The 60948-nt window shown below is 55.6% G+C and overlaps 3 protein-coding genes and 1 long non-coding RNA gene across 6 annotated transcripts; 2 read left to right on the forward strand and 2 right to left on the reverse strand.

Annotated features, from left to right (window-relative positions):
- Positions 1-8249: 8249 nt before the first annotated feature.
- LOC138846442 (transforming growth factor beta-1 proprotein-like) lies at positions 8250-51441 on the forward strand. 2 transcript variants are annotated; one of them, XM_070062157.1, is made up of 7 exons: positions 8263-11896; positions 21018-22210; positions 23534-23694; positions 25566-25680; positions 27672-27749; positions 27905-28052; positions 29274-29604. In XM_070062157.1, exons 2-6 carry the CDS (start codon positions 21868-21870, stop codon positions 28024-28026), a joined length of 819 nt encoding a protein of 272 aa, XP_069918258.1. In that variant the 5' UTR covers positions 8263-11896; positions 21018-21867; the 3' UTR covers positions 28027-28052; positions 29274-29604. The 2 variants fall into 2 exon arrangements, with proteins under 2 accessions (XP_069918260.1, XP_069918258.1); XM_070062159.1 differs by lacking the exons at positions 27672-27749; positions 27905-28052; positions 29274-29604 and adding an exon at positions 51169-51441 and having other exon boundaries at positions 8250-11896.
- On the reverse strand, positions 12537-17181 carry LOC138846444 (uncharacterized). Its single transcript, XR_011383928.1, has 3 exons — positions 14381-17181; positions 14089-14236; positions 12537-12867 (listed from the first exon to the last, which is right to left on the reverse strand). It is a non-coding gene; the product is annotated as an uncharacterized lncRNA (long non-coding RNA).
- Positions 33581-44352, reverse strand: LOC100352301 (transforming growth factor beta-1 proprotein). Of its 2 annotated transcripts, XM_070062162.1 has the most exons (7): positions 44170-44352; positions 42734-43810; positions 40676-40836; positions 38944-39061; positions 35406-35483; positions 35120-35267; positions 33581-33807 (listed from the first exon to the last, which is right to left on the reverse strand). In XM_070062162.1, exons 2-6 carry the CDS (start codon positions 43053-43055, stop codon positions 35146-35148), a joined length of 801 nt encoding a protein of 266 aa, XP_069918263.1. In that variant the 5' UTR covers positions 43056-43810; positions 44170-44352; the 3' UTR covers positions 33581-33807; positions 35120-35145. The 2 variants fall into 2 exon arrangements, with proteins under 2 accessions (XP_069918263.1, XP_069918261.1); XM_070062160.1 differs by lacking the exon at positions 44170-44352 and having other exon boundaries at positions 42734-44123.
- A 575-nt stretch (positions 51442-52016) lies between the features above and the next one.
- LOC108175468 (transforming growth factor beta-1 proprotein-like) lies at positions 52017-60667 on the forward strand. The gene is made up of 6 exons (XM_070062156.1): positions 52017-52359; positions 53684-53844; positions 55825-55939; positions 58721-58798; positions 58951-59097; positions 60337-60667. Exons 1-5 carry the CDS (start codon positions 52017-52019, stop codon positions 59070-59072), a joined length of 819 nt encoding a protein of 272 aa, XP_069918257.1. The 3' UTR covers positions 59073-59097; positions 60337-60667.
- Positions 60668-60948: the final 281 nt, after the last annotated feature.

Below are 60948 nucleotides of genomic sequence, written 5' to 3' on the forward strand. Positions count from 1 at the left end.
TATAAAGATAGGTATTTCTCTGCCTTTCATGTAGGTAATAAAACTTTTTCTAGAAAAGATAAATTTTGGGGCAAATTTTTTAAAGATATATTTATTTATTGAAAGGGAGAATTACAGAGAGAGCTTCCATGCACTGGTTCACTCCCCAGATGGCCACAACAGCCAGCACTGGGCCAGGTGAAAGCCAAGAACCAGGAGCTTCTTCCAGTTCTTCCACCCACGTGGGTGGTAGAGGCTCAAATACCTGGGCCATCTCCAGCTGTTTTTCCCAGGCCATGAGCAGGGAGCTGGATTGGAAGTGGAACAGCCAGGACACAAACTGGAACTGATATCGGATGCCAGCATTACAGGTAGCAGTTTTACCACAGCCATGGTGGCAGCCCCAAGGAGAAAAAATTTAAAATCCACATGTACAAACAGTCTTCAGACAGCTCATGCAAATTGCATATTAAGAAAAATTGGGGGCCCGTGCTGTGGCAAAGTGGATAAAGCTGCTGCCTTTGGTGCCAGCATCCCATATGGGTGCCGGTTCGAGAACCGGCTGTTGCACTTCTGATCCAGCTCTCTTCTGTGGCCTCGGAAAGCAGTAGAAGATGGCCCAAGTCCTTGTGCCCCTGTACCTGCGTGGAAGACCCGGAAGAAGCTCCTGGCTTCGGATCAGTGCAGCTCCGGCTGTTGCGGCCAATTGAGGAGTGAACCAGTGGGTGGAAGATCTCTCTGCGGAACTTTGACTTTCAAATAAATAAATATTTTTAAAAAAGGAAAATCTGTGGGGCCAGTGTTGTGGCATGGTACATCACTGCCTGTGATGTCGGCATCCCATATGGGCACTGGTCAAGAGCCAGCTGCTCCATTTCCAATCCAGCTTGCTGCTGATGTGTCTGGGAAAGCAGCCTAGGATGGCCCAAGTGCTTAGACCTCTGCACCCACATGGGAGATCCAGAAGAGGCTCCAGGTTCATGGCTTTGGTGTGGCCCAGCCTTGGCCATTGCAGCCATTTAGGAAGTAAACCAGCAAATGAAAGCGCTCTCTTGCTTGCTCTGTTTCTCCCTCTCTCTGTAACTGCCTTTCAAATAAATTTTTAAAAAAAAATCTTAAAAATTGTATGACCTTAAAGTGTTTTAAATCACATAACTTTTTAAAAATTCTGTTTTTCTGGTGTGTGTGTGTGTGTGTGTGTGTTTTGTGGAAGAGACAGAAATCTCCCACCCACTGGCACACTCTCCAAATGCCCACCATGTCAGAGGCCAGGAAGAGGAGGGGTTTCTCGGCTCACTCCATTTCTGATGATGCTGTGGCCACCTCCTCATCCACCAGGATTCTCCACCCTGCACAGGGAGGCGCTGGGCTGCTGGCTTCTAAGTTCACAGTGGGGGCTGCAGGGGCAACTAGGGTGGGGTTCAGGAGGCCAGAGGGAGCAGGGCAGCCCCATACGTGCACAGGCATGGCGGGGGGCAGTCCTGGGCCCAAGCCTTGTTGGCCTGCAGAGGCACAAGGCGGTGGTGACCACAGCATCCCTCAATTCCCCTCCTGCTTCCCAGAACTCCAAGCCCTTCCTTTGCACCCTCCCCTACTAACAACCATTGATTCACTCCTACGTTCCATACCTGGGTGTCTGCCAGGTACACAGTCCCCTCCGTGTGCCACACTCACTGACCTAGGCCACACAGAAGGTGACGATGCCCCCGGGCCAGAAGCAACGCAGCATCCTGAGGTGGTCACAGGTCAGAAGCGGGGAGAGGCGGCCGTCCCCATCCCAGTCCGAGTCCCCATCACTGGACGACGTGTCCTGTGGGCAGGAGGGGCTCCCTGGGCATCTGCAGCATCTGCCCACTGCTCACTCCCCTCAGCCCCAAATCCAGCACCTCTCTTGGGACTTCTGTCTCCGGGGTGCCTTTAGGAGAAGCTGTGGCTCTTGTCTCCAGAGAAGAGCCCCACCCACACCCAGAGTTTTTCGTTCATTTCCAAGGGGTTCACAGGTGCCAGCGGGAACTCTCCAGTTCCCTGTGATTTCTGAGTAAGAGCCCTTGAAGTGAGACCAAAATTGCTGGGAACAGGAACCCACAAAAAAAGGGGTTACAGGGGCTGGCATTTGGCCCAGTGGTTAAGACCCCCTTTGTGATCCCCCGCAACCCATATTATTAGAGTCCCTGGGGTCAAGTCTTGGCTCCACATCAAAGTTCAGCTTCACTGGAGACCTGCAGCTCCCCACTCCTCACTGCTACTCCCAGGGAAAGAGGGCAGGCTCCAGGCTCCTCCCCGCCTCTGGCTCACCTCCCTCTGTAGCCCCACGCAGGCCCTCTGGGAAGGGCCCACAGCTCAACCCAGATTGTGCAGGCACTCACACGGGTGTTAGAACATGCACCAAGGAGGCCGGCAGCCCCACTCCCAGCCCATGGGGACCTAGGATAGCGTCCTCCGGGTTCCAGGGACCCTCAGCCTTTTGGCTCCGGCTTTGGTTGCACCCACAGAGAACGAGGAGATGCCCAAATTCACTGCTGTGTGCATTCCTTACTTCTGGGTTTGGCCTGACCCACAGTGAACGAGGGAACCCAAATTCACTGCTGCATCTTCATTTCTCTGGTCTCTGTTGGGTGACAAGTCAGCCTAGAGACAGGAGCCCATCACTCTGCCTCACACAGTGGGGTCTGGAGTTTAAATTTCCTAAAGAATCACCCTTGGCCTGTGTGCTAAAAAAAAATTTAAGCCTCTGGCACCCATGGACCTTTAGGTTCACAAAATGTCATGCCTTTGCTTGCAAATTTGAACTCAATGTGAATTAGGTAACTGCAACTGCTGGCCAGAATTTGGCACTTTTAATCAAAATGTCCTTTATTTATGGACCTATATAACATCCTGAAATAGAATAGCAAGCAGTGTGAGGTAACTCCCTCCCTCCCTTCTGGAACTGCCTTCCTCTACCCACCACGTGGACTGGCTCCTTCCCCCAGGCCTCCACAGTCCTGGGTTTCCCCCCATCACTCAATCTCAGGGGCACATGCAAACATGTAAGTTCCCCCTAAAGGAGGTGGTAGGACTAGAGGGTCCCACTAGGGTTCATGTCTCCTTTTCTGTGTCCAATATGGTCAAGATTGAGGAAAAGTTAAGCTCCTTTTCTGAAAACCTGTGTAAGTATAAGAGAGTTCTTTGCCTCTCCCAAGTGTACCTTTTAACCTGGGGAGATGTTTACTATGTATGAACCTCTACACTTACTGCCAAGGAAAAGGAGTGCACCTGGTGCTCAGCTTGGCTTCATCCGTGCAGACTGCGGTGCGAACAAGGTCCCTCACGGTATCCGGTGGCAGACACTGCTCTCCCAGGCACACAGCCCCACCTGCTGACAGACAAAATGGCACCGATCCTTCCCTCCAAAGTTCCCCACCCACCCAAAGCAGGGCTCCCTTACTCACATGCCAACTGTGCGCAGAGCTGTTATCTCCTTGGACTCATGGATGCCTTCTCAGGGTGGGTCGAGGCATTCCCCACTCCAAATAAAAGAGCCCCACGGTTGCCTGCTTCCTCCTGATGGTAATCACACCACGTTTGGGCTTCCCCTCCTCCCTCCAATCAGGCAGTAGGCCCAAATTCACCCCCCAGGAGTCTCCACAAGTCACTCAGTACTTACATACCCTTTTGGAAATTTCATATTCCTTATAGACCTCAATCACCAGGAAAGATCAAGAGGACTAACATTCTTAAAAGAAACCCTCACCAAACTCTGCGTCAAATTCCATTTAGATTGGACAAAACACTTACCTTCAGCTGTCCTAAAGCTTAGAGCTTTGCCAAAGAAACCCCCACCAAACTCTCCATCAAACTCCATTTAGACTGGACAAAACTGGTACCCTTGGCTCTCCTGTGCCCACCCCTACAACTCAGTCCCTTTGAAGTCATGTTTGGCAGACCCACTGCCTTCCCGGGGCTTGAGTCCCCCAACCCCAATCCCTTCCCTCTAACTTGCCCTCTCCCATCCTCTCAGCTATCAGGTCATTTCTATGGCAACATACTAACCAAGTCCCCCTGCTGCCTTGGCTATAGGAGATACTGTCTAGCTCTCATCCATCCCACTCCTTGCTAACCCCCAAATGGAAGGGGCCTCACAAGGTTATTTTCCGACTCCCACTGTGGCTGAACTAGGTAAGGGCCCCATCTGGGTCTACCTGTTCAGGCTAAAAAAGGCCCCTCCTACAACACCCCCTCCTATGCCAATTCACTCCCAATTTATGGCCACCTCCTACTGGTTCCACCTCACTCTAACTAAATTACCTCCCCTTCTTCTTCTTCTTTTTTTTTTTTTTTTTGAAAAAATATTTATTTATATGAGAGGCAGAGTTATAGAGAGAGGGAGAAACAGACAGAGGTCTTCCATCAGCTGGTTCACTCCCCAAATGGCCGCAATGGCCACAGCTGAGCCGATCCAAAGCCAGGAGCCAGAAGCTTCCTCCAGGTCTCCCACATGGGTGCAGGGGCCCTGGTGCTTGGGCCATCTTCCACTGCTTTCCCAGGCCAAGCAGAGAGCTGGATTGGAAGAGGAGCAGCCGGGACTTTACCTGCCACGCCACAGCGCCGGCCCCTCAACGCCCCTCCTTCAGCAGGACCCGTCTCAGTCACCTTTGGGTCTAAGGGCCTTTACTCTGCCCCAAGACCACGCCTTCCACACAGCCCTTCAGGAGGACCTCTGGATGACTTCACCCCAAATCTCACTCCTGACACCCGGATGATCTCTGGCTCCAGGGAACCTTCATCCCAGATCGACTTCTTCACCCTCACTTTATTCTCCAGTTGGCCCCAGGGTGGTCTCCCCAACTTCACTCCTATGCAAATAACCTTTTACTTTCTGTTTAGACTTTATATTGTAATGCATTGTCACCCCTACTGCTGTCTACAGGCACAGTCCTTGCCCTAATTCTTGCCCTAGGGTTAGTGGCAGTCCCCCCACTGGTTGAATCTGTGTTAAAAAATTTCTCTTAGTATTCTTTATCTCTTGTGGGTAGGATGCTTTTGTGCCATCTCCTGCTTCTAATCTGTTTTACCGGGGCTGAGCTCCTCCTATCCCTCCCCTCCAACTTGCCCTCTCCCCTCCTCTCAGCTATCAAACCCCTTTTTGGTTTCTACCTCTGCCCCCAACCAGACTCATTTTTGGCAATTTCAGATAAGACACAAAGATGGTATAGTCCTAGGGGTCTACAACATCACAAAAACAAGCTCCCCAGTTATTATTCAGTTCAGTGCTTGTAAGGCTGCAAATAAAAGACAAATACAGTGCAGGGGTATGAGTTGGGAATGGACTTACACCTAAATACATTTATTTCCAAGAAGACAACCTAGCCAAGTATAGACACAAGTAGGGCTACCCAATCCAGAACTCTCTCCCCCTCCCCAGTATTACTGCCCTACGTGGATGTGCACAGATGACCCTTACCCCCCTAACATTCCCGTAAGCCAAGGTCAAGATTTAGAGCTACAGGGCTGGCACCGTGGTGAGGTCCTTTGCCTGCAGTGCCGGCATCCCATATGGGCACCAGTTCTAGCGCCAGCTGCTCCTCTTCCAGTCCGGCTCTCTGCTGTGGCCTGGGAAACCAGTGGTGGATGGCCCAGGTGCTTGGGCCCCTGCACCCAAATGGAAGACCCGGAAGAAGCACCTTGCTCCTGGCTTCGGATTGGTGCAGCTCCAGCCATTGAGGCCATTTGGGGAGTGAACCAGTGGAAGGAAGACTTTTCTGTCTCTCCCTCTCACTGTGTAACTCTACCTCTCAAAAAAAAAAAAAAAAAAAAAAAAAAAAAAAAAAAAACCAACCTTAAAAGAAAAAAAAAGATTTAGAGCTAAAACAGTCATCCCTGCCTTGTTCCCCTGCAGCCTTGGGGAATGTAACTGGCTTCAAGGACAAAAAGTCAGTATTCATATTGATGTAAGAGGAAAGGATCCTAGGGGCATGATCAGTATAATACAAATCCTTAAGGAAAAACCACAACCCCCACAGACAAGCCAGCACTCTGTCCAAATCCAACCCCTGGCTGAACAGGCTAAGTCCAAGCAAACTTCGCCCTTCATTTACCTCCGACTCCCTGCTGAACAACTAGCAAATCTTACCCATGCCGTCATCTAATCCTTGGGCTCACGCTTGGCCAAGGATTGCTGGCTCTGCCTGCCAGAGAAGGGATTTTCTGTGCTGGGTTATATTAGTAAAATGGTGCAGTTTTATCTATGGCGCGATCTACACCCTGACACCATCCTAGGCTCTAGGCCCTGCCGCCATTGCTGGAAGCCAGGTAGCCACAGGGCCCAACCACTGGTGTCAGCTCCACCCCCATCCTAATGGGATTCGCTGCTTCTACTTCCCTGCCCACCTCCAAAGTTTTAAAAGGACCTGTTCCTGAACGTGTGTGTCTCTCTCTTTCTCTCCGTCTCTGGATCTCTCTCTGTCTCTGTCTCTCTTACGCTCTTCTACTCCCTCTCTTCCTTCTTTGCCCCCTCCCTCTGGTCTGTCAGGTTTCCTCCAATAAACTCTTTCCCTTACTCCGGTGTTTGGTGGCGGCCTTACAGGTTACACTGCCACATCACTTAACCCAGCGCAGACACCCATTCTGTATCCTGCAACTAGACTCCATCCCGTGTTACAGGGCCCACCTTCTGTATCTCCTTCAGCCTGGGACTGTAATAACGCCATCACTATCCATCAAACCACAAAAGCTGTAAAAGCTCCCCTGGCACCCGTTTCGTGTGCCGCAATAGTCTTAAAACCATCACGCCTGTCCGTCCTCCCTGCGCCTTGGTAATACTTATCCCCAGTTTTTATCTACACCTGGGAAACAGCTCATACATTATAAAGAAACTCACTTCCTGCTTCAGGAGGGCCCTGTTGTTGCCTCCTAACAGTCTTGGGGGCAGGAAGTACAGCCTTAGGCACCACCGCTTTGGAAATGTTTCAACACTCCCTAAACTGACTGGCCCAACAAATGGACACTGACTTCCAAAGCCTCCACCAGGCAGCTTCCACCTTACAAGAACAAATAAACTCCCTGGCATTCGTGGTCCTGCAAAACAGGAGAGCATTAGATCTCCTGACAGCACAACAGGGCAGAACCTGTCTTTTCCTGGGAGAAGAGTGCTGCTACTATGCCAGCCAGACCGCAGTGGTAACTGACTCCCCAGACAAAATAAAAAATAGACACGGGAGCGGGCACGGGCTCGAAACCACCAAAACACGGGTTGGACTGCTACACTGAGAGAAGGGGCACGGTTAGCTCCTCTCCTCGGGGCCGTCATGGTCATCCTTCTGGCCCTGCTATTTGGACCATGCCTATTTAATTTGTCCCAAATTTTTTTACAGAACTACATCAAAGCTGTCTCTTAAGAGCAGGATAAGACCATGCTGCTACTCCACCACCTCAATCAGGAATACCAGCCCCTTCCCTCAAAACCTGAAGAGGGCTCCTGGGCTCTACCTGCAAAGCCCAGCACCCACACGGCCCCCTCTCAGAAGGAAGTAGCCGGATAGAGTCATGGCCCTCTTCCTTTTTACCTCTAGGGGCTGGATTAAAGGGCAATAAAGCTCATTAAAGGGCACATTCCCCTTGCTCTCCCATCCCCACCCCATTTCCTCCCTATTGTTGAGACTCTCAACAAAAGGCAGGAACCAAGCTCAACAGCCCTCAGACTCCTGCACGCAAAGCAGCTTGCGAATAGCTAAGAGGAAAATTCCCAGCAGCTTCTATAAGCCCCTTCTCCCTACTTCCCGCCAACCGCAAGCCCCCTACCTCCCACTGGCAGTGACAGGTTTCCTCTTCAGCCAAATAAAAATCCAGTCCCACACGCACCCTGTGTGTGGTGTCTTCACAAAGAACAGACTGTTGGCCGGCGCCGCGGCTGACTAGGCTAATCCTCCGCCTAGTGGCGCCGGCACACCGGGTTCTAGTCCCAGTTGGGGCGCCGGATTCTGTCCCGGTTGCCCCTCTTCCAGGCCAGCTCTCTGCTGTGGACAGGGAGTGCCGTGGAGGATGGCCCAGGTGCTTGGGCCCTGCACCCCATGGGAGACCAGGAAAAGCACCTGGCTCCTGGCTCCTGCCATTGGATCAGCGCGGTGCGCCAGCCACGGCAGCCATTGGAGGGTGAACCAACAGCAAAGGAAGACCTTTCTCTCTCTCTCACTGTCCACTCTGCCTGTCAAAAAATAAAAAAATAAAATAAAATAAAATAAAATAAAAATTAAAAAAAGAACAGACTGTTGCCCCTCCGTGCTTCAGTAAATCAACCAGTCTCTGTCGACGTTGGCGTCGACGTTGGCTCTGTCTCATCTCTGGGTGTACGAAAGGCCAGACCAGAGCGATTCCAAACCTAACAGAGTCTACCACTGTGCTCTCAAGGTTACTGTGCCAGGCTCCGCCCAGGGCCAGGCCCCCCTGCCCAGAGCCCCTGGGGAGCTTTATGTGCCAGCCCAGGCAGCCAGGGCCGAGAGGGCCCGGGAGCCCAGTGACAGGGGGACTCATGGGGAGCCAACGGCATTTTATATTTCACATCGGTGTCTTGCACAGGGAACACCATGCAAAGGGGCAGGCACAGGGCACTCCAAATCTGCTATGCACAGGACCAGCAGGAAGACTATTAAGTTGCTGTGAGTAGGGGTGGGCGTTGAAGCACAGTGGGTTAAGCTCCTGCTTGGGATGCCCACGTCCCATAGCCCAGTGCCTGGGTTCAAGTCCCCACTGTAGCAGGATTCATGTACCAAGACAGGACACCAAGGCCTCTTAACAGGAAGTAGTCTTTTATTATGCTGGCATAAGACCCAGGTGGCATTTCTTATCCAAAATCCTGAGCCCCCAACAAGGAAGGATTTTCCTTATATATGATTTTAGCCTCTGTCTCCCTTATATGGTTACATGAATATACTCTATTGTGACACGGTGGCCACAGGACTGATACAACACTGCACATGCAGGGTTAACAAGATATGAACTTTTTACACACATACTAAGCCATCTGCTGTCTGCCAAGGGTTAACACTGCTCTGTACTAACAAGCAGAACTTGAAATGGTTCTATATAAGCAGATAGTAACTACGGCTGAAGTACTCATAGGCAAGCAGACAAAAACTACATGTTATTCCCAGGACAAATGCCTCCCTTTTTCTTTTTCTGACCTTGGGAAGGCTTCTACTACAGATTTAATCATGTTAGTTAGAAACAAATCTGGGCTCACTTGGTTAATCCTCCGCCTATGGCACTGCCATCCCCTATGGGCGCCAGATTCTAGTCCCTGTTGCTCCTTTTCCAGTCCAGCTCTCTGCTGTAGCCCGGGAAGGCAGTGGAGGATGGCCCAAGTGCTTGGGCCCTGCACCTGCATGTGAGACCAGGAGGAGGCGCCTGGCTTCTGGCTTTGGATCAGCACAGTGCACAGGCCGTAGCGGCCATTTGGGGGATGAACCAACGGAGGGAAAACCTTTGTCTCTCTCACTGTCTAATTCTGCCTAATTAAAAAGAAAGAAAGAAACAAGTCTAACTAAAAGACAGGAAGACAGGGACCTCTGCCACATCACTACTCTGTTTCCAATACAGCTTCCAGCTATGCTGGGAGACAGCAGGTGTTCATCCAAGTACTTGGGCTGCTGCATCCTTTGGAGACCCAGAAGAAACTCCTGGCTCCAGTCTGCCCCAGCCCTAGAGGCTCCACTTCCTATCCAGCTCCCTGCTAATGTGTCTGGAAAATCAGTAGATGGCCCAACTGCTTGGACCCCTGCACCCTGTGGGAGACCTGGAACAACTTCTGGCTCCTGGTCTCCTCCTGGCCCAGCCCTGGCCATCGTGGCCATTTGAGGAGTGAATAGCAGACAGATGATATCTCTGTGTAACTCTTTCAACTAAATACAACAAATCTTTAAACAACCAAAAAGGGGCTGCCACTGTGGCATAGCAGATAAAGCTACAACCTGTAGTGTTGCCATCCCATATGGGTGCCAGTTCAAATCCTAGCTGTTTCACTTCTGATCCAGCTCTCTGCTATGGCCTGGGAAAGCAGCAGAAGATGGCCAAGAACTTAGGCCCCTGGACCCGTGTGGGAGAGCCGACAGAAGCTCCTGGCTCCCGGCTTCGGATCGGCGCAGCTCTGGCCGTTGTGGCAATTTGGGGAGTGAACCAGTGGGTGGAAGACCTCTCTCTCTCTGCCTCCCGAATAAATACATCTTAAAACAAAATAAAAAACACCCTAAGAGCCTGACCTGAATTTTGAGACACCGGGAGCCAGGCCTTATTTTCTTGCCATTTGCAAAGGGAGGGAGGAAGCGCGCCTCGGAAACGGGGCTGCTGTTTGCTCTCACACTCGGCTGGACTGGCTTCTCTGCCGGCTCTGCCCCCCTGGGGAGCACGGCCCTGACCAAACAAGGACATAAGCCTCAGCCGTTCTCCATTGCCCTGAACACAGCGAAACACTGCGATGTATTCCTTGCCCTTGAATCTCAACAAGGCCTCACACCCTATTGCCTCTACACCCCCATGCTTTCCCAGGTTCACAAGGCCACCTGAACGGCCAGTTCCAGGAAACCACCTCCGCCTGCTGCCTCCCACCCCCACCCCCAGCCCAGTCCCTCCTAAACTAGAAAACGACCGGACACTGGGGTGGGGGCCTTCTGCCACGTGTTCCAACAATTTGTGTGCCAGCAGTCTGTCATCCACCTCTACAAATTCATTTGCTCTGAAAAAATTCGGTCTGGCTGTAGATTTATAGACTGCCTCCTCGCTAGTCTGCGCTTTTCCTAACAGGCCCCATCTGTCCAGCGCAGATGTGCAGGACAGGGCGGCCACGAAGGGAATTTCCAGGGCCACACGAGGCCTTTCTGAGAGCCATGACCCCGAGAGGGCGGAAGAGACCGGAGGCCCGGACTCTGCATCCGAACAGGCAGCAGGGTCAGAGACGGAGACTTCAGGAGTCCAGGACGGGGCGGCGGTGCGCATGCTCCGGGGAAAACGTTCCGGCCATCGGCCGCCAGCCTGAGGGGGCCGCACACGTGTTTGCCAGAGACGGCTTTCATGTCCAGGGCGGGGCGGCCACGGCTCTGACGGCCTGAGCCCTGGACCGTCCGTGACCCTTCGCCACGTCCGGGGTCCTCCACAGGGTCCCTGGGCAGCAGCAGCCAGGCGCGGACAGCTGGCGGGAGACCCTCAGCAGCGGCCGCCGTGACCCCGCCCCAGCTGACCCGGAAGTGCTCCGGCACCCGTCCAGGACAAGGCCAGGCCTGTGGCCTCCAGGGCCCGTGATTCACTCCACTTCGTCCTTGCTTGCAAGGCCCCTTCCCTCAGTCTGGCAGCCCCAGGGCACGTGCAGAAGCCTCCCGGGGCCCTCGGGCGTCGGAGACAGGGTCAGCACACCCGCGGAGCCCGTGGGCAGCTGAGCGAGCGTGAAAACCTCAGCCCACGCAGGCTCACGACACACAGGCCGACAGCAGCTCTGAGCTGAACGCCGGGTTCCGGGTGCGGACGCTGGCACAGACGCTCCCAGTCTGGCCCAAGCCAACCTCCGACACCCGGGAGTCCTGGAGCTCCCCGCAGGCCTCCCAGAGCTTCGCTTGGCGACGCTGGGGTGCGGGCGCTCTGCGCAGGCGCCGCCGCCCACGTGACCCTGTGCCCGCCCACTTCCTGCCCCGCGGAAGGTTCCAGAGCCCGGGGCGCCCGCGCGGGCTGGGCTGGGGGAGCGGGGGCTGCGGAGCCCGGCCGGAGCCGCGAGAGGGGCTCTGCGGGGTCCCGTCGGCGTCCAGGCGTCCCCGGCGGGCTCCTCCGTCCTCTGCTGGGACGTTTGGACGGAGAAAGAGCCGGCCGCGGGCTAGGCCTTGAGAGGGGCGGTGCCTCTCCTGGGCTCCTCCTAGAGTTCCCGGAGCCGCGCTTCTCCGTGTGAGACACCCGCTCACGGGTAACATGTGTGTGTGTAGTGTGTGTGTTCTATGTAACATGTGTGTAGTGTGTGCGTGTGTTCTATGTAACATGTGTGTAGTGTGTGTTCTATGTAACATGTGTGTATGTAGTATGTATGTTTCTACGTAACATCTGTGTAGTATGTGCGTGTGTTTCTACGTAACATCTGCGTATGTAGTATGTTTCTATGTAACATCTGTGTATGTAGTATGTTTCTATGTAACATCTGTGTATGTAGTATGTTTCTATGTAACATCTGTGTATGTAGTATGTTTCTATGTAACGTGTGTGTATGTATAACTACATATAACATCTGTGTGTTTAATGTATAATCTGAAGTTAATGTTTACAAAATTGGTTATATCTATTATAAATATCCATTTATATAATATCTAAATGTTAGGTATGTAATAATATGTAGTTACATAATATGTACCATCCATTGTTTTATATACTTAATGTTTCTACAATGTATAATTATAGGTATAAATACATATTCATATCTGTTCTAATCCATAGCAAAGTGTCCATTTCTATAATATCCAAATTCCTATTTTTATGTATCTGTATATTTATGTATTATTGGTATATTTATATAATGTATGAATACAAATATATTTTATATTCATAGAATAGCATTTATTAGTTTATTATTCATTTATTTAAAATACTTATTTTTCTTTTTTGAAAGGCAGAGTTACAGAGATAGGGAGAGAGAGCGAGCGAGCAAGCTTCCATCTGCTTGTGCACTCCCCAAATGTCCAGGGCTGCGGCAGGCCAAAGCCAGGAGCCAGAGCTTCATACGGACCTCCCACGTGGGTGCCGAAGCACTTGGGGTATCTTCATTGCTTTCCCAGGTTAATTAGTAGGAAGTGGGATCAAAGTAGAGCAGCCAGGCATCAGACTGGAGCCCATATGGGATGCTGGCGGTGCAGGCAGCTGGTTTACCTGTTAGGCCACAATGCCTACCTGTGAGTATTAATTTATATAAAATTATTGAGGAGCAAAGTAAGATTTTGATGCAAAAACTTTTTTAATACATGGAAAATACATACATTAAAAAACATGCATAGATTTCAGAAACCATTTGTACCAAAATATGCTCGGGCTGTTAATTCCAGTTTTCAGTTAACTTTCTGGATTCCCTGGTACGTGTGTGTTGGGGGTGTCCCCTGGATCGGGCTCCCAGGTCTAGATTCCGCAGCCTGCGTCCCCGTGGCCCAGAGCCCTGAGCAGGTCCAGGTCTGACTCCGGGCAGCGCCCTCGCCGCTGAGCTCCTGTTTTGCCTCCCAGAGTCCAGGGCGCTCAGGACCGCAGCCCCTCACTCCCTGGGGGTCCTAGCCCAGGTGTGATTTCTGGTGCTGGAAGAGCCCTGGACAAGGGGCGAGGTCCAGCCGGGGACGCCATGAAAGAAAGCCCGGACAGCACCACAGATTCTCCTGGGGGAGGGGTGGGCTGCGACTTCCCGCTTGGCCCTCACATTCTAAGTGAACTCCAGGGACCTGGGCCCCAGCTGACTGGGCTGTGAGGTCCCCGCGCTCCAGCTCCAAGACGCCCTTCCCGCGTCCCAGCTCGCCAGGTGCCAGGCCTTCCAGGACCCCACGTTCCACCCTCCCATGCAGCCTCCCGCCACACGCAGCCAGCACACGAGGCCCAGCCTGCCACCTGCCAGGCCCCTCACTCCCTGGCTGAGCCCACATCCTGGGCAGTCAGCATCCCCACTTCCTCCACACCCAGCCAGGGCTCCCATTTCAACCCAGGTCCCAGCCCTGGGAGCCTAATGTCCCAACGCCAGAGGTCAGCACTGGGGGCTCCGATCTGCCTGGGGTGTGGGAACCCAAAACGCACAGTCTCCTCCCTCTAGGCTCCCAGCAGGCAGCCTCCTCGACTCCAGCGGCCTTGCTCCCAGTCACAGATGCTCACCCAGCATTCTAGAACTCCAGCCCCAGACACTCAGAAGCCCCCAGCAAGGCAGCCTTGCCACACCGCATTCCAGTTCCTGTGCCCACATCCTGACAGCCTCCGACTGCTGCACTGCACCAGGAAGGGGCCCGGGCCCCACGTTCGAGGCCTCCCAGGTCCCAACCCAGCTGCCAGGTCCCGACCCTCAGGCTAAAGAGAAGCCCAGCCGAGTGTGGCTCAGCCAGGGGCGCAGCCCGGAGGACCACAGTCAGAGACCGCCATGTTCACCTGAAGCAGTAGTTGGTGTCCAGGGCTCAGTGGTGCCAGGTGCCATATAGCTGCAGTGCCCTCTCTAGGGGAGTAGCCACAAGGAGCAGGAAGGGCCGGTTCATGCTATGAGCGGCGGCATGGTTACCTCGGCGGCCGGAACTGATCCCTGTTAGGGTGAGGGCTCTCTAGATCAGTGGTCCAGGGCTGATTTGTGGGGTTGGAGGTACACACACACACACACACACACATGAGCACATGCAGGCACACACAGATCACAGCCGGGGATGGGCTGGGCCAGGTTGGGACTCACCGTTGATGTCCAGTTGGAGGACATCATCTGTGCTGTCACAGGAGCAGTGGGTGCTGAGGCGGAAGCCCTCTGTTTCCTCTGTGGGAGTGGGGAGAGGGAAGGCAGTCTGAGTGGGAGGCCCAGCCAGACCCTGGAGGAAGGGGAAGGAAGGAGCAAACTCCAGGGGGCTCCTCCTGCCTGGACAGCCCTCCCCTGCCCCTCCCACCACCCCCACCACGATGCTCAGCTCTTTGCTTTGCCAGCAGCGTCCCCTTCAGGTCTCAGCTCACATCACCTCCTCAGTGAGCCCTGCAGGATGCACACCCTCCCAGACCATGACATCACCTTGTTCCCCATAGCATGTGACCTCTGGTGTTTGGCTATTTATTTCCTCACTGTTCTCAGTAGATGCAGTGTGCACCCAGAGAGAGAGAGCCTCAGTTTTTTTTGTTTTCAGCTGGGCCTGACCCACAACCTTTTAACAAAGATCTCAGAGCTGGCATTGTTGGGCAACAGTTTAAGCCACCAACTGAGACGCTGGCATTCCATAGCAGCAGTTAGAGTTCTGGCTGATTGACTTTGTATCCAAAAACCAAACAAACAAACAAACAAAAAACTATTTATTCAACTGAAAAACAGTTACAAGAAAAAAAAAGTTGGGGGCTGGCGCCGTGGTGTAGTGGGTGAAACCGCGGCAAGCAGTGCTGGCATCCCATATGTGCGCCGGTTCGAGTCCCAGCTGCTCCACTTCCAATCCCGCTCTCTGCTGTGGCCTGGGAAAGCAGGAGAAGATGGCCCAAGTCCTTGGGCCCCTGCATCCACGTGGGAGACCCGGAAAAAACTCCTGGCTCCTGACTTCGGATCAGTGCAGCTCCGGCCATTGCAGCCAATTGGGGAGGGAACCAGCGGATTTAAGATGGAAGTCTCTCTCTCTCTCTCTCTCTCTGTGTAACACAGACTTTCAAATAAATAAATAAATGTTAAAAAAAAAAAAAAACAAAAAAAGTTGGAGAGAGAGATCTTCCATCTGCTGGTTCACTACCAAAATGGCTGCAATGGACAGGATTAGGCCCGGCCAAATCCAGGAGCTTCATAGTGCTCTGCCATGTGGGTGCAGTTCTGCTCCTTTCCCTGGCAAATATTTGGGAGCTGGATCAGAAGTGGAGCGACCGGAAATTGAACAGGCACCCATGTGGGATGCTGACGTCCCAGTGGGCAGCTTTGAAGCTGGACCATAAGATAGTCCACTGGCTGCTCCACCTCAGAGAGCTGCCTGGGAAAACAGCAGAAATGGCCCAAGTGCTCTGGGCCCTGGCACCACCGTGGAGACCCTGATAGTTCCAGGCTCCTGGCTTCATCCTGGCACGTCCCAGCCAGTGAACAGGTCAGTGGAAGATCTCTATTTCTCTAACTCTGCCTTTCAATAAATAAAGAAATCCTTTTTTAAATAGATAAATCTTTTTTTTTTTAATTTTTTGACAGGCAGAGTGGACAGTGAGAGAGAGAGACAGAGAGAAAGGTCTTCCTTTGCCGTTGGTTCACCCTCCAATGGCAGCCGTGGCCAGAGTGCTGCGGCCAGCGCACCGCGCTCATCCGATGGCAGGAGCCAGGTACTTATCCTGGTCTCCCATGGGGTACAGGGCCCAAGGACTTCGGCCATCCTCCACTGCACTCCCTGTCCACCGCAGAGAGCTAGTCTGGAAGAGGGGCAACCGGGACTAGAACCCGATGTGCCGGCGCTGCAAGGCGGATGATCAGCCTAGTGAGCTGTGGCGCCGGACTTAAATAAATAAATCTTTAAGCACAGAAACAAACATCTGGAGGAAACACTGAGGGATGGACCAGCAGTAGCCAATCAGCTCACAGGTACTGGGTGCTCTGACCTAACCCCTCCCTGTGTGCTGTCCCTGTAATCCCCCCCACTGTCCATCTGACAGGCCTAGCAGCTGACATACAGAAAGGACGTGACCTGCCCTTGGTCACACAGGGGGCCAAGGCTGGGAGCCAAAGCTCAGCCTGGGGCTTTCCCGAGGGCACATGTGGGATAAAGGCGGCTGGAATGAGTGAGTGATGGTTTCTAAGCTCCTCCTGCCTGCGGGCCCTGGGCTGTGTGCTTGGACAGACAGCGACCCAGACATGGGAGATCCCGTCAGGAACAGTCTCTGGCCCAGGGCGCCCTCCCTGCACCTGGCCTAAGGAATTCTCCTGTGAGTCTCCACACAATCGCCCTCCTCCAGGGAGCCCTCCTGGCCCCCAGATGAGTTTGGGTGCCTGCTCTGGGCCCACACAGCAATGGGGGCTTCCCCACCCTCACCCCAACCCCTCTGCCTTTGCCTCCCCATTCACAGCCTTGGTCCTTCCAGGTCACTGCTGCCTGCCGGGGCTTTGGCAGGAACTGCTAAGTGCAGAGGGAAGTGGACCCAGGAGGGCAGGACCCAGGGCTATCCTGCCCGCACTGTGTCCCCCACGCCTCCCACACAGGGCGGGGCCCAGGACAGGAGCCTGAGGGGAGTCCTGGGATGCGTGCATGACTAGGAGGGACCCCTGGGCACTGTGGACTCAGCGAGGGAGAGGAGTGGCCCAGTCCTTTCCTGGGCAGATGCACTGTGCCCGGCTCTGCCTGCTCTCAGGGCCTTTGCACAGGCTGCTCCCTGCCCAGAACATGCGGCCCCTCACTGCTTCCTTCTGGATTTTACTCAGCCCTCCAACATCAGCTCAGAAACGTCCTCCTCCAGGAAGCCCTCCCTGAACCTAGGCTGGGCCAGGCACTCCCTTTGGGCTCCTCATCCCAGCATGGCCACTCTGGGTCATCACTGCACAGCTAACCACCCCCACCCACCCACCCACCCAAATGATGATGAGCTCAGTGCAGGCCAGGACCGGGCTGTCCTGGTCAGCCCCAGTCCCTTCTCCTCTCCCCAGGAGTGGGGCCCCGGAGCCTGGAGGGAGGAAACGCCAGCCGGGCCCCACACAGGTTGGGAGTCCTCTGGTCTGGCAGGGTGGGGGGCTTCTGGGAAGCAAGGCCAGTGCAGCTGGGTGGGCTCCCGGAGGGAGGCAGAGGCGTGCAGGGTAGAGAGTGCTGTCATCAGACTGCTGGGGAAGGGTCTGGATGATAACGCCGACGACCACTCAGACGCTTACTCTGCAGGCTGGGGGAGACGCTGGGATGGTCACTGCGCCATTCCAGGCTTCATGTGTGTTGTCACACCTGGGAGGCTGGCAGCATTGCTCCCTTTTACAGATGAAGAGATTGGGGTTCAGGGAGCTGAAGCCGTTGTCCAGGGTCCACACAGCAAGGGCCTTGAGGAACCCAGGGCTGTGCGGATCCAGACTGACCCAGGACACTTGAGAATCAGCACATCACCCCCTCACCCCCACACACACACCCTCTCTCAGCCTCCTTGCCTGGATGCCCCCAGCCCACCTCCTGCCACTGCTTCCTGCCCTCCTTGTGCCTCAAGGAACAAAGGCCTGGGTTACCTCTGCTGGCCTAGGACATGTTGTTCCCTGTCCCCAAGGAAGCACCTCAGTTTCTTCATGTGCAAAATGGGAGTCAAGGAGAGCCGTGGACAGGCAGGAACGCTGGGAAGGCTGGAACGTGCTCTCAACAGGGCCTGGGGCACTGGTGAGCTGGCAGTGGGCTCTTAGCAAAGTTATCTCTCCCTCATGTCCTGTTTCCCATCATGGGATGTGAGTGGTGGTGTGCCTTAGGGTTGCTCTAAGGCATGAGTAGGAAAAACACACAAGTCCATGCAGAGCCACTGGCACACAGCTACGTGGCTGATACTGTTACTACTTATTATTGGGTGGCGAGATTACATGGAGCAGGCCTAGGAGACTGGCAGGGCTACTCTAGCTGAAGCAGCAGGGCCTTGGATTAGGGAGAAGGGGCCACGGCCTCTGCAACCCCCACTGTGGGGAGCAGCCCGGACTAGACTGAGTTACTGGAATTAAGACTTATTCTATGCATCTGCTCTCCCACAATATGGCGCTGGGAGAGAAGTAAACAGCTTCCGCACAGCTGCCTCCAGTTCAACCAATAAACTGTAGGACTTGCTACTGATTGGAGGAGAGCAGCGTACTCGGCGTGTGGGCAGCCGAGTTCGGATTGGCGGAGGAGGACTATAAAGGAGGAGAGAGACGGCATGCACAAGGAACATCTAAGGGGAACATCTAAGGGGAACACCTGTGCACCCCCCGAGAAAGCCGGCCGGCGGTGTGCCGCTCCCCTGCGGAAGTGGGGAATGTGGCCAGGGGGAACTGCCCTTCCACGGAGGTGGAAGGGATAGTAGCCAACCCGGGAAGAACCAGCAGCAAACCCGGGGAGGGCCGAGCAGACGAAGGAACAGCGCAGGGTCCTGTGTCGTTCCTCCACGAAGAGGGGGAGCGACACCCACGTGCTCCCCAATACCCGGATGGAGGAGGGGTCCACCAATATTTAGACACTGTATCCCACATTTGAGTGCCTGACTCAGACCTCAGCCACTCACCTTCCTTTACAACTTCCTGCTAATGCACTGGAAGGCAGCATTGATGGCTCCAGTGGGCCCCTGCCCCCATGGAGTAGGCCAGGATGGAGTTCTTGGCTTCTGGCTTTGGCCTGGCCCAGCCCAGCTGTGGTGGTCATTTGGGGAGTGAACCAGCACCTGGAAGATCCCTGTGTGTCTCTGTCTCTCCCTTAGTTTTTCAAATAAATGAATCAATCAATCATAAGAATAATAGCAAAATATGATGGTATTAGTTTTGATGCAAAAGTATTCAAATACTCATGTATTCAAATTATTGCCATAAGTGTCAGAGAAAACTATGCATCTCTTTCTCTCTACCTCTGGAAAGGAAAAAACAGAAATTATTTGTAAAAATAGATGTTGGGTGGGATGTTAGCATTCAATAATTGGGAATGTGCCACTGAGTGGGAGACCCGGGTTGAGTTCCCAGTTCCCAGGCATTTGGGGTGTGAACCGGTGAATGGATCTCTCTGTGTCTCTGTCCCTCTATCTATATTGGTATATATATTTTAAAAAGCAACAACATGGGCCGGCGCCGCGGCTCACTAGGCTAATCCTCCGCCTTGCGGCGCCGGCACACCGGGTTCTAGTCCCGGTCGGGGCACCGGATTCTGTCCCGGTTGCCCCTCTTCCAGGCCAGCCCTCTGCTGTGGCCAGGGAGTGCAGTGGAGGATGGCCCAGGTGCTTGGGCCCTGCACCCATGGGAGACCAGGAAAAGCACCTGGCTCCTGGCTCCTGCCATCGGATTAGCGCGGTGCGCCGGCCGCAGCGCGCCGGCCGCGGCGGCCATTGGAGGGTGAACCAACGGCAAAAGGAAGACCTTTCTCTCTGTCTCTCTCTCTCACTGTCCACTCTGCCTGTAAAAAAAAAAAAAAAAAAAAAAGCAACAACAAACATGTATCTTCTTTTTATTTATTTATTTACAAAGATTATTTATCTGAAAGGCAGAGTTAGAGAGAGACAGAGAGAAGACCTTCCATCTTCAGGTTCACTGCCCAAATGGCCACAACAGATAGAACTGGGCCAATCTGAAGCCTGAAGCCAGAAGCCAGGAGGTTCTTTGAGGTCGCCCACATGGGTGCAGGAGCCCAAGCCCTCGGCCTGTCTGCATCTTTCAGAAAGCATCAGCAGGGAGCTGGATGGGAAGTGGAGCAGCCGGGACTCGAACCAGACCCCATGTGGGATATCAGTACCACAAACGGGAGGTTTCCCCTGCTGTGCTACAGCACCTGTCCCAGATTTATTTACTTATTTATTTACTTATTTATTTATTTATTGACAGGCAGAGTGGACAGTCAGAGAGAGAGACACAGATAGAAAGGTCTTCCTTTGCCGTTGGTTCACCCTCCAATGGCCGCCGCGGCCGGCACACTGCGGCCGGCGCACCGCGCTGATCTGATGGCAGGAGCCAGGTACTTATCCTGGTCTCCCTGGGGTGCAGGGCCCAAGCACCTGGGCCATCCTCCACTGCACTCCCTGTCCACGGCAGAGAGCTGGCCTGGAAGAGGGGCAACCAGGACAGAGTCCGGCGCCCCAACCGGGACTAGAACCCCGTGTGCTGGCGACGCAAGGGGAGGATTAGACTAGTGAGCCGCGGCGCCGGCCCAGATTTATTTCATTACATAGTTTCTGTAAGTCTGGAATCTAGCAATAGCTGAGCTCTGCGCCTGTGGCCCAGGTCTCTCCTGAATTAGCATGAGGGTGTTGGCCGCGCTGCAGTCACAGGGAGACTTGCTTAGGGCTGAGAGACCTGCCTGCCCCCTGCATGGGCGCTCACATGGTGCTGGTGTCGGCCACAGACCCCAGCTCTGCATTGCTTGTGCCCCTCTGTTGGCTGCTTCTCTGAACTCACACTGACCCCCTCAGAGTGAGGCACCCCCAGAGGGAGCAGGGGAGGGGGCCTCAGCACCTCCGAGCACCCAGCCTTGGGAGTCACATCTCAGCCCTGCAGCCCTGCAAGTGCAAGACCAGCCTCTCTCAAGGGGAGGCCTTAGGATCCACCTCCTAAAAGGTGGCTCCCCAAGATTCTAGGGTACATTTTGCTGTTTTTTTTTTTTTTTTAAAGATTTATTTATTTGCTTAAAAGGTAGAGTGTCTGGTGGGGGGGCGGGAAATGGGCATGAGCGGCCATCCACTTGTTGCCTCCCCAGATGACCGTGATCACAGAAACCTGGAACTGCAGCCTGGCCTCCCAGCAATGGCAAGAAGCCTAGCTCCTGAGCTACTGCCATCTGCCTTCTCCACTAGCAGGCCACTGGACCAGAAGCAGAGCAGACAGAACCCCAGCTGGTACTCTGATACGGGATGAGGGATCCCAGGTGGATCCTCTGGCCAGCAGTGCAGGGAGGACGCCCCTTCTGGGACAGCCCCAGCTAGGAGGCACCTGCAGGCAGAGCCTGGACAGGAAGCAGAGGAAGTAGCTGCCTGAGGCCACAGAGTCTGAGCAGAGCCTCCCTCCCCCCCCCCCACTGGGGAGGAGCCGGAGGAGGGAGGAGCTGTTGGCATAAAAGGAGAGGCTTTCTGAGGCTTTTCCACCACAGCTGGGAGCTACAGGTGCAGGGACCACTTGGCCAGGCGGTGGCCCAGTCCGAGGCAGGACTTGGGGACTCCAGGCTACCACCTCCTCGGCGACCTCGGCGACCCCAGCGACCCAGTTCTGGGCCAGTCCTCCGAGCCCCAGACCCTGTCTCCTGCAGAAGCTTTGCTCCGACTCGGTTGCCCCCTGCCGTCTCCGGAGCCCCGGCTCATCCAGGACTTTCCCTCCTCCCGGGACGGGTCTCAGCCCTGCTCCAGCTCTCCTGCTAAAGACCACCCGCCTTCCGGTGGCAAGCTCGCCCATTTGCTTTTCTTCCGTGGGCTACTGAGAACCCTCAGCCACAGCCTCCCCTCCACCCCGCTTCTGTCTTCCTGAGACCCTCAGCCCCTGCCTGGTCGAGACCTCCCCATCCTGCCCTAGCCCTGTTGGTGTTCTCGGCAGTGCTGGGGTGCATCGCCTCCCCCATGTCGCCCTCCCCCATGCGACGGCTGCTGCTGCTGTGGCTCGCAGTGTTGATGCCCGGCCGGCTGGCCGCGGGAACGCCCAGCTGCAACGCCACCGACATGGAGCTGCCCAAACAGCAAATCGAGGCGGTCCGCGCCGCAGTCCTGCCCAAGGTGGGGCTGTCCCGCACCCTGAATAAGAGGGAAGTGCCGCCCAGTCCAGTGCCAGAGGACACGCTCGTCCAGTACAACAGAAGACACGACCAGGTGGGCAGGAAGAGCACTGAGCAGAAGCCACAGTCCCAGCCAGTGTTCGACATCTTCACTAAGTTCTTCCACATGCTAATGGTGGACAGCAACCATGGTGAGCTTCGAGGGGCCGGGACCCAGGAGGGGGCCACCAGGGGGCACCGGAGGGCAGGAGTCAGGGAGGAAATTACCTGCAGAGGACACAGCGGGAGGAAGGGGACCCCTGGGTACACAGGGAACGTGGGGGAGGACGTGTACTAAGGAAAGGGGCGCTGAACTCCCCGACCCTCAGGGACTGCTCCTGGAACAGAGCGCCAATGGACGGGACCCGCGGGATCGAGGGAGGTCCTGGGGGACACAGGATATGGGGTAGAAGGCCGTTCCCTCCCGCAGGGCCCGTGGAATGCGGGGGTCGCGGGGTGGGAGCTGCAGAGAGGGGTGCTCTGTGGGTAGAGGCTGAGCCCCTAGTTTGTGGGAAAGGGAGCCAATGAGAAAGCTGGACGGAGTTTGTGGGTCACGAAACGGAAAGTCAGAAGAGGCAAAAGCGAGGTGAGGCGAACCAAGCAAAGTGCCAGGTGCATGGACCTGCTTCCAGGGCGCACGGGACACGTGGGACTGCAGGGGTCGTGGCGAGATAGGCGGAGGTCTCCGTGATGGGTGCGGGCACGGGATGAGAGAGGAGGTGAGAGGGGGAGGCTAGCCTCCTCAGGGAGGGGAGTGAGTGCCCCAGGTCACACAGCACAGAGGCAGCAGGGGCTCTTCCTGACCCCAGGCTCTCCCCATGACCCTTCCTCTTGCAGTGCAATCCGCATCTGAGCTGGGGGCCTGGGACAAGGGAGCCACAGGGCCACTCCCTGGGGGGGCAGATGGAGGCCTCAGGTAGACAGAGTGGTCAGGACCCATGGTGCAGGGCGGGAAGCCCACCCAAAGGGACCCCGGGCCCCAAGGTCACACAGCTGAAAAGTGTCAGAGTCCAAGCCGGCGCACAGCTCACTAGGCTAATCCTCTACCTGCTGTGACCGCACTTTGGGTTCTAGTCCCACTTGGGGCGCTGGTCGAGTCCCGGTTGCTCCTCTTCCAGTCCAGCTCTCTGCTGTGGCCCAGGAGTGCTGTGGAGGATGGCCCAGGAGCATGGGCCCTCCACCCACATGGAAGACCAGGAGGAAGCACCTGGCTTCTGGCTTCGGATCGGCACAGTGCGCCGGCCGTAGCGGCCATTTGGGGAGGTGAACCAACGGAAGGAAGACCTTTCTCTCTCTCACTGTCTAACTCTGCCTGTCAAAAAAATAAAAAAAGGAAGAGAAGAGAAGAGGAAGAAGTCAGTGTCCAACTCCAACCTGGGCTGCCAGCTCTGGGTGCTTCCACTAAGACTGGGGGTGACCCTGCTCCTTGTACCCCTGCCAAAGCCCCGACTCCTCTGTCTGCTCCTCCCAACTAGAAATCTACAAAACATACAAAGAAAGCCGGCACAGCGTCTATATGTTCTTCAACACGTCAGAGCTCCGGCAAGTAGTGCCCGAGCCGGTGATGCTGTCCCAGGCAGAGCTGCACCTGCAAGTGCTCAAGATACAGCAGGAGCAGCACGTGGAGCTGTACCAGGTGAGGAGGGAGCCTGAGCTGTGGCCAGGTGGGGGTGGAAGGCTGCTGGCCGCAGGGTCCTCATAGATGGCCCCGGGAGGGGAGCACAGACCGGGGACTCCTGGGCTCTGGGGAACTGGGACTTTTAAATGCCTGGAAGACAGGGGTCTTAGGAGTTGGACACCTGAAGAAGGTGGGACTGTTGAAAGCTGAAATTTCTGGAAAGGTTAGAAGTTTACTTTGAGGGCTTTTTTTAAATTTTATTTATTTTACAGGAACAGTTACAGAAATAGTGCGAGAGATCCAGGTACAGACAGAGAGAGATTTCATACCCTACATGTCCAAATTTACCAGGGCTATGCAGGCCCAACAAGCAGCATGAACTCCATCCTGGTTTCACATGTGGGAGGCAGAGGCCCTGGCGTTGGGCCATCTTCCGCTGATTTCCCAGACATTTTAGCAGGGAGCTCAATCAGAAGTGGAAGTGCCAGACCTTGACCAGTGCTCAGCTGGGATGCTGGCATCACAGGCCATGGATTAATCCACTGCACCACAACTCCAGCCCCCAAGTTTCTTTTGTATTCATTATTTAATTTTCAGAGACAGAGACACAGGTATATGTTTAGCGTTCCCACCTGCTGGTTCACGCCCCAAATGCCTACCATGGCCAGGGCTGTGCCAGGACAAAGCAGGCAGCTGAAAACTCAGTCCAGGTCTCCCACGTGGGAGGCAGGGGCCCAGGTACTTGAGCCATCACCCTCCACCTCCCCAGGTCAGCATGAGCAGGAAGCTGGAGTCAGGACATAGAGCTAGGTATCCAACCCAGGCACCCCGCTATGGGAAAGCAGGCACCTTAACCTCTAGAAGCTAAGTAACTGCCCCAGCAGCTGCTGTCTGCACAACGATTGTGAAGATTTCCAGAAAATTCTTTGGACAGCACTGCTCTACAAGGTGGAGCCTCGGGAGAGTTCTTTGCCCTCTAGAAGGGCTGGAGTTCCTAGAAGTCACTGATCTAGAATCCCTGTCATTGGGAATGTTAGACTCGCAGGACCATCAAGCTTAGAGCCTCACATGAGAGAACTTGGCTGAGCGCTCATTTCTTTGAGTCTGAAGACCTCAGCTTCTTGCCGTGGCTGCTGGAGGGTGCTGTCCACCCCGGGAGGTTGCTTCCCACTGTGCTGAAGGTCACATGCCCATTTTCTTTTGTTAAACTATTTTTCAAAAAGAGATTTACTCATTAGAAAGCAGACTGATAGATCCTCCCTGTGCTGGTTCACTCCACAAATGGACACAGTGGCAAGGGCTGGGCCAAGCAGAAACCAGGAGCCTGGAACTGCATCCAAGTCTCCCACGGCCGTGGCAGGGGCCCCACTAGGACCGTCCAAGGCTGCCTTCCCAGCCGCAGAGAGGGAGCTGGTTTAGAAGTGGAGCAGCCTGGACTCCAACTGATGCTCATCTGGGATGCAGGTGTCCAAGGCTGTGCCGTAGCCAGCTCCAGTCTCCTGGATTTGTAGACATGATCTCCTGGGACTGCTCAGGCCCACAGCTGGCCTTCCTGGACTTTACCAAACACTGGAGTACAGAATGACTTCTCCCTATGCCTTCAGCTCAGAACCAGGCTGTCACATCTGCCGACTGTATGCTCAGCACAGCCCAGGTGCTGGCACCACAGTCTTGGCCTCAGAGAGTCGGCTCGGGACAAGTAGCCCCAAGGAGCCGTGGCCTCTCCTCTCTGGGGTACTGTTGCGGTGGAACCCACTGGACCACATGTGGTACTGTGGGCAGGGTCTGAAAGCTGCCCAGGGAGCATGTGGAGTGTGGGGTGTGGTCCTTGCATGGGAGGCGCTGGCAGCATCTCCGGCCTTCTCACATCTCCATGCTCTGTCTTCCAGAAATACAACAATTCCTGGCGCTACCTCAGGAGCTGGAAGCTGACCCCCATAGACACCAATGAATGGTTGTCCTTCGAAGTCACCAGGATTGTGCGGCAGTGGCTGAGAGGTGGAGGTAAGGACCCAGGTCTGTCCCACCCCTGCTTCTCCTGGGTTCTGCCCCCACCCCCTGTTGCTGTCAGAGGCACTCAGAGCTGGGAGATGAGTGAGGGATCTGTTCGTGGTTCATCCATGTCCTGAGCACCTGCTTTCTGCCCTGCCCTGTGACAGGTGATGCAGGGGACAACAAGCCTGACCAGGACAGCCCGGTCCTGGCCTGCACTGAGCTCATCATCATCTGGGTGGGTGGGTGGGTGGGGGTGGTTAGCTGTGCAGTGATGACCCAGAGTGGCCATGCTGGGATGAGGAGCCCAAAGGGAGTGGCTGGCCCAGCCTAGGTTTAGGGAGGGCTCCCTGGAGGAGGGCGATTGTATGGAGACTCACAGGAGAATTCCTTAGACCAGGTGCAGCGAGGGCGCCCTGGGCCAGAGACTGTGCCTGACAGGATCTCCCGGGTCCGGGTCGCTGTCTGTGCAAGCACACAGCCCAGGGCCCGCAGGCAGGAGGAGCTTAGAAACCATCAGTCACTCATTCCAGTCGCCTTTATCCCACATCTGCCCTCGGGAAAGCCCCAGGCTGAGCTTTGGCTCCCAGCCTTGACCCCCTGTGTGACCAAGGACAGGTCTCGTCCTTTCTTTATGTCAGCTGCTAGGCCTGTCAGATGGACAGTGGGGGGGATTACAGGGACAGCACACAGGGAGGGGTTTAGGACACTATTTATTACTTGGAAGGCAGAGCGGTACACCAGTACACGTGGACCTTGATTTTTAAGGCAGCTGGTGGGGATGGAAGATGGTCTGTATGCTGGGTCTCCAATGCTTCCTGCAGACATTTCTTTGTTTAAAGATTCATTTGATTCATGCCTTTCAAGCATTTTAAATATGACAATATTTATAAAAGTGTGGATTGGAGGAACTGTTTAAATTCTCTTTCCTAATTTTCTTTCTCTTCAGGATACATTCTTTCAACAATTGATTTGTAGTAATGACTCTGTTGATTTTAATTTTGGAGTGTAATAGCTATGTTAAAGATTTAACTATTTGGTCTTATTGAAGCCAACACAGAACTTGCTGCTGTGTTTTTTCTTCAGTGATAAATAAAATAACTTACAGAAAAAAAAAAAAAGATTCATTTGAAAGTCAAGATAGAGGGGCCAGCGCCGTGGCTCACTTGGTTAATCGTCTGCCTGCCACGCCACCATCCCATATGAGCACTGGGTTCTTGTCCTAGTTGCTCCTCTTTCAGTGCAGCTCTCTGCTGTGGCCCAGAGGGCAGTGGAGGATGGCCCAGGTACTTAGGCCTCTGCACCCGCATGGGAGACCAGGAGGAGGCACCTGGCTTCTGGCTTCGATCGGTGCAGTGCGCCAGCTGTAGCGGCCATTTGGGAGGTGAACCAAAGGAAGGAAGACCTTTCTCTCTCTCTTTCACTATCTATATCTCTACCTGTCCAAAAAAAAAAAAAAAAAAAAAAAGTCAAGTTAGAGATAGACAGACAGACATGGAGGGAGGGTGGGAGAGAAAAAGAGAACTTCCATTGGCTTTTTACTCCAATGGCTGCAGCGGCTTGGGCTTGCCAGGCTGAGCCAGGTGTCTGAACCCCAGCAGAGTCTACATAGGTGACAGCGCTCCAGGTACGTGGGCCATGTCTGCTGCTTTCCTAGGCACAGTAACAGGGAGCCACATCTGAAGTGGAGTACATGGTGGGTCAGTATTATGGTATAGGGGGTGAACCTTCCACCTGCAAAGCCACCATCCCACATGGTAACAAGTTTAATCCTGGCTGCTCCACTTCCAATCCAGCTCCCTGCTCATATTCCTGAGAAAGCAACTGAACCCCTCCCACCCTGGGAAAGCAGTGGAAGATGCCCAAGGTGGTGGTGGGGGCAAGGGTACAAGAGGGCTGTCCCAGGCAGGAGGAGCCCCTGGAGTTTGCTCCTTCCTTCCCCTTCCTCCAGGGTCTGGCTGAGCCTCCCACTCAGACTGCCTTCCCTCTCCCCACTCCCACAGAGGAAATAGTGGGTTTCCGCCTCAGCACCCACTGCTCCTGTGACAACAAAAATAATGTCCTCCAAGTGGACATCAACGGTGAGTCCCCAGCCTGGCCCAGCCCATCCCCGGCTGTGATTGTGTGCCTGAGTGTGCTCGTGTGTGTGCCTGCGTGTGCTCGTGTGTGTGTACCCCCAACCCCTCAAACTACATCATGCCATGTTCCATACATCTGAGAGTCCCCACCCAAACAGGGATCACTACCAGCCGCCAAGGTGAGCAAATCACCATTGAGAACACACAACTGCCCTTCTTGTTACTCACCGTCACTTTTCCGGAGGAGGCCCAGCAGCTCCACAGCGCCCAGCACAGCTGAGCCCTGGACACCAACTACTGCTTCAGGTGAACATGGCGGTCTCTGACTGTGGCCCTCTGGGCTGCGCCCCTGGCTGAGCCACACTCAGCTGGGATTCTCTTTAGCCTGAGGGTCGGGACCTGGCAGCTGGGTTGGGACCTGGGAGGCCTAGAACGTGGGGCCCGGGCCCCTTCCTGGTGCAGTGCAGCAGTCGGAGGCTGTCAGGATGTGGGCACGGGAACTGGAATGCTGTGTGGCAAGGCTGCCTTGCTGGGGGCTTCTGAGTGTCTGGGGCTGGAGTTCTAGAATGCTGGGTGAGCATCTGTGACTGGGAGCAAGGCCGCTGGAGTCGAGGAGGCTGCCTGCTGGGAGCCTAGAGGGAGGAGACTGTGCGTTTTGGGTTCCCACACCCCGGGCAGATCGGAGCCCCCAGTGCTGGCCCCTGGCGTTGGGACATTAGGCTCCCAGGGCTGGGACCTGGGCTGAAATGGGAGCCCTGGCTGGGTGTGGAGGAAGTGGGGATGCTGACTGCCCAGGATGTGGGCTCAGCCAGGGAGTGAGGGGCCTGGCAGGTGGCAGGCTGGGCCTCGTGTGCTGGCTGCGTGTGGCGGGAGGCTGCATGGGAGGGTGGAACGTGGGGTCCTGGAAGGCCTGGCACCTGGCGAGCTGGGACGCGGGAAGGGCGTCTTGGAGCTGGAGCGCGGGGACCTCACAGCCCAGTCAGCTGGGGCCCAGGTCCCTGGAGTTCACTTAGAATGTGAGGGCCAAGCGGGAAGTCGCAGCCCACCCCTCCCCCAGGAGAATCTGTGGTGCTGTCCGGGCTTTCTTTCATGGCGTCCCCGGCTGGACCTCGCCCCTTGTCCAGGGCTCTTCCAGCACCAGATCTCACACCTGGGCTAGGACCCCCAGGGAGTGAGGGGCTGCGGTCCTGAGCGCCCTGGACTCTGGGAGGCAAAACAGGAGCTCAGCGGCGAGGGCGCTGCCCGGAGTCAGACCTGGACCTGCTCAGGGCTCTGGGCCACGGGGACGCAGGCTGCGGAATCTAGACCTGGGAGCCCGATCCAGGGGACACCCCCAACACACACGTACCAGGGAATCCAGAAAGTTAACTGAAAACTGGAATTAACAGCCCGAGCATATTTTGGTACAAATGGTTTCTGAAATCTATGCATGTTTTTTAATGTATGTATTTTCCATGTATTAAAAAAGTTTTTGCATCAAAATCTTACTTTGCTCCTCAATAATTTTATATAAATTAATACTCACAGGTAGGCATTGTGGCCTAACAGGTAAACCAGCTGCCTGCACCGCCAGCATCCCATATGGGCTCCAGTCTGATGCCTGGCTGCTCTACTTTGATCCCACTTCCTACTAATTAACCTGGGAAAGCAATGAAGATACCCCAAGTGCTTCGGCACCCACGTGGGAGGTCCGTATGAAGCTCTGGCTCCTGGCTTTGGCCTGCCGCAGCCCTGGACATTTGGGGAGTGCACAAGCAGATGGAAGCTTGCTCGCTCGCTCTCTCTCCCTATCTCTGTAACTCTGCCTTTCAAAAAAGAAAAATAAGTATTTTAAATAAATGAATAATAAACTAATAAATGCTATTCTATGAATATAAAATATATTTGTATTCATACATTATATAAATATACCAATAATACATAAATATACAGATACATAAAAATAGGAATTTGGATATTATAGAAATGGACACTTTGCTATGGATTAGAACAGATATGAATATGTATTTATACCTATAATTATACATTGTAGAAACATTAAGTATATAAAACAATGGATGGTACATATTATGTAACTACATATTATTACATACCTAACATTTAGATATTATATAAATGGATATTTATAATAGATATAACCAATTTTGTAAACATTAACTTCAGATTATACATTAAACACACAGATGTTATATGTAGTTATACATACACACACGTTACATAGAAACATACTACATACACACACGTTACATAGAAACATACTACATACACAGATGTTACATAGAAACATACTACATACACAGATGTTACATAGAAACATACTACATACACAGATGTTACATAGAAACATACTACATACGCAGATGTTACGTAGAAACATACTACATACGCAGATGTTACGTAGAAACACACGCACATACTACACAGATGTTACGTAGAAACATACATACTACATACACACATGTTACATAGAACACACACTACACACATGTTACATAGAACACACGCACACACTACACACACATGTTACCCGTGAGCGGGTGTCTCACACGGAGAAGCGCGGCTCCGGGAACTCTAGGAGGAGCCCAGGAGAGGCACCGCCCCTCTCAAGGCCTAGCCCGCGGCCGGCTCTTTCTCCGTCCAAACGTCCCAGCAGAGGACGGAGGAGCCCGCCGGGGACGCCTGGACGCCCACGGGACCCCGCAGAGCCCCTCTCGCGGCTCCGGCCGGGCTCCGCAGCCCCCGCTCCCCCAGCCCAGCCCGCGCGGGCGCCCCGGGCTCTGGAACCTTCCGCGCGGCAGGAAGTGGGCGGGCACAGGGTCACGTGGGCGGCGGCGCCTGCGCAGAGCGCCCGCACCCCAGCGTCGCCAAGCGAAGTTCTGGGAGGCCTGCGGGGAGCTCCAGGACTCCCGGGTGTCGGAGGTTGGCTTGGGCCAGACTGGGAGCGTCTGTGCCAGCATCCGCACCCGGAACCCGGCGTTCAGCTCAGAGCTGCTGTCGGCCTGTGTGTCGTGAGCCTGCGTGGGCTGAGGTTTTCACGCTCGCTCAGCTGCCCACGGGCTCCGCGGGTCTGCTGACCCTGTCTCCGACGCCCGAGGGCCCCGGGAGGCCTCTGTGTGTGCTCTGGGGCTGCCAGACTGAGGGAAGAGGCCTTGCAAGCAAGGACGAAGTGGAGTGACTCAGGGGCCCTGGAGGCCACAGGCCTGGCCTCGTCCGGGACGGGTTCCGGGAGCACTTCCGGGTCAGCTGGGGCGGGGTCACGGCGGCCGCTGCTGAGGGTCTCCCGCCAGCTGTCCGCGCCTGGCTGCTGCTGCCCAGGGACCCCGTGGAGGACCCCGGACGTGGAGAGGGGTCACGGACGGTCCAGGGCTTAGGTGCAGCTGCTGTACTGCAGCCAAAAAAAGATGTGGGGGGCGAGACACACCTTCCGTCCTCTGGTTCACTCCCCCAAGTGCGGCGATGGCCAGACCTGAGGCAGGCTGAAGCCCCGGCGAGAGCCCCTTCTGTCTCCCAACTGCTTTCGCCGTGGGCCGCTGCCTCCCAGGATGCGCATTAGCAGGACGCTGAATCAGAACTTGAACCTCAGCCCACTGAAACGGGAGCGGACGTGCCACACATGCCTGAACCACCTGCCCAGTGCCCTCCCCTGGAGAATTCTTGCTCTGTGGTTGGTTGAGGCCACGGGTGCAGACCCCGTGAATGGGAGTGGGGGAGGGGTCGCACCATCCCTGCACATGGACCAGGGCCAGTGAGGCCACTCAGAGGCCGTCTTCACTTGGGTCCGGGCTGTGTCCTCTTTCACAGCGTCGCAGGACACTCATGCCTGTCACCGTGTTTTTCTGTTTTGCTCACATGTAGCCTTTTGTTTGTTTGTTTGTTTTGACCAGTGGGAAAGTCTGCATTTTCTTTTTAAGTTTTATTCATTCATTTGAAAATCAGAGTTAGAGATATCTTCCACCAGCTGGTTCACTCCCCCAGATGGCCACACCATTAATGGCAGGAGCTGGGCCCATCAGAAGGGAGGAGCCAGGAGCTTCATCCCAGTCTCCCACATGAGTGGAGGGGCCCAAGCACCTGGGCCATACTCTGCTGCCTCCCCAGGCACATCAGCAGGGAGCTGGATGGGAAATGGAGCAGCCAGGACACGAACTGGCACCCATATGGGATGCCGGCACTGCAGGCAGAGGCTTAACCTACTATACCACAGTGCTGGCCCCATAGTCACCCTGTCACCCAGGCGCTCTGGCCCCTTCAGCTCTGAATGCCTGTGCTGGCACATAAAGCAGCCGGTGGCTCTGGGCAGTGAGACCTGGCCCTGGGCGGAGCCTGGCACAAAAACCTCTGAGTGCTTAAGGGTAGGCTCTGTTCTTTTATTCTTTTAAGATTGATTGATTGGTGCAGGCACTGAGGCCCAGGAGGTTAAGCTGCTGACTTCGGTGTAGGCCTCCGAAATGGGTGCTGGGTGGAGTCCTGGCTGCTCCACTTCAGATCCAGCTGCCTCCTTGTGAGCCTGGGAGGGCAGCAGAGAACTGTCCCTGGGAGCCCCGGATGAAGCTCCTGGCTCCTGGCTTGGACCTGGACCAGTGCCGGCTGTTGCACCGTTTTGGGATCTCTCCCTCTCCTCTCTTTCAAATAAATAAATAAATACAAGCTTTTTTAAAAAAATTATTCATTTATTTGAGAGGTAGAGTTACAGAAAGAGAGAGAGAGAGGTCTTCCATCAACTGGTTCACTCCCCAAATGGCTGCACGGCCAGGCTTGGTCAGGCTGAAGCCAGGAGCCAGGAGCTTTTTCCAAGTCTCCTACATAGGTGCAGGGGCCCAAGAACTTGGGCTATCCTCTGCCGCTTTCTCTGGCCATTAGCAGGAAGCTGGATCAGAAGTATAGCAGCCAGGACTTGAAGTGGCACTCATATGGGATTTCAGCATCCCAGGTGGCTTAACCAGCTATGCCACAGTGCAGGGACCCATTTTTATGGTTTAACTTTCAAAATAAAAAAAATATTAGAGTTACACAGAGTGAGGAGAGGCAGAGAGAGGGAGAGGTCTTCCATCTGCTGGTTCACTCCTCCATTGCCTGCAACAGTTGGAGCTGTGCCGATACAAGGCCAGGAAGCAGGAGCTTCTTCCAGGTCTCCCATGTGGGTGCAGGGCCCCAAGCACTTGGGCCATCTTTTACTGCTTTCCCAGGCCATAGCAGAGAGCTAGGTTGGAAGAGGAGCAGCTGGCTGTGGCCGGTGCTGCAGCTAAATAGGCTAATCCTCTGCCTACGGTGCCGGCACATCGGGTTCTAGTCTCGGTCGGGTGCCGGATACTGACCCGGTTGCCCCTGTTCCAGTCCAGCTCTCTGCTGTGGCCTGTGAAGGCAGTGGAGGATGGCCCAAGTCCTTGGGCCCTGCACCCACATGGGAAACCAGGAGAGGCACTTGGCTCCTGACTTCAGATCAGCGCAGTGCACAGGCCAAAACGCACGGGATGCAGCGGCCATTGGAGAGTAAACCAAGGATAAAGGAAGACCTTTCTCTCTGTCTCTCTCTTTCTCACTGTCCACTCTGTCAAAAAAAAAAAAAAAAAAAAAGAGGAGCAGCTGGAATAGAACTGGTGCCCATATGGGATGCCGGCGCTTCAGGCCAGGGCCTTAACCTGCTGCGCCACAGTGCCGGCCCCCCATCCATTTTTATATACTCAATGTTTATATAAAGTCTAAATACATACATAAACATTACTTATATGTATTATAATCTATAATATATATTACCCATTTATACAATATACAAATATCTATTTGTATATTTATATATGATTTATATAAGTAAATGCATATTTATAACTACTATATAACAGATTATTTGCTTATTTATTTATTTATTTTATTTGAAAAGCAGAGTTACAGAGATACAGGAAGACTGAGAAAGCTCATCCATCCGCTGGTTCATTGGCCAAAAGGATCAACGGCTGGAGCTGGGCCAGGCCTGAGCCAGGTGCTTCATCTAGGTCTCCACGTGGGTGCTGGGGCCCAGGCATTGAGCCCTCTTCTCTTGCTTTCCTAGGCCCATTAGCAGGAGCTAGATCAGAAGTGGAGCAGCCAGGAATCAGACTGGAGCCCATAGGGGATGCCGGCGGTGCAGGCAGCAGGTTTACCTGCTATACCACAACGCCCACCCAGGGGTACTTACTTATGTATACTTATGATTGGGCAAAGTAATTTTTGATGGAAAATTACTTTCAAAACAAGTGAAAAATACACATTACAAAAAACAAAACTCTGCAGAGATATCATAAATCTTTTTGCACCAAAATAATTACAGGTTTTTAATTCCAATTCCAAATTAACTTTCTGGATTCCCTGGTACGTGTGTGTGTGTGTGGAGGGGGTGCCCCCTGGATCGGGCTCCCAGGTCTAGATTCCGCAGCCTGCGTCCCCGTGGCCCAGAGCCCTGAGCAGGTCCAGGTCTGACTCCGGGCAGCGCCCTCGCCGCTGAGCTCCTGTTTTGCCTCCCAGAGTCCAGGGCGCTCTGGACCGCAGCCCCTCACTCCCTGGGGGTCCTAGCCCAGGTGTGAGATCTGGTGCTGGAAGAGCCCTGGACAAGGGGCGACGTCCAGCCAGGGAAACCATGAAAGAAAGCCGGGACAGCACCACAGATTCTCCTGGGGGAGGGGTGGGCTGCGACTCCCCGCTCGGCCCTCACATTCTAAGTGAACTCCAGGGACCTGGGCCCCAGCTGACTGGGCTGTGAGGTCCCCGCGCTCCAGCTCCAAGACGCCCTTCCCGCGTCCCAGCTCGCCAGGTGCCAGGCCTTCCAGGACCCCACGTTCCACCCTCCCATGCAGCCTCCCGCCACACGCAGCCAGCACACGAGGCCCAGCCTGCCGCCTGCCAGGCCCTGCACTCTCTGGCTGAGCCCGCATCCTGGGCAGTCAGCATCCCCACTTCCTCCACACCCAGCCAGGGCTCCCATTTCAGCCCAGGTCCCAGCCCTGGGAGCCTAATGTCCCAACACCAGGGGCCAGCACTGGGGGCTCCGATCTGCCCGGGGTGTGGGAACCCAAAACGCACAGTCTCCTCCCTCTAGGCTCCCAGCAGGCAGCCTCCTCGACTCCAGCGGCCTTGCTCCCAGTCACAGACGCTCACCCAGCATTCTAGAACTCCAGCCCCAGACACTCAGAAGCCCCCAGCAAGGCAGCCTTGCCACACCGCATTCCAGTTCCCGTGCCCACATCCTGACAGCCTCCGACTGCTGCACTGCACCAGGAAGGGGCCCAGGCCCCACGTTCTAGGCCTCCCAGGTCCCAACCCAGCTGCCAGGTCCCGACCCTCAGGCTAAAGAGAAGCCCAGCCGAGTGCGGAGGGCCACAGTCAGAGACCGCCATGTTCACCTGAAGCAGTAGTTGGTGTCCAGGGCTCAGTGGTGCCAGGCGCCATTTAGCTGCAGTGCCCTCTCTAGGGGGGTAGCCACAAGGAGCAGGAAGGGCCGGTTCATGCTATGAGCGGCGGCATGGTTACCTCGGCGGCCGGAACTGATCCCTGTTAGGGTGAGGGCTCTCTAGATCAGTGGTCCAAGGCTGATTTGTGGGGTTGGGGGTACACACACACACACACATGAGCACATGCAGGCACACACAGATCACAGCCGGGGATGGGCTGGGCCAGGTTGGGACTCACCGTTGATGTCCAGTTGGAGGACATCATCTGTGCTGTCACAGGAGCAGTGGGTGCTGAGGCGGAAGCCCTCTGTTTCCTCTGTGGGAGTGGGGAGAGGGAAGGCAGTCTGAGTGGGAGGCCCAGCCAGACCCTGGAGGAAGGGGAAGGAAGGAGCAAACTCCAGGGGGCTCCTCCTGCCTGGACAGCCCTCCCCTGCCCCTCCACCACCCCCACCATGGTGCTCAGCTCTTTGCTTTGCCAGCAGCGTCCCCTTCAGGTCTCAGCTCACATCACCTCCTCAGTGAGCCCTGCAGGATGCACACCCTCCCAGACCATGACATCACCTTGTTCCCCATAGCATGTGACCTCTGGTGTTTGGCTATTTATTTCCTCACTGTTCTCAGTAGATGCAGTGTGCACCCAGAGAGAGAGAGCCTCAGTTTTTTTTGTTTTCAGCTGGGCCTGACCCACAACCTTTTAACAAAGATCTCAGAGCTGGCATTGTTGGGCAACAGTTTAAGCCACCAACTGAGACGCTGGCATTCCATAGCAGCAGTTAGAGTTCTGGCTGATTGACTTTGTATCCAAAAACCAAACAAACAAACAAACAAAAAACTATTTATTCAACTGAAAAACAGTTACAAGAAAAAAAAAGTTGGGGGCTGGCGCCGTGGTGTAGTGGGTGAAACCGCGGCAAGCAGTGCTGGCATCCCATATGTGCGCCGGTTCGAGTCCCGGCTGCTCCACTTCCAATCCCGCTCTCTGCTGTGGCCTGGGAAAGCAGGAGAAGATGGCCCAAGTCCTTGGGCCCCTGCATCCACGTGGGAGACCCGGAAAAAACTCCTGGCTCCTGACTTCGGATCAGTGCAGCTCCGGCCATTGCAGCCAATTGGGGAGGGAACCAGCGGATTTAAGATGGAAGTCTCTCTCTCTCTCTCTCTCTCTGTGTAACACAGACTTTCAAATAAATAAATAAATGTTAAAAAAAAAAAAAAACAAAAAAAGTTGGAGAGAGAGATCTTCCATCTGCTGGTTCACTACCAAAATGGCTGCAATGGACAGGATTAGGCCCGGCCAAATCCAGGAGCTTCATAGTGCTCTGCCATGTGGGTGCAGTTCTGCTCCTTTCCCTGGCAAATATTTGGGAGCTGGATCAGAAGTGGAGCGACCGGAAATTGAACAGGCACCCATGTGGGATGCTGACGTCCCAGTGGGCAGCTTTGAAGCTGGACCATAAGATAGTCCACTGGCTGCTCCACCTCAGAGAGCTGCCTGGGAAAACAGCAGAAATGGCCCAAGTGCTCTGGGCCCTGGCACCACCGTGGAGACCCTGATAGTTCCAGGCTCCTGGCTTCATCCTGGCACGTCCCAGCCAGTGAACAGGTCAGTGGAAGATCTCTATTTCTCTAACTCTGCCTTTCAATAAATAAAGAAATCCTTTTTTAAATAGATAAATCTTTTTTTTTTTTTTTAATTTTTTGACAGGCAGAGTGGACAGTGAGAGAGAGAGACAGAGAGAAAGGTCTTCCTTTGCCGTTGGTTCACCCTCCAATGGCAGCCGTGGCCAGAGTGCTGCGGCCAGCGCACCGCGCTCATCCGATGGCAGGAGCCAGGTACTTATCCTGGTCTCCCATGGGGTACAGGGCCCAAGGACTTCGGCCATCCTCCACTGCACTCCCTGTCCACCGCAGAGAGCTAGTCTGGAAGAGGGGCAACCGGGACTAGAACCCGATGTGCCGGCGCTGCAAGGCGGATGATCAGCCTAGTGAGCTGTGGCGCCGGACTTAAATAAATAAATCTTTAAGCACAGAAACAAACATCTGGAGGAAACACTGAGGGATGGACCAACAGTAGCCAATCAGCTCACAGGTACTGGGTGCTCTGACCTAACCCCTCCCTGTGTGCTGTCCCTGTAATCCCCCCCACTGTCCATCTGACAGGCCTAGCAGCTGACATACAGAAAGGACGTGACCTGCCCTTGGTCACACAGGGGGCCAAGGCTGGGAGCCAAAGCTCAGCCTGGGGCTTTCCCGAGGGCAGATGTGGGATAAAGGCAACTGGAATGAGTGAGTGATGGTTTCTAAGCTCCTCCTGCCTGCGGGCCCTGGGCTGTGTGCTTGGACAGATAGCGACCCAGACACGGGAGATCCTGTCAGGCACCCTCTCTGGTCAGGGAGCCCTCACTGCACCTGGTCTAAGGAATTCTCCTGTGAGTCTCCACACAATCGCCCTCCTCCAGGGAGCCCTCCTGGCCCCCAGATGAGTTTGGGTGCCTGCTCTGGGCCCACACAGCAATGGGGGCTTCCCCACCCTCATCCCAACCCCTCTGCCTTTGCCTCCCCATTCACAGCCTTGGTCCTTCCAGGTCACTGCTGCCTGCCGGGGCTTTGGCAGGAACTGCTAAGTGCAGAGGGAAGTGGACCCAGGAGGGCAGGACCCAGGGCTGTCCTGCTCCCCACTGTGTCCCCCACGCCTCCCACACAGGGCCGGGCCCAGGACAGGAGCCTGAGGGTGTGGGGAGCAGCTCGGACTAGACTGTTACTGGAATTAAGACTTATTCTATGCTCCTGCTCTCCCACAATATGGCGCTGGGAGAGAAGAAAACAGCTTCTGCACAGCTGCCTCCAGTTCAGCCAATAAACTGTAGGACTTGCTCCTGATTGGAGGAGAGCAGCGTACTCAGCGTGTGGGCAGCCGAGTTCGGATTGGCGGAGGAGGACTATAAAGGAGGAGAGAGACGGCATGCACCAGGAACATCTAAGGGGAACATCTAAGGGGAACACCTGTGCAGCCCCCGAGAGAGCCGGCTGGCGGTGTGCCGCTCCCCTGCGGAAGTGGGGAATGTGGCCAGGGGGAACTGCCCTTCCACGGAGGTGGAAGGGACAGTAGCCAACCCGGGAAGAACCAGCAGCAAACCCGGGGAGGGCCGAGCAGACGAAAGAACAGCGCAGGGTCCTGTGTCGTTCCTCCAAGAAGAGGGGGAGCGACAGAGGGGAGTCCTGGGATGCGTGCATGACTAGGAGGGACCCCTGGGCACTGTGGACTCAGCGAGGGAGAGGAGTGGCCCAGTCCTTTCCTGGGCAGATGCACTGTGCCCGGCTCTGCCTGCTCTCAGGGCCTTTGCACAGGCTGCTCCCTGCCCAGAACATGCGGCCCCTCACTGCTTCCTTCCGGATCTTACTCAGCCCTCCAACATCAACTCAGAAACGTCCTCCTCCAGGAAGCCCTCCCTGAACCTAGGCTGGGCCAGGCACTCCCTTTGGGCTCCTCATCCCAGCATGGCCACTCTGGGTCATCACTGCACAGCTAACCACCCACCCAACCACCCACCCAGATGATAATGAGCTCCGTGCAGGCCAGGACTGGGCTGTCCTGGTCAGGCTGTGTCTGTCCCCTGCATCACCTGTCACAGGGCAGGGCAGAAGGCAGGTGCTCAGGACATGGATGATCCATGAACAGATCCCTCACTCACCTCCCAGCTCTGAGTGCCTCTGACACCAACAGGGGGCGGGGGCAGAACCCAGGAGAAGCAGCGGTGGGGTAGACCTGCGATCCTTACCTCCACGGCTCAGCCACGTCCGCACAACTCTGGTGACAACAATGGACAACCACTCATCTGTGTCACTGGGTGCCAGATTCCGGCTCTTGATGTATTGCCAGGAATCGCTGCTGTCTTTCTGCAGGACAAAGCACGGGGAGAGAGAAGGCCAGAGATGCCACCAACACCTCACCACACAGACCACGCTCCCAACTCCAGCTGAACTCCAGGCACCACTAGCGGCCCTCAGACACACACACTCTCTCTCTGTGTATATATATACATATATATATATACATACATATATGTGTGTGTGTGTGTGTGTGTGTCTGTCTGTCTCTCAAGGAAATCAATAAGAAATGAAAAGGACTCTCTGGCTGGAGTTGCGGTGGGCAGGTTAAGCCACGGCCTGTGATGCCAGCGTCCCACTGAGCAGTGGATGAAGCCCTGGTTGCTCCACTTCCCATTCAGCTCCTGCTGATGTACATGAGAAAGCAGCAGAAGGTGGCCCCCTGCCTCCCACGGAGGAACCCAGGATGGAGTTCCATACTCCTGGCTTGGGCCAGGTCCAGCCTGGGTGGTGGTTGCCATAAGGGGAGTGAACCAGCAGATGAAATCTCTCTCTATTGCTGTCTCTATCTGTATCCTCCTCTTTCTGCAACTCTGCCTTTCAAATAAATAATCTAAAAGAAAGAGAGAGAGAGAGAGGGAGGGAGGCAGACTCCAGGGGCCAGTGCTGTGGGATAGTAGGCTAAGCCTCTGCCTGTTCACCAGCATCCCATATGAGCGCTGGTTCAAGTACTGGCTACTCCTTTTCTGATAGAACTCTCTTTGGCCTGGGAAAGCAGAAGATGGCCCAAGTGTTTGGGCCCCTGCAACAGCACGGGTGACCTAGAGGAAACCTCTGGTTCCTGATCTGATAGACGCAGCTCCAGCCCCAGCTCCAGCCATCCTGGCCATTTAGGGGTCGAACCAGTGGATGGAAGTCCTTTCTCTCTGTCTCTCCTCTAATTTTTTTGAAAATACATCTATTTATTTGAAAGGTAGAGTTTCAGAGAAGCAGAAGCAGAGAAAGAGAGAAGTCTTCCACCAGCTGCTTCACTCACCAAATGGATGGAATGGCTGGAGCTGGGCCTATCTGAAGCCAGAAGCCAGGAGCTTCCTCTAGGTCTCCCATGCGGGTGCAGGGGCCCAAGGGCTTGAGCCATCTGCTGCTGCTTTCTCAGGTAGTAGCAGACAGCTGATCGTAAGTGGAGCAGCAGGGACTCGAACCGGCGCCCATATGGTACCCCAGTACTGCAGGCAGCAGTTTTACTCACTAGGCTACAGCACTGGCCATTCTCCCTCTCATTGTAACTGTACCTCTCAAAGAAATAAATATTTTTTAAAATTTCAAAATTAATTACAAATTATCAGCCATGACTCAATGAACGTGGAGCAAGGGAAATATTTAAGATTAATCAATTTCAATTTTAATCAAGTGAAATGTTAACCATTGGCCAACACTGGACAGAACACTTCTGGAGCCTCATCCTGTCCAGAGATTCCAACTTCCCAGAGTCCTGACTTCTTCAGGACCCAACTCCTAAGACACCAGCCTTCCAAGCATTTGAAAACCCTGGCAGAGTGCGAAGTTCAACAGAGCCCCAGGAGTCCCCGGTCTGTGCTCCTCCCCCTCCCGGGGCCATCTATGAGGACCTGCGGCCAGCAGCCTTCCACCCCCACCTGGCCACAGCTCAGGCTCCCTCCTCACCTGGTACAGCTCCACGTGCTGCTCCTGCTGTAACTTGAGCACTTGCATGCGCAGCTCCACCCGGGACAGCAACACCGGCTCGGGCACTGCTTGCCGGAGCTCTGACATGTTGAAGAGCATATAGACGCTGTGCCCGCAATCTTTGTATTTTTTGTAGATTTCTAGTTGGGAGGAGCAGACAGTGGAGTCAGAGCTTTGGCAGGGGTAAAAGAAGCAGAGGCACCCCCAGGTTGGAGTTGGACTCTGACACTTTTCAGCTGTGTGACCTTGAGGCCCAGGGTCCCTTTGGGTGGGCTTCCTGCCCTGCACCATGGGTCCTGACCACTCTGTCTACCTGAGGCCTCCATCTGCCCACCCAGGGAGTGGCTGTGTGGCTCCCTTGTCCCAGGCACCCAGCTCAGATGTGGATTGCACTGCAAGAGGAGGGGTCATGGGGAGAGCCTGGGGTCAGGAAGAGCCCCTGCTGCCTCTGCGCTGTGTGACCTGGGGCACTCACTCCCCCTGACCCTGAGGCTCTGTCCCTCTCTCTGAACCTCAACAGCAGTGTCCAGCTCTGTGCCTTCCACTCAAGGGCTCCTGACTGCGGCCCTGGGGAACCCTGGAGGGGAGGGGTCCTCCCGCTGAGCCAGATCCTCATCTGTAAGAGCAGAAACTACTGCAGGACCAGGTGGGAGACAGTGTGGGGAGCAGCTCGGACTAGACTAAGTTACTGGAATTAAGACTTATTCTATGCATCTGCTCTCCTCTGTGGGGAGCAGCTCGGACTAGACTAAGTTACTGGAATTAAGACTTATTCTATGCATCTGCTCTCCCACAATATGGCGCTGGGAGAGAAGTAAACAGCTTCCGCACAGCTGCCTCCAGTTCAACCAATAAACTGTAGGACCTGCTCCTGATTGGAGAGCATCGTACTCGGCGTGTGGGCAGCCGAGTTGGGATTGGCGGAGGAGGACTATAAAGGAGGAGAGAGACGGCATGCACCGGGAACATCTATGGGGAACATCTAAGGGAACCCGTGCAGCCCCCGAGAGAGCCGGCCGGCGGTGTGCCGCTCCCCTGCGGAAGTGGGGAATGCGGCCAGGGGGAACTGCCCTTCCACGGAGGTGGAAGGGATAGTAGCCAACCCGGGAAGAACCAGCAGCAAACCCGGGGAGGGCCGAGCAGACGAAAGAACAGCGCAGGGTCCTGTGTCGTTCCTCCACGAAGAGGGGGAGCGACATAATGGTGCCGTGACTCGGATATGAAGCCTAGGCAGGGCTTAGTGTCGTTCCCCCATGAAGACGGGGAGCGACAGACAGAGACCATGCAGAGGAAGCCCTGACAGAGCGGGTGCACAGCCAATCAGGATTGGGGAGGGCGGGCACACGGGCTACACCGGCCACTTAGTCACCAGCCTGCTGAAGAGCACTGTTCCCAGAGGCTGTGCCCAGAGCTTTGCGAGGGTGAAGACATCTGCCCCTCACAACGAGCTCTGAGGAAGGCACCTGATTACATCACCTGGCAGAGGGAGACACTGAGGCTCCAGGAGATCCGGCTGCGAGGGGAGAGAAACACGACCCCTGCAGTCCTGCCTGTCCCGTGCGCCCTGGAAGCGGATCCACGCTCCTGGCACTTTGCGGCGGTTCGCCTCACCTTTTGCTCCTTCTGTCTTTCCGTTTCGTGACCCCCAAACTCTGCCCAGCTTTCTCACTGGCTCCCTTTCCCACAGACTAGGGGCTCAGTCTCTCCCCACAGAGCACCCTCTCTGCAGCTCCCACCCGCGACCCCCGCATTCCACGTGCCCTGCGGAGGGAACGGCTTCTACCCCATTGCCTGTGTCCCCCGGGACCTCCCTCGCCCCCGCGGGTCCCGTGCAGCTGGCGCACTGTTCCAGGACCAGTCCCTGAGGGTCGGGGAGCTCAGCGCCCCCGTCTTTAGGACACGCCCTCCCCCACGTTTCCTGTGCACCCAGGGGTCCCCTTCCTCCTGCTGTGTCCTCTGCAGGTAATTTCCTCCCCGACCCCTGCCCTCCGGCGCCCCCTGGCGGCCCCCTCCCGGTCCCTGCCCCTCGGAGCTCACCGTGGTTGCTGTCCAGCATTGGCACGCGGGTGACCTCCTTGCGGAAGTAGCGGGGCAACAGCTCAAGGCCCTCCTCGTTCTGTTCGCGGGTGCTGTGGTCCACGTCGTCAGGCTCCGGAATGGTTGGTTCCTCCTCCAGGCTTCGGGGGCTGGGGGCCTTCAGCTTGGACAGGAGCAGGGCACGGAAGGCCTCCAGGTGCTGCCTTTGCTGCAGCTCCAGGTCGGTGGCGTTGCGGCCGGGCATTTCCGCGGCCGGGCGGCCGGGCGCCAACACTGAGAGCCACAGCAGCGGCAGCAGCAGTCGCATCCCGGAGGGCGCCATGGGGGAGGCGACGCACTCCGTACAGGGCTAGGGTGGGATGGGGAGGCTGAGGGTCTCAGGGGAAAGCCGCGGCCCTCAGGAAGGCAGAAGCAGGGCTGTCTCGGTATGCGACGGAAGAGTGGGCGGTCTTGAATAGGGGGCCGCAGCAGGGCTGGGAGACCCGTTCCCCAGAGGAGGGAAGGTGCTAGGCTGCGCGGGGTCCGGAGCCGGGAGGCAGGGTCTGTGGCTCGGACGGCTGGTCAGCACCGGGGTCGCTGTGCAGGAGGCAGGCGGGGATGGAGCAAGCCGCAGAGGCCGTGAGGAGGGTGGCGTCCTCTCGGACCAGCGCAGCGCCAAGCCCTCCCAGGTATGCTGGAAAAGTCTCAGAAACCCTTGCTTTTTATCCCTCCTCCAGCTCCTCCTCCCGTTCCGCCCCCAGTGCTGGCATCACTTGGCTGCTCCTGGAGCTCCATCCTCTGATCACGCCCAGGCCCAACAGCCTGAGGCTCCTACCCCAGGGCTGTCCGCAGGTGCCCTCCCACTCTGTACCAGCCAGAGCCTCGCTGTCCAAGGGATCCCCCTGGGACTCCCGCATCCCACAGCAGTGTGCCATTGCGGTGCATCTGCTCTGCTTCGGATCCAGCTTCCTGATAACGAACGGCAGGTGTTTCAAGCACTTGAGCTTGAAACCATTCACAGGGAAGACCAGGATGGAGTCCGTCTCCTGGCTTCAGCCTGGCCCGGGCCCCTTTCATGCGACCATTTGAGTAGTGAACCTGCGGATGAAAGATCTCTCTCTCTCTGCCTTTTAAATAAATAAATAAATCCTTAAAATATAAACCAAAAGTGATCCAGGTTAAGGGGCAGAAGTAGGTCGCCAACCTAGTTTGGTCAACCCCCTGAGTCCGCAGACTCAGTGTCCCCAGAAGATGGGGAACAGGTGATAACAACTCTCTTCCTGATCCAGGTAACACCCGCAGACAGTCCCGCCCCAGGGGCCGATAGCTCCACCCACAGGGATTGAAACCCCGCCTCCCGTCGATCCGTGCCCGCCCAGCTCCAGCGCGCATGCGTCTTGAGTCCAGGGCCGCCTCGGCCCCGCCCCTACCCGGAGCGCTTGCGTCTCTCTACCTACAGCGCTTAACGGCTAGTGGGAGCGAATGCGGCAGCCGGATGCTGGTTCTGGGCCTACTCCGTCCTCTTCGCGGTCGCCAGCGACGCCGGCCTGGCGCCTCCCGTGGGACCTCCCTGACAGCGCGACCCCTCTGACCCCTCCGCAGCCGCCCTCGCCTCAGGCTCCCTGGCCGTTGCTGGGACAACAGCAGGCTCCTCCCCTGGCCTTGCCCCCGCCCTGCACGCGGCCGATTGGTGCTCGCTGTCCTCGGGGGCGGGGCGATGCCGTGATGGACATCTCTCCGTAGCGTCTCTCCAGCCCCGGCCCCGGGATCCGCCGTTGGGGGCGTGGCTGGGCAGTTGCCATCTTGAGTGTGGCCGGGAAGTTTGAGCGCCGACTGTTTGTGCCGCAGAGCCTCTCGAGAAAATGTGCCAAAATAAGCTTCGCGGCCCGCCTCCTCCCCCCAAAGAACACCTGTCTCCCGTCCTGAACCCCACATGCGAGACGTGAGCCTGAGCTCGGGGGAATTCCCTCGGGTCATTCTGTGCATCCCCGGGCCTCGACATCGGAAACAACCTCTCCTCAGACACTCAGAGGCTGGGGCGGGGCTTCCCTTCCCTCTGCGGAGTTCCCCAGGCTGCTCAAGGCCCAGCGGTCCGGGCCCTCCCAGCGACTGCACGTTCGCCGCCAGTGCTGTGAGCGAGCGGCGTCCCCGGGCCCAGCGGTCCGGGCCGTGGGGCGGGTGCACGCGGGCGCCTGAGGTCCTGAGCGCCTCTCCCCGCCTCCGCGTCCAGGGCAGCCTGGTCCTCAGGACCGGGAGTCCCGCCCAGCCGCGCCTCCCCTACCGCGGGGGCTGCACACGTGAAGGACCAGGGAGGCAGCAAGGTGCACAGGACAGCATGCACACAGGTAGCGCCATCCGAGAGAGAAGGTTCCTGACAGACAGCTGGGAACGCCACGGTCCTGCGTGCCTGCTCCGTGCAGCCCTGGTAACGAGGACTGCAGGGCGTCAGTCCTGGTCCTCGCGGACACACGGGGTGGGGTACACAGGGCTTCTGCTTCATGAAGACTTGAGGCCAGCGTCATTTGCATCTATTCCCGTTTCTCCCCCATCAGGGTGAATGACAGCACCCAGCTTGTGGGATTGTTCCAGACTGAAGGAGTCACCGTCTATGGATGTCTTCAATAGGCCCGCAGGGGCCGGCATGGTGGCGCCTGCACCTCAGAGCGCCCACCGAGTCCCAGATTCCTGGGGTGCGCCTGAGCAGGCAGCAGGCAGTGGACTCAGGAGCCTGGAGGGCGGAATGGAGCACGTGCTCCTGGCTTTGAATTGCTGCCCTCGTTTGGGGAGATGACCAGCAGATGGCAGATGTTCATTCTCTTTGCTTGTTCAGTGTGGCACTCAGCCTTTTAAATAAATCTTTGAGAAAAAAGATGTATTTATTCATTTGAAAGTCAGAGTTACAGAGAAGCAGAAGCAGAGAGAGAGAGAGAGAAGTCTTCCATCTGCTGGTTCATTCCCTACATGGCCGCAACGTCCATAGCTGAGCCCATGCATCAGGGGCCAGTGCTGTGGCGTGGTGGGCTAAGCCTCGGCCTGCAGCACCGGCATCCCATATAGGCGCCGGTTTGTGTCCTGGCTGTTCCTCTTCCCATCTAGCTCTCTGCTATGGCCTAGGAAAACAGTAGAAGCTGGCCCAAGTGCTTGGGCCCTTGCCCCTATGTGGGAGACCCTGAAGAAGTTCCTGGCTTTAGATCCACCAGGATCCAGGCATTGCAGCCACTTGGGGAGTGAACCAGCAGATGGAAGACCTACCTCTCTGTCTCTACCTCGCTCTGTAACTCTTTCAAATAAATAAAAATAAACTTTTCCAAAAAAATCAAACAAAATACAACCATAGAGTGTGGGGACCCCTCGTTTCAGGAGCTGAAGCCTAAGGCCTCCCCTTGATCTTGCACTTTCCGGGCTGCAGGGCTGTGATGTGACTCCCGAGGCAGAGTCCTCGAAGGCACTGAAACCCCTCCCTGCTCCCTCTGGGGGTACCTCACTCTAAGGGGGTCAGTGTGAGGACAGAGAAGCAGCCAACAGAGGGGCAAAAGCAGGGCAGAGCTGAGGTCTGTGGCCAGCACCAGTGCCATGTGAGCCTTCATGCAGGGGGCAGCCCGGTCTCCCAGCCCTAAGCAAGCGAACACCCTCACTGCTAACTCTGGAGGGACCTGGGACACAGCCCCAAGCTCAGCTATTGTCAGATTCCAGACTTACAGAAATGTGTCAAAAGATCAATGTTTCTGTTGCTTTACGATATTTATTTATTTATTTAAAAGGCAGGGTACCTGAGGGATGGAGGGATAGAGAGACAGAGAAATCTCATTCACTGGTTCACTCCCCAATGCCTGAGTACTGAGGTCTCATTCATGTCTCCCACTTAAGTGTCAGGTTCCCAACTATGGGATGCCAATATCCCAACTAGCATCTATTTTATTTTATTTTTATTTGCGAGGTAGAGTTACAGGCAGTGAGAGGGAGAGACAGAGAAAGGTCTTCCATTTGCTAGTTCACTCCCCAAATGGCTGCAATGGCCAGAGGCTGTGGCTGCTTCTCCCAAATCCCTGGCCCTACTGCTGCAGGTCGAGGGCCTCCCCTCCCCCCAGTCTCCTAGGCGTTCTCCACTTAATCTCACAGCCCAACAATGACAATAACAATAACAGTCATGGCAGTTGCATGCGGTGGCTCTGCATGGACTTGTGCGCTTCCTGCTCATGCCCTAGAGCGACCCTAAGGCACACCATCACTCACAGTCCCATGATGGGACACAGGACAGGGAGGTGAGCACACCAGCAGCTCACTGAGTGCCCCAGGCCCTGTCGAAAGCATGTGCCATCTCTCCTAGCATTTCCATGGCTTTGTTTTTATCCGCATTTTGCAGATAAAGAAACCAAGGCAATCCCTTGGTGACAGTAAACAATAGGTCCTTGCAGCAGCAGAGCTAACCCAGGCCTGTGTTCCTTGCTGACCCATGGAGGGCTGGAAGCAGAGGCAGTGCTCTTGCCCCAAGCTCATGCCATTACCTGTTCTCAGGTGTAGCCCAAGCACAAGTGCCCTGTTGCTGACACCTGTGCAGCCCACATAGACCCTTCCAAGAAATGTTTGGAAGTTATTTGTATGCATGAGTTCTACATTTTTCCATCAAAATTAACATGGTGTTATTTTATGATTATTATTTTTAATGATTTATTTATTTACTTGAATATCAGAGTGACAAAGGGAGAGACAGAGACACAGAGAGAGACAAAGAGAGAGATCTTCCATCTGCTGATTCACTCCCCAAATGCCCACAAGCTGAACTGGACAAGAAGCCAAAGCCAGAAGCCAGGAACTCCATACTGGTCTATGACAAGGAGGCATGGGGCTCAGTGCATGAGCCATCACCTGCTGCCTCCCAGGTGCGTGAGCAGGAAGCTGATGGGAAGCCGAGTCAAGCAGGCACTTAATATGGGATGCAGAAGTCTCCAGTGGTGGCTTAACCCAGCTGACCACAATCCCCTCCCCTAACGATCCATAAAAATTATTATTTATTATTTGAGAGACAGAGAAAGAACTCTCATCCTCTCTTCCCTCCCCAGTGCCTGCACCAACCAGTACTGGGTGGGAGAGGAAACCAGGAGCCAGGAAGTCAATCCAGGTCTCCCCCGAGGGAGGCAAGACCCCCATTACTTGCGCCATCCCCCCAGTCTCCCAGCTCTGCACTGGGAGGACCGGAGTCAGGGTTGCACCCAGGAATGAAACCCAGGTGCTGCGGTGTGGGACACGGCTGTCTCAACCCAGGCCTAATGACTGCTTCCTAAATCCCACGGTCACCCTGGTTTGCAGTGCATTCCGTTAGAGCCCCAGAGGCATGGCAGGTGCAAAGGAGGTCAAAGCCCGGCGCTCGTGGGGCTGACACGGTTTTATTAAGACACCAGAGCGAGGTTAAGGAGATGGTAACAGGGCATCCTAGGGAAACACATTCTGCCCCTGTCCCTCCCCTCTCCCCTCCATGGGTCTCCCTGTCTCCTCATCAGTCAGAAACTCAGGCTGCGCCCAGCGCACTCCCAGATGCCTTCCCTTCTCCTCTCCCCAGGAGTGGGCCCGTGCCAGCTCCAGCTCTGCACTCTTGGCATGGGGCCCCGGAGCCTGGAGGGAGGGAACGCCAGCTGCGCCCCACATAGGCTGGGAGTCCTCTGGTCTGGCAGGGTGGGGGGCTTCTGGGAAGCAAGGCCAGTGCAGCTGGGTGGGCTCCCGGAGGGAGGCAGAGGCGTGCAGGGTAGAGAGTGCTGTCATCAGACTGCTGGGGAAGGGTCTGGATGATAACGTCGACGACCACTCAGACGCTTACTCTGCAGGCTGGGGGAGATGCTGGGATGGTCACTGGGCCGGATCCAGGCTTCATGTGTGCTGTCACACCTGGGAGGCGGGCAGCATTGCTCCCTTTTACAGATAAAGATTGGGGTTAAGGGAGCTGAAGCCATTGTCCAGGGCCCACACAGCAAAGGCCTTGAGAGGAACTCAGGGCTGTGCGGATCAAGACTGACCCAGGACACCTGAGAATCAGCACATCACCCCCCCGCACACACCCTCTCTCAGCCTCCTTGCCTGGATGCCCCCAGCCCACCTCCTGCCACTGCTTCCTGCCCTCTGTGTGTCTCAAGGAACACAGGCCTGGGTTACCTCTACTGGCCTAGGACATGTTGTTCCCTGTCCCCAAGGAAGCACCTCAGTTTCTTCATGTGCAAAATGGACAGGCAGGAATGCTAGGAAGGCTGAACGTGCTCTCGACAGGGCCTGGGGCACTGCTGAGCTGGCAGTGGGCTCTTAGCAAAGTTATCCCTCCCTCATGTCCTGTTTTCCATCATGGGATGTGAGTGATGGTGCGCCTTAGGGTTGCTCTAAGGCATGAGTAGGAAAAACACACGAGTCCATGCAGAGCCACCGGCACACAGCTACGTGGCTGATACCGTTGTTACTTATTAATGGGTGGCGAGATTACATGGAGCAGGCCTAGGAGACCGGCAGGGCTACTCTAGCTGAAGCAGCAGGGCCTTGGATTTGGGAGAAGGGGCCACGGCCTCTGCAACCCCCACGTGCTCCCCAATACCCGGATGGAGGAGGGGTCCACCAATATTTAGACACTGTATCCCACATTTGAGTGCCTGACTCAGACCTCAGCCACTCACCTTCCTTTACAACTTCCTGCTAATGCACTGGAAGGCAGCATTGATGGCTCCAGTGGGCCCCTGCCCCCATGGAGTAGGCCAGGATGGAGTTCTTGGCTTCTGGCTTTGGCCTGGCCCAGTCCAGCTGTGGTGGTCATTTGGGGAGTGAACCAGCACCTGGAAGATCCCTGTGTGTCTCTGTCTCTCCCCATTAGTCTTTCAAATAAATGAATCAATCAATCATAAGAATAATAGCAAAATATGATGGTATTAGTTTTGATGCAAAAGTATTTGAAACTCATGTATTCAAATTATTGCCATAAGTGTCAGAGAAAACTATGCATCTCTTTCTCTCTACCTCTGGAAAGGAAAAAACAGAAATTATTTGTAAAAATAGATGTTGGGTGGGATGTTAGCATTCAATAATTGGGAATGTGCCACTGAGTGGGAGACCCGGGTTGAGTTCCCAGTTCCCAGGCATTTGGGGCGTGAACCGGTGAATGGATCTCTCTGTGTCTCTGTCCCTCCATCTATATTGGTTGCTCTGCCTTTTAAATAAATTAATATTTTAAAAAGCAACAACAAACATGTATCTTCTTTTTATTTATTTATTTACAAAGATTATTTATCTGAAAGGCAGAGTTAGAGAGAGACAGAGAGAAGACCTTCCATCTTCTGGTTCACTGCCCAAATGGCCACAACAGATAGAACTGGGCCAATCTGAAGCCTGAAGCCAGAAGCCAGGAGGTTCTTTGAGGTCGCCCACATGGGTGCAGGAGCCCAAGCCCTCGGCCTGTCTGCATCTTTCAGAAAGCATCAGCAAGGAGCTGGATTGGAAGTGGAGCAGCCGGGACTCGAACCAGACCCCATATGGGATATCAGTACCACAAACGGGAGGTTTCCCCTGCTGTGCAACAGCACCTGTCCCAGATTTGTTTGTTTATTTATTTCTTTATTTATTTATTGACAGGCAGAGTGGACAGTGAGAGAGAGAGACAGAGAGAAAGGTCTGCCTTTGCCGTTGGTTCACCCTCCAATGGCTGCCAAGGCCAGCACACTGCCGCCGGCGCAGCGCGCTGATCTGATGGTAGGAGCCAGGTACTTCTCCTGGTCTCCCATGGGGTGCAGGGCCCAAGGACTTGGGCCATCCTCCACTGCACTCCCCGTCCACGGCAGAGAGCTGGCCTGGAACAGGGGCAACCAGGACAGAATCCAGTGCCCGGACCGGGACTAGAACCGGTGTGCCGGCACCGCAATCGGAGGATTAGACTAGTGAGCCGCGGCGCCGGCCCAGATTTATTTCATTACATAGTTTCTGTAAGTCTGGAATCTAGCAATAGCTGAGCTCTGCGCCTGTGGCCCAGGTCTCTCCTGAATTAGCATGAGGGTGTTGGCCGCGCTGCAGTCACAGGGAGACTTGCTTAGGGCTGAGAGACCTGCCTGCCCCCTGCATGGGCGCTCACATGGTGCTGGTGTCGGCCACAGACCCCAGCTCTGCATTGCTTGTGCCCCTCTGTTGGCTGCTTCTCTGAACTCACACTGACCCCCTCAGAGTGAGGCACCCCCAGAGGGAGCAGGGGAGGGGGCCTCAGCACCTCCGAGCACCCAGCCTTGGGAGTCACATCTCAGCCCTGCAGCCCTGCAAGTGCAAGACCAGCCTCTCTCAAGGGGAGGCCTTAGGATCCACCTCCTAAAAGGTGGCTCCCCAAGATTCTAGGGTACATTTTGCTGTTTTTTTAAAGATTTATTTATTTGCTTAAAAGGTAGAGTGTCTGGTGGGGGGGCGGGAAATGGGCATGAGCGGCCATCCACTTGTTGCCTCCCCAGATGACCGTGATCACAGAAACCTGGAACTGCAGCCTGGCCTCCCAGCAATGGCAAGAAGCCTAGCTCCTGAGCTACTGCCATCTGCCTTCTCCACTAGCAGGCCACTGGACCAGAAGCAGAGCAGACAGAACCCCAGCTGGTACTCTGATACGGGATGAGGGATCCCAGGTGGATCCTCTGGCCAGCAGTGCAGGGAGGATGCCCCTTCTGGGACAGCCCCAGCTAGGAGGCACCTGCAGGCAGAGCCTGGACAGGAAGCAGAGGAAGTAGCTGCCTGAGGCCACAGAGTCTGAGCAGAGCCTCCCTCCCCCCCTCACTGGGGAGGAGCCGGAGGAGGGAGGAGCTGTTGGCATAAAAGGAGAGGCTTTCTGAGGCTTTTCCACCACAGCTGGGAGCTACAGGTGCAGGGACCACTTGGCCAGGCGGTGGCCCAGTCCGAGGCAGGACTTGGGGACTCCAGGCTACCACCTCCTCGGCGACCTCGGCGACCCCAGCGACCCAGTTCTGGGCCAGTCCTCCGAGCCCCAGACCCTGTCTCCTGCAGAAGCTTTGCTCCGACTCGGTTGCCCCCTGCCGTCTCCGGAGCCCCGGCTCATCCAGGACTTTCCCTCCTCCCGGGACGGGTCTCAGCCCTGCTCCAGCTCTCCTGCTAAAGACCACCCGCCTTCCGGTGGCAAGCTCGCCCATTTGCTTTTCTTCCGTGGGCTACTGAGAACCCTCAGCCACAGCCTCCCCTCCACCCCGCTTCTGTCTTCCTGAGACCCTCAGCTCCTGCCTGGTCGAGGCCTCCCCATCCTGCCCTAGCCCTGTTGGTGTTCTCGGCAGTGCTGGGGTGCATCGCCTCCCCCATGTCGCCCTCCCCCATGCGACGGCTGCTGCTGCTGTGGCTCGCAGTGTTGATGCCCGGCCGGCTGGCCGCGGGAATGCCCAGCCGCAGCGCCACCGACATGGAGCTGCCCAAACAGCAAATCGAGGCGGTCCGTGCCCCAGTCCTGCCCAAGGTGGGGCTGTCCCGCACCCTGAATAAGAGGGAGGTGCTGCCTGGTCCAGTGCCAGAGGACACGCTCGTCCAGTACAACAGAAGACGCGACCAGGTGGGCAGGAAGAGCACCGAGCAGAAGCCCCAGCCCAAGCCGCTGTTGGCCTTCTTCCCTAAGATCTTCTCCATGCCAATGGTGGACAGCAACCATGGTGAGCTTTGAGGGGCCGGGACCCGGGAGGGGGCCTCCAGGGGCGCCGGAGGGCAGGGGTCAGGGAGGAAATCACCCGCGGAGGACACAGCGGGAGGAAGGGGACCCCTGGGTGCACAGGGAACGTGGGGGAGGGCGTGTCCTAAAGACGGGGGCGCTGAGCTCCCCGACCCTCAGGGACTGGTCCTGGAACAGTGCGCCAAGTGCACGGGACCCGCGGGGTCGAGGGAGGTCCCAGGGGGACACAGGCAATGGGGTAGAAGGCCGTTCCCAACGCAGGGCACATGGAATGCGGGGGTCGTGGGGTAAGAGCTGCAGAGAGGGTGCTCTGTGGGGAGAGGCTGAACCCCTAGTTTTTGGGAAAGGGAGCCAATGAGAAAGCTGGGCAGAGTTTGGGGGTCACGAAACTCAAAGACAAAAGGAGCAAAAGCGAGGTGAGGCGAACCGCAGCATAGTGCCAGGAGCGTGGACCTGCTTCCAGGGTTCATGGGACACTGGGGACTTGCAGGGGTCATGGCGAGAGAGGCGGAGGTCTGTGTGATGGGTGTGGGCATGGGATGAGACAGGGGGTGTGAGGGGGCAGCCAGCCTCCTCAGGGAGGGGAGTGAGTGCCCCAGGTCACACAGCACAGAGGCAGCAGGGGCTCTTCCTGACCCCAGGCTCTCCCCATGACCCCTCCTCTTGCAGTGCAATCCACATCTGAGCTGGGGGCCTGGGACAAGGGAGCCACACGGCCACTCCCTGGAGGGGCAGATGGAGGCCTCAGGTAGACAGAGTGGTCAGGACCCATGGTGCAGGGCAGGGAGCCCACCCAAAGAGGACTCATGCCGCCAAGGTCACACAGCTGAAAAGTGTCAGAGTACAGGCCGGCACTGCGGCTCACTAGGCTAATCCTCTGCTTGCAGCGCTGGTAATCCAGGTTCTAGTCCCGGTTACGGCGCTGGTCCTGTCCCAGTTGCTCCTCTTCCCTGCCAGCTCTCTGCTGTGGCCTGGGAGTGCAGTGGAGGATGGCCCAAGTGCTTGGGCCCTGCACCTGCATGGGAGACCAGGAGGAAGCACCTGGCTCCTGCTTCTGGCTTCGATTCAGCACAGCGCTACGGCCGTAGCAGCCATTTGGGGGGTTAACCAACAGAAGGAAGACCTTTCTCTCTCTCTGTCTCTCTCTCTCACTGTCTAACTCTGCCTGTCAAAAAAAAAAAAAAAAATGTCAAATTCCAGCTCCAACCTGGGCTGCCAGTTCTGGGCCCTCGCCCTTAGACTGGGGGTGACCCTGCTCCTTCTACCACTGCCAAACCCCAACTGCTCTGTCTGCTCCTCCCAACTAGAAATCTACAAAAAATACAAAGAAAGCCGGCACAGCGTCTATATGTTCTTCAACGCGTCAGAGCTCCGGCAAGTAGTGCCCGAGCCGGTGATGCTGTCCCATGCAGAGCTGCACCTGCAAGTGCTCAGGATACAGCAGGAGCAGCACGTGGAGCTGTACCAGGTGAGGAGGGAGCCTGAGCTGTGGCCAGTGGAGGTGGAAGGCTGCTGGCCGCAGGGTCCTCATAGACGGCCCTGGGAGGGGGAGGAGCCCAGACTGGGGACTCCTGGGGCTCTGGGGAACTTGGACTTTTAAATGCTTGGAAGACGGGGGTCTTAGGAGTTGGACATCTGAAGAAGGCGGGACTGTTGAAAGCTGAAATTTCTGGAAAAGTTAGAAGTTTACTTTGAGAGTTTTTTTTTTTTTTATTTTTTATTTTACAGGAACAGTTACAGAAATAGTGCGAGAGATCCAGGTACAGACAGAGAGAGAGAGATTTTTCCATCTGCTGTTTCATACCCTACATGTCCTAATTTACCAGGGCTATGCAGGCCCAACAAGCAGCATGAACTCCATCCTGGTTTCACATGTGGGAGGCAGAGGCCCTGGCGTTGGGCCATCTTCCGCTGATTTCCCAGACATTTTAGCAGGGAGCTCAATCAGAAGTGGAAGCGCCAGAGCTTGACCAGTGCTCAGCTGGGATGCCGGCATCACAGGCCATGGATTAATCCACTGCACCACAACTCCAGCCCCCAAGTTTCTTTTGTATTCATTATTTAATTTTCAGAGACAGAGACACAGGTATATGTTTAGCGTTCCCACCTGCTGGTTCATGCCCCAAATGCCTACCATGGCCAGGGCTGTGCCAGGACAAAGCAGGCAGCTGAAAACTCAGTCCAGGTCTCCCACGTGGGAGGCAGGGGCCCAGGTACTTGAGCCATCACCCTCCACCTCCCCAGGTCAGCATGAGCAGGAAGCTGGAGTCAGGACATAGAGCTAGGTATCCAACCCAGGCACCCCGCTATGGGAAAGCAGGCACCTTAACCTCTAGAAGCTAAGTAACTGCCCCAGCAGCTGCTGTCTGCACAACGATTGTGAAGATTTCCAGAAAATTCTTTGGACAGCACTGCTCTACAAGGTGGAGCCTCGGGAGAGTTCTTTGCCCTCTAGAAGGGCTGGAGTTCCTAGAAGTCACTGATCTAGAATCCCTGTCATTGGGAATGTTAGACTCGCAGGACCATCAAGCTTAGAGCCTCACATGAGAGAACTTGGCTGAGTGCTCATTTCTTTGAGTCTGAAGACCTCAGCTTCTTGCCGTGGCTGCCGGAGGGTGCTGTCCACCCCGGGAGGTTGCTTCCCTCTGTGCTGAAGGTCACATGCCCATTTTCTTTTGTTAAACTATTTTTCAAAAAGAGATTTACTCATTAGAAAGCAGACTGATAGATCCTCCCTGTGCTGGTTCACTCCACAAATGGACACAGTGGCAAGGGCTGGGCCAAGCAGAAACCAGGAGCCTGGAACTGCATCCAAGTCTCCCACGGCCGTGGCAGGGGCCCCACTAGGACCGTCCAAGGCTGCCTTCCCAGCCGCAGAGAGGGAGCTGGTTTAGAAGTGGAGCAGCCTGGACTCCAACTGATGCTCATCTGGGATGCAGGTGTCCAAGGCTGTGCCGTAGCCAGCTCCAGTCTCCTGGATTTGTAGACATGATCTCCTGGGACTGCTCAGGCCCACAGCTGGCCTTCCTGGACTTTACCAAACACTGGAATAGAGAGTGAAACCTGACCTAAGCCTTCAGCTCAGAACCAGGCTGTTACATCTACCGACTAAACGCTCAGCAGAGCCCAGGTGCTGGCACCACAGTCTTGGCCTTGTGGGCTGTGCAGGTGGAGAGGGGCCCAGCCTTTGGTCAGTGCCCCAGGCCTCCAAAGGGAAGTGCACTCTCCCAGCCCCTCAGGGAGTCGGCTCGGTACAAGCAGCCCCAAGGGACACTGGCCTCTCCTCTCTGGGGTGCTGTTGGAGGTGGAACCCACAGGCCCACATGTGGTACTGTGGGCGGGGTCTAGAATCTCCCCAGGCAGCATGTGGAGTGTAGGGTGTGGTCCTTGTGTGGGAGGCACTGGCAGCATCTCCTGCCTTCTCACTTCTCCATGCTCTGTCTTCCAGAAAGACAATAATTCCTGGCGCTACCTCAGGAGCCGGAAGCTGACACCCAGTGACACAGATGAGTGGTTGTCCTTCGAAGTCACCAGGATTGTGCGGCAGTGGCTGAGAGGTGGAGGTAAGGACCCAGGTCTGCCCCACCCCTGCTTCTCCTGGGTTCTGCCCCTGCCCCCTATTGCTGTCAGAGGCACTCAGAGCTGGGAGATGAGTGAGGGATCTGTTCGTGGTTCATCCATTTCTTGAGCACCTGCCTTCTGCCCTGCCCTGTGACAGGTGATGCAGGGGACAGACACAGCCTGACCAGGACAGCCCGGTCCTGGCCTGCACGGAGCTCATCATCATCATTTGGGTGGGTGGGTGGGTGGTTAGCTGTGCAGTGATGACCCAGAGTGGCCATGCTGGGATGAGGAGCCCAAAGGGAGTGGCTGGCCCAGCCTAGGTTCGGGGAGGGCTTCCTGGAGGAGGACGTTTCTGAGCTGATGTTGGAGGGCTGAGTAAAATCTGGAAGGAAGCAGTGAGGGGCCGCGTGTTCTGGGCAGGGAGCAGCCTGTGCAAAGGCCCTGAGAGCAGGCAGAGCCGGGCACAGTGCATCTGCCCAGGAAAGGACTGGGCCACTCCTCTCCCTCGCTGAGTCCACAGTGCCCAGGGGTCCCTCCTAGTCATGCACGCATCCCAGGACTCCCCTCAGGCTCCTGTCCTGGGCCCCGCCCTGTGTGGGAGGCGTGGGGGACACAGTGGGGAGCAGGACAGCCCTGGGTCCTGCCCTCCTGGGGTCCACTTCCCTCTGCACTTAGCAGTTCCTGCCAAAGCCCCGGAGGGCAGCAGTGACCTGGAAGGACCAAGGCTGTGAATGGGGAAGCAAAGGCAGAGGGGTTGGGATGAGGGTGGGGAAGCCCCCATTGCTGTGTGGGCCCAGAGCAGGCACCCAAACTCATCTGGGGGCCAGGAGGGCTTCCTGGAGGAGGGCGATTGTGTGGAGACTCACAGGAGAATTCCTTAGGCCAGGTGCAGCGAGGGCGCCCTGGGCCAGAGACTGTGCCTGACAGGATCTCCCGTGTCTGTGTCGCTGTCTGTCCAAGCACACAGCCCAGGGCCCACAGGCAGGAGGAGCTTAGAAACCATCACTCACTCATTCCAGTTGCCTTTATCCCACATGTGCCCTCGGGAAAGCCCCAGGCTGAGCTTTGGCTCCCAGCCTTGGCCCCCTGTGTGACCAAGGACAGGTCTCGTCCTTTCTCTATGTCAGCTGCTAGGCCTGTCATATGGATAGTGGGGGGATTACAGGGACAGCACACAGGGAGGTGTTTAGGACACTATTTATTACTTGGAAGGCAGAGCGGTACACCAGTACACGTGGACCTTGATTTTTAAGGCAGCTGGTGGGGATGGAAGACGGTCTGTCTGCTGGGTCTCTAAATGCTTTCTCCAGACATGTGTTTGTTTAAAAATTTATTTGAAAGTCGAGTTAGAGGGGCAGCGCCGTGGCTCATTAGGTTAATCCTCCGACTGTGGTGCCGGCATCCCATATGGGTACCGGGTTCTAGTCCTGGTTTCTTCTCTTCCAGTCCAGCTCTCTGCTGTGGCCTGGGAGGGCAGTGGAGGATGGCCCAGGTGCTTGGGCTCCTGCACCCGCATGGGAGAGTAGGAATAAACACCTAACTCCATGCTTCGGTTTGGCACAGAGCCGGCCACAGCGGCCATTTGGGGGTGAACCAACGGAAGGAAGACCTTTCTCTCAGTCTATCTATATCTCTACCTGTCCAAAAAAAAAAAAAAAAAAAAAAAAAAGTCGAGTTAGAGAGACAGACAGAAATGGAGAGAGGGAAGGGGAGAGACACAGAAAGAAAGAAGGGGGTGAGGGTGGGGGAGAAAAAGAGAACTTCCATTGGCTTTTTCCTCCAATGGCTGCAGTGTGGGGAGCAACTCAGACTAGGCTGTTACTGGAATTAAGACTTATTCTATGCATCTGCTCTCCCACAATATGGCGCTGGGAGAGGAGTAAACAGCTTCTACGCAGCTGCCTCCAGTTCAACCAATAAGCAGCAGGACCTGCTCCTGATTGGAGGAGAGCAGCGTACTCGGCGTGTGGGTAGCAGAGTTGGGATTGGTGGAAGAGGACTATAAAGGAGGAGAGAGACAACATGCACCAGGAACACCTGAGGAACACCTGAGCAGCCCCCGAGAGAGCCGGCCGGCGGTGTGCCGCTCCCCCACGGAAGTGGGGAAAGTGGCAGGGGGAACCGCCCTTCCACGGGAGGTGGAAGGGTCGGTAGCCAACCCGGGAAGAACCAGCAGCAAACCCGGGGAGGGCTGAGCAGACAAAAGAACAGCGCAGGGTCCTGTGTCGTTCCTCCACGAAGACGGGGAGCGACATAATGGTGCCGTGACTCGGCTAGGAAACCTAGGCAGGGTTTAGTGTCGTTCCTCCATGAAGAGGGGGAGCGACATGTAGTGGCTTGGGCTTGCCAGGCTGAGCCAGGTGTCTGAACCCCAGCAGAGTCTACATGGGTGACAGCACTCCAGGTACGTGGGCCATGTCTGCTGCTTTCCTAGGCACAGTAACAGGGAGCCACATCTGAAGTGGAGTACATGGTGGGTCAGTATTATGGTATAGGGGGTGAACCTTCCACCTGCAAAGCCACCATCCCACATGGTAACAAGTTTAATCCTGGCTGCTCCACTTCCAATCCAGCTCCCTGCTCATGTTCCTGAGAAAGCAGCTGAACCCCTCCCACCCTGGGAAAGCAGTGGAAGATGCCCAAGGTGGTGGTGGGAGCGAGGGTACAAGAGGGCTGTCCCAGGCAAGAGGAGCCCCTGGAGTTTGCTCCTTCCTTCCCCTTCCTCCAGGGTCTGGCTGGGCCTCCCACTCAGACTGCCTTCCCTCTCCCCACTCCCACAGAGGAAATAGAGGGTTTCCGCCTCAGCACCCACTGCTCCTGTGACAACAAAAATAATGTCCTCCAAGTGGACATCAACGGTGAGTCCCCAACTTGGCCCAGCCCATCCCCAGCTATGATCTGTGTGTGCCTGCGTGTGCTCGTGTGTGTGCGTGTGTGTGGGCGTGAACCCCCAACCCCTCAAACTACGTCATGCCATGTTCCATCCATCTGAGAGTCCCCACCCAAACAGGGATCACTACCAGCCGCCAAGGTGAGCAAATCACCATTGAGAACAAGCACCGCCCCTACGTGATCCTCATGGCCACTTTGCCAGAGCACACATACCAGCTACTCAGCGCCCAGCACGGCTGAGCCTGGACACCAACTACTGCTTCAGGTGAATATGGCAATCTCTGACTGTGGCCCTCTGGGCTGTGCCCCTGGCTGAGCCACACTCAGCTGGGCTTCTCTTTAGCCTGAGGGTAGGGACCTGGCAGCTGGGTTGGGACCTGGGAGGCCTAGAACGTGGGGCCCGGGCCCCTTCCTGGTGCAGTGCAGCAGTCGGAGGCTGTCAGGATGTGGGCACAGGAACTGGAATTGGGTGTCGCAAGGCTGCCTTGCTGGGGGCTTCTGAGTGTCTGGGGCTGGAGTTCTAGAATGCTGGGTGAGCGTCTGTGACTGGGAGCAAGGCCGCTGGAGTCGAGGAGGCTGCCTGCTGGGAGCCTAGAGGGAGGAGACTGTGCGTTTTGGGTTCCCACACCCCGGGCAGATCGGAGCCCCCAGTGCTGGCCCCCAGTGCTGGCCCCGTTGGGACATTAGGCTCCCAGGGCTGGGACCTGGGCTGAAATGGGAGCCCTGGCTGGGTGTGGAGGAAGTGGGGATGCTGACTGCCCAGGACAGGGTGCGGGCTCAGCCAGGGAGTGCGGGGCCTGGCAGGCGGCAGGCTGGGCCTCGTGTGCTGGCTGCGTGTGGCGGGAGGCTGCATGGGAGGGTGGAACGTGGGGTCCTGGAAGGCCTGGCGCCTGGCGAGCTGGGACACGGGAAGGGCGTCTTGGAGCTGGAGCGCGGGGACCTCACAGCCCAGTCAGCTGGGGCCCAGGTCCCTGGAGTTCACTTAGAATGTGAGGGCCGAGCGGGGAGTCGCAGCCCACCCCTCCCCCGGGAGAATCTGTGGTGCTGTCCGGGCTTTCTTTCATGGCATCCCTGGCTGGACCTCGCCCCTTCTCCAGGGCTCTTCCAGCACCAGAAATCACACCTGGGCTAGGACCCCCAGGGAGTGAGGGGCTGCGGTCCTGAGCGCCCTGGACTCTGGGAGGCAAAACAGGAGCTCAGCGGCGAGGGCGCTGCCCGGAGTCAGACCTGGACCTGCTCAGGGCTCTGGGCCACGGGGACGCAGGCTGCGGAATCCAGACCTGGGAGCCCGATCCAGGGGACACCCCCCCACACACACACACGTACCAGGGAATCCAGAAAGTTAACTGAAAACTGGAATTAACAGCCCGAGTTTACATTGGTACAAATGGTTTCTGAAATCTATGCATGTTTTTTAATGTATGTATTTTCCATGTATTATAAAGTTTTTGCATCAAAATCTTACTTTGCTCCTTAATAATTTTATATAAATTGAAACTCTCAGGCAGGCATTGTGGCCTAACAGGTAAACCAGCTGCCTGCACCGCCAGCATCCCCTATGGGCTCCAGTCTGATTCCTGGCTGCTCTACTTTGATCCCACTTCCTACTAATTAACCTGGGAAAGCAACGAAGATACCCCAAGTGCTTCGGCACCCACGTGGGAGGTCCGTATGAAGCTCTGGCTCCTGGCTTTGGCCTGCCCCAGCCCTGGACATTTGGGGAGTGCACAAGCAGATGGAAGCTTGCTTGCTCGCTCTCTCTCCCTATCTCTGCAACTCTGCCTTTCAAAAAAGTAAAATAAGTATTTTAAATAAATGAATAATAAGCTAATAAATGCTATTCTATGAATATAAAATATATTTGTATTCATACATTATATAAATATACCAATAATACATAAATATACACAGATACATAAAAATAGGAATTTGGATATTACAGAAATGGACACTTTGCTATGGATTAGAACAGATATGAATATGTATTTATACCTATAATTATACATTGTAGAAACATTAAGTATATAAAACAATGGATACATATTATGTAACTACATATTGTTACATACCTAACATTTAGATATTATATAAATGGATACTTAGATATAACCAATCA

This window comes from Oryctolagus cuniculus, chromosome 18 (genome assembly GCF_964237555.1).
Source record: "Oryctolagus cuniculus chromosome 18, mOryCun1.1, whole genome shotgun sequence".
Lineage (NCBI taxonomy): Eukaryota > Metazoa > Chordata > Mammalia > Lagomorpha > Leporidae > Oryctolagus > Oryctolagus cuniculus.

Excerpts from the sequence above, each read along its gene's own strand:
- LOC138846442 (XM_070062157.1), top strand. The coding sequence starts at position 21,868 with ATGTCGCCCTCCCCCATGCGACGGCTGCTGCTGCTGTGGCTCGCAGTG. Across the intron at positions 22,211-23,533 it reads AATGGTGGACAGCAACCATG|AAATCTACAAAACATACAAA; the intron begins GTGAGCTTCGAG and ends CCTCCCAACTAG. Across the intron at positions 27,750-27,904 it reads CCTCCAAGTGGACATCAACG|GGATCACTACCAGCCGCCAA; the intron begins GTGAGTCCCCAG and ends CCACCCAAACAG.
- LOC100352301 (XM_070062162.1), bottom strand. The coding sequence starts at position 43,055 with ATGGCGCCCTCCGGGATGCGACTGCTGCTGCCGCTGCTGTGGCTCTCA. Across the intron at positions 35,484-38,943 it reads GACGTGGCTGAGCCGTGGAG|AGGAAACAGAGGGCTTCCGC; the intron begins GTAAGGATCGCA and ends CCACTCCCACAG. Across the intron at positions 35,268-35,405 it reads CCTCCAACTGGACATCAACG|GGATCAGTTCCGGCCGCCGA; the intron begins GTGAGTCCCAAC and ends TCACCCTAACAG.
- LOC108175468 (XM_070062156.1), top strand. The coding sequence starts at position 52,017 with ATGTCGCCCTCCCCCATGCGACGGCTGCTGCTGCTGTGGCTCGCAGTG. Across the intron at positions 52,360-53,683 it reads AATGGTGGACAGCAACCATG|AAATCTACAAAAAATACAAA; the intron begins GTGAGCTTTGAG and ends CCTCCCAACTAG. Across the intron at positions 55,940-58,720 it reads GCAGTGGCTGAGAGGTGGAG|AGGAAATAGAGGGTTTCCGC; the intron begins GTAAGGACCCAG and ends CCACTCCCACAG.